At 34.1% G+C, this 71518-nt stretch overlaps 6 protein-coding genes and 1 non-coding gene across 8 annotated transcripts; 1 reads left to right on the top strand and 6 right to left on the bottom strand.

The window, feature by feature from the left end:
• Window positions 1-8990: 8990 nt before the first annotated feature.
• LOC142631412 (endochitinase EP3-like) lies at window positions 8991-10669 on the bottom strand. The gene is made up of 2 exons (XM_075805579.1): window positions 10315-10669; window positions 8991-9623 (listed from the first exon to the last, which is right to left on the bottom strand). Exons 1-2 carry the CDS (start codon window positions 10607-10609, stop codon window positions 9217-9219), a joined length of 702 nt encoding a protein of 233 aa, XP_075661694.1. The 5' UTR covers window positions 10610-10669; the 3' UTR covers window positions 8991-9216.
• Window positions 10670-23724: 13055 nt separating this feature from the next.
• Window positions 23725-23941, bottom strand: LOC142633204 (small nucleolar RNA U3). The gene has a single exon (XR_012843845.1). It is a non-coding gene; the product is annotated as a small nucleolar RNA U3 (small nucleolar RNA).
• Window positions 23942-32587: 8646 nt separating this feature from the next.
• On the bottom strand, window positions 32588-33799 carry LOC142631411 (endochitinase EP3-like). The gene is made up of 2 exons (XM_075805578.1): window positions 33349-33799; window positions 32588-33150 (listed from the first exon to the last, which is right to left on the bottom strand). The coding sequence occupies exons 1-2, from the start codon at window positions 33764-33766 to the stop codon at window positions 32744-32746; spliced, it is 825 nt and encodes a 274-aa protein (XP_075661693.1). The 5' UTR covers window positions 33767-33799; the 3' UTR covers window positions 32588-32743.
• A 3692-nt stretch (window positions 33800-37491) lies between these two features.
• Window positions 37492-46321, bottom strand: LOC142631407 (uncharacterized). Its single transcript, XM_075805573.1, has 10 exons — window positions 46166-46321; window positions 45209-45435; window positions 43910-44018; window positions 42545-42899; window positions 41753-41822; window positions 41527-41594; window positions 40783-40898; window positions 40580-40686; window positions 38725-38861; window positions 37492-38070 (listed from the first exon to the last, which is right to left on the bottom strand). Exons 1-10 carry the CDS (start codon window positions 46244-46246, stop codon window positions 37814-37816), a joined length of 1527 nt encoding a protein of 508 aa, XP_075661688.1. The 5' UTR covers window positions 46247-46321; the 3' UTR covers window positions 37492-37813.
• Window positions 46322-46446: 125 nt separating this feature from the next.
• LOC142631408 (uncharacterized) lies at window positions 46447-55070 on the top strand. 2 transcript variants are annotated; one of them, XM_075805574.1, is made up of 4 exons: window positions 46447-46558; window positions 52640-52934; window positions 53864-54106; window positions 54673-55070. In XM_075805574.1, exons 2-4 carry the CDS (start codon window positions 52692-52694, stop codon window positions 54931-54933), a joined length of 747 nt encoding a protein of 248 aa, XP_075661689.1. In that variant the 5' UTR covers window positions 46447-46558; window positions 52640-52691; the 3' UTR covers window positions 54934-55070. The 2 variants fall into 2 exon arrangements, with proteins under 2 accessions (XP_075661689.1, XP_075661690.1); XM_075805575.1 differs by lacking the exon at window positions 46447-46558 and adding an exon at window positions 50210-50367.
• A 3639-nt stretch (window positions 55071-58709) lies between these two features.
• Window positions 58710-62552, bottom strand: LOC142630422 (signal recognition particle 14 kDa protein-like). Its single transcript, XM_075804417.1, has 4 exons — window positions 62331-62552; window positions 61472-61565; window positions 61265-61374; window positions 58710-59193 (listed from the first exon to the last, which is right to left on the bottom strand). The coding sequence occupies exons 1-4, from the start codon at window positions 62331-62333 to the stop codon at window positions 59038-59040; spliced, it is 363 nt and encodes a 120-aa protein (XP_075660532.1). The 5' UTR covers window positions 62334-62552; the 3' UTR covers window positions 58710-59037.
• Window positions 62553-64502: 1950 nt separating this feature from the next.
• On the bottom strand, window positions 64503-70821 carry LOC142630345 (uncharacterized). Its single transcript, XM_075804334.1, has 8 exons — window positions 70652-70821; window positions 70445-70560; window positions 69220-69263; window positions 69034-69119; window positions 68657-68765; window positions 67557-67570; window positions 66607-66708; window positions 64503-64786 (listed from the first exon to the last, which is right to left on the bottom strand). Exons 1-8 carry the CDS (start codon window positions 70694-70696, stop codon window positions 64664-64666), a joined length of 639 nt encoding a protein of 212 aa, XP_075660449.1. The 5' UTR covers window positions 70697-70821; the 3' UTR covers window positions 64503-64663.
• Between the last annotated feature and the right edge of the window lie 697 nt (window positions 70822-71518).

The raw sequence follows: 71518 nt of genomic DNA, 5'->3' as shown, positions 1-71518 counted from the left end.
AGAAGTGTTTGCCTTCATTTGGTGACTTTGTATTTCATTGACAGCAACGTTGCAAGAACGTATGCCTTCATGTTGTTACATTCTTTTCTTGCATCAACAATCTTTTAGTGATATTCGTCTTTGCAACGACGTTTCCATAAGGATATTCAGCTAGGCAATAATGCTATCGCCCATAAAGCTACGTCAACACTTCATTTGCACAAAAGTCATGCCAACATTCATCTTTGCCATGAAACTACGTCAACACTTCATTTGCATCGAAGCTGGGCCAATAGTTCATCTATATTGAAGTCGTGTCGACATCCATTTTTGTCATGCAGTCGTGTCAACACTCCATTTGCACAGAAGCCATGCCAACATTCATCTTTGCCATGAAGCTACGTCAACAGTTCATTCACATTGAAGCTGCACTAATATTGGCCTTTATAATGAAGCTTGAAGTTTCAAGAAGCTCCCATCAAGACTTTGAGGATGCAAAGAGATGCCAATAAAACCTTGAAGATGTGAGAAGAATGCCGCCATGATTTTGACATTGCACGAACATGCCCTTAGAGGAGAGATGATGCAACATCAACTTCAGATGTTGGAGGAAGGTGACGTTGTCCAGATTTTAGAGACATGATGTGAAACAACACCACTCAGAAGGGAGATGATGTGGTTCAAATTTCAGAGTTGTGAAGTGGCACATCCTAGAAGAGAGACAATATAGCCTAGACTTGAAAGGTACAAAAAAGATTCCCCCAGGAGATAAGTGATGCAAAGTATACTTCAGAGACGTGGAAATATGTCCACAAAAGATGAGCAATGCCATGCAGACTCCATTCCTTGCAACAGAGATTGAAGATTTTATTTTACTCCACAACCGAGAATCAAGTTATCATTATTTCAAGGAAAGCTACGTAACACCAATTCTTTGCAGCTATCACTTTCTACCACAATGATCTTTGAACATCATATAGTGAGCAATTGATTGATCTTAAGCGACGCCTTGTCAATCAAAGGGTTCTTGAAAGTATGTTGACGACCTTTGGACAAACTCTTCAAGCTAGACTGGCAGTCCTTCTTCTTTTTATGTGACTGAACTTAGTGAAAAGTACTAAGCTGCCTACGTACCCCGGAGAGGGATCAAGTCATTTACGTAGTTCAACCAAATTTTTTTTTTTTTTGATGATTTTTTTTTTCATGGTTTTGATGATTTTTTTTTTCTTTGGTTTTGATGATTTTTTTTTTTTCATGGTTTTGATGATTTTTTTTTTCATGGTTTTGATGATTTTTTTTTTCTTTGGTTTTGATGATTTTTTTTTTCATGGTTTTGATGATTTTTTTTTGTTGTTTCTTTTTACAAAAAGGGAGGGCTCACGTGTGTAATCCTCGCCCTACACCCCACGGCATTTCATGGGTACCAATTGCGCAATAGTGGGTATCACCTCTAATCGAACCCGAGACCTTGGCCTCAAGGGCAACATGGGCATCCAACCACTACGCCACACTCACAAATGGTGACATAGAGTGGGATTAATTTCTCCTTATTTGTGCACTTTCAAAGGTAATGGGAAAACATCATGTACCCTTGTAGTGCTGCAGTGGGTAGTTTAAGCTCTTACCGAGGAGCAATTTCTGATTTTCAAGCATAGAAGCGTTTGAGGAACTTCCCATTGATGGGGCCGATCCTTACACCCTCATTGTCAATCAATTTGTAAGCCTTATTGGTGTTTGCCCCCTGCCAGAGAGTTGGAAGTACATCACAAGCAACGGTCACATGGTTTGACCCAACAACTTCATCAAGGTCTAGATCAATCTTGTTTTCTTTGGCAAGCTTCATGGTTTGTTCTTTGAAGACGAAGCATTTTTGAATTGGGTGGCCAATGATGCGATGATATTTGCAGTAGTTAGGGTCATCAACTTTCCCTATGTCTTCTGGTCGCTTGCATTCTGGCAATTCAATCAGCTTCAATTGCAGTAGTTGTTCTAAGATGTTTGGCACATCTTCATCGGGGAACGGATACGCTTTTTGTTCACGTTCCTTAAAGGTCAGACGACGCACTTCGTTTTTTTGTCATCCTTCAAGTTGTTTTTCATTTGTCTTTGCTCCTCTCCTTGGAACCTTAATTATGGTAGTGTTAACAGTTATTGGGTCTTTGAGATTGCCTTTTGCATTCCTGTCATTCATCTTTACTTCCTTTCTACTTTCCTCAGGTACGGGAGGTTTTGTATTTCCGTGGTTATAGATACTCAATTCCATGTCATGCGCACGAGTTGCCAATTCTTCGAATGTTCGGGGTTTTATCCCTTGCAGGATGTACAGAAGTCCCCAGTGCATGCCTTGGATGCACATTTCTACAGCAGATATTTCAGAAAGTCTATCTTTACAGTCTAGACTCAAAGAACGCCATCGATTGATATAGTCAACAACGGGCTCGTCTTTCCACTGCTTAGTATTGGTAAGCTCCATCATGCTTACCGTACGGCGTGTGCTGTAGAATCGGTTGAGGAACTCCCTTTCAAGTTGTTCCCAACTATCGATTGACTCGGGTTCTAAGTCTGTATACCAATCAAAGGCATTCCCTTTTAGTGAACGAACGAACTGTTTTACAAAGAGGCCTCCTTGAGTCCCTGCGTTCTCGCAAGTTTCTACAAAGTGAGCAATGTGTTGCTTAGGGTTTCCCTTTCCATCAAATTGCAAGAACTTAGGGGGTTGATACCCATTTGGCATTCTCATATTGTCAATGCGCTTCGTATAGGGTTTTGAATATAAGAGAGAATTTGTAGAAGAACCTCCATATTGTGCTCGTATGGTATTTGTTATCATGTCCTGCAGTTGTTGGACAGATATTGAGGCCATTGAGGTGGATTGTTCTTGTCGGGGAGTGTTTTCAATTTCTTTCCCTTCATCATCCTTCGTAGATGTGAATTTATGACCATGGCTTGATTCACCAAGATCTTGTACTTCGAGCTTGTTCATTAAAGTTGCAATTTGGAGGTCCTTATCTTCAAGTGCTTTTGTAAGAAGGACAACCCTTTGTTCCATTTCAGCCATCTTTTCTTCCATGGTAGAGGTGTTAGTCATCATGACTGACACAACTTCCACAGATGATGGAGAAGGAAGTGAATTGAAGTGAGCACGTGAAATCTCATCTTTTGGGTTCTCTTTGATGAGAGAGAAATCGTGCGACCAGCTTCTTGTGGAGGAAGAAGGGGATTTGCCCCCATACTTGAGGTGTTCCAAGATGAAGATGTCCTTGTTGATGACCTTGTTTCTTTTAAGAGGGTCTAAGGAGATGATTATCTGGACCTTGGCTTCCTTGGTTGATTGAGATTGAAGCTTATTGTGAGCTTTAGGTTGGCTACAATTGATTGCTCCAATGCAACTGTTGGTGGTAGCCATACCAAGTTTAATTGAAGTAGCTATTGTTGAAGTTTGAATGTTCTTGCTAGAGGCCATTGAAGTTGGTAGCAAGATGATGAAGATTTTTTTTTCTTTGAAGGAGAATGAGATGAGAGGCAGAGAGGTCCCACCGGGCGTGCCAGAATTTGTAGACGACTAAATTTCTTAGTTCGAAATAAATCAAACAAGTAAAATAGTTTCACAAATACGAATTTGTATTGATAAATGTGTGGTACAATTCTCTGTAATTACAAAAGAGTAATCCTCTGATTCGATCTCCTTAAAAGATTTATTGATTTGAATTGTGGTAATGTGATTTTGATTTGAACACAAGATATCCTTCAATTTGGCTGAGGAATGGATGGAAGATCTTTGAAACGGAATTACAATGAATCTCTGGCTATGAGCTTGTTAGAAATTCTTTGTTCTTCGTGTTCTTCGTGTTCTTCGTGTGTTCTTCGTGTGTTCTTCGTGTCCTTCGTGTTCTTCGTGTGTTCTTCGTGTTTGAAGGTTTGTCGTGGAAATTCTTCGGTGCTTTAGAGGCTTGATTCCGTAAAGTTTCGTTGATTTATGGTTTGTTGAGGTTTCTGGAGGCTTTTAAGCTTGATTCCAGTGAACTTTGAGATTTAGGAATATGATTTGGATGATTCCTCTTCGATTGTTCTTCGTATTTGAAGGTTTGTGGTGGAAGTTCTTCGGGGCTTTGGAGGCTTGAATCCGTAGAGCTTCACCAATTTGTGGTTTGTTGAGGTTTCTGGAGGCTTTTGAGTTTGATTCCAGTGAACTTTGAGATCTGGACAAGTAGTTTGGATGATTTTGCTTCGAATGTTATTTGTATTCGAGGTTGAAGTTCTTGGAGGCTTCGAGGTTTGATTTCGGCAGAGCTTCTGAATTTCTGAACTCAAGATATCTTCTTCCTTCTGTCTCCGTCCTGTCTGTCCTCCTAAATGTCTTGGGAAGACTTCTATTTATAGGAGTTTAGGGGTAGGTGAGCGACACGTGGCGGAGTTTGATTGGTGACACTTGTCACAGCTTGATTGGTCCGCCTATGTCATCGCTTACACGTGCTGATTACTTGTGTCATCGCTTACACGTGCAGGGCTGCTTGTGTCATTGCTTACGCAGGCAGGGCTGCTTGTGTCATGGCTTACGCAGGCAGGGCTGCTTGTGTCATCGCTTACGCAGGCAGGGCTGCTTGTGTTATCGCTTACGCATGCTGATGCAGTTTCATGCCTTTATTTCAATGACACTTGGCAAATTTCTATTGGAATCTGAATAGTGATAGCAAAACCTAGCAGCAGTAAGTGGCGCTATGTAATTGGTTGTATTTTGTGGACTTGGTAGTATGATGTGTCAACTTGTAATAGGTCGGGAATTTTCCCTCTCTACAGTAGTTTTGTCTTTTTGTTTCAATACAATTTTTAAGCCTAATGATCGATTTGTTATAATTACTATTTACCCCCATAGATATGGATGGGCTAAAAATTTGTGATGTTTTTATAGTCTTTTCATTGCTTTTATGATCTGCTTTAAAAGATAGTTTTAGGGCTTTTATGTGTGTGTGACAGACAAAAGCAAATAGAGAAGTTGGTTGATCTTATCTTGTTACTTTTGCTCACACAGTTAATTTTTAAGAGGTGGGATGCTCAATCAACCTTAAATACCTTTAACAAGAGGGACAATTTTAAGTAGAATTGATTGCAAACAAGGAAAAAGTATATTTAATTCAAAACAGTCATGGAATGGTAATGTTGCTGTCCCCGGGTTTAGTACGAGATAGGAGTTACAGGTAATTTCTCCATCTAGAAAAAATCCCTCCTTCAATCGAAGGGCTTCTTGGCTTTATATAATCAGCCAAGATGTATTTGAACCCTACATTTGGAGGGTTACAATCAGATTTTCCTAATACTTGTCCCATCAGAACCTTACTAGAAGGTTTTTACATTGAAGTATGAGCTGTGTGGATACTGTTCATAAGTCATTTCCTCATCAATGCGGCCAACTAAGTTATTTCAGTGCATTTAATGTGGAAGGGATGGTTGCTTTATCCCTCCTCTTTCCTTTCTTCTTTGTTCAGCGCCAAGTTACTATTTTCACCCTCGGTTTGCACCCAACTTCCTTTAGCTTTGGTTTTCGGCTTGCCGAGAGTAAGTTGGTGTCCTTGAAGTCCTCGTCCATTGTAGTCTTTCTGCCTTTGCACAAGGTCACTAGTATTTTTCCAAAGACATTTTTCTGATGTTTCTTGAGTTTCGCTTCCTCGGTGCTATCTTTAATCACTTTATTTGTATTTTTGGATCCTCATCCCTTCACAATATATATATTCTCTCATTTAAAAGGATAAAAGAGAAGTTAGTTTTTAATTAAAACAAGTCAATGTTATTTTACTATGGACATATATTCGGTTTACTTGGATATTGTTGGACAGTGTTTTTTTACGTTTTAAAAAAAAAAAAAAAACTAGTTATTCTGAAATATATATACTGCATTTTTTAAAATTTAAACCTAGTTTATCAAAATTCATACAAAATAAATTGCGCTGAATAATGTAAAAACCCTCTCTATCAACGCCTAAAGTTCGGCTTCTAAGGAACTTGTACATTTTGGATACATGCATGTATACATTTGATATGAGCGCGCGTATTAAGCCCCGTAACTCACTCGGCGGCAAGACCTTGTATTTAGTTCCTATATATTGACATTGAAAATTACTTGTCAACGACGTAAGTCATAATATACAAATAAAGAAACAATCAAAAACCCTTATCAAAGAAGACTTTAGTACATTACAAGAGATGGTTTCAAATACGCTGGGTATCGGTTCCACGATGAAGTTATGACTACTATTATTTGTAATATATATATATAGTTTTTTTTTTTTTTTTGTGGATAAACTTGAGGATGTTAAAAAAAATTGATTTGAAGATAACTTTTTTTAAAGGAAAAAATAATAATAACAAATGTATAATTGCTCTGAAGAAGTGGGTTAATAGGAGAGTGATCCTATTTTGTAAGAAATGTTTGAAGGGAGAGATACGCCTAAAATAGTGATAAGTGCTCAAATTTGATTTTTCCTTTTCAAATTTTGCCTCTTTGTTTCTTTCCTTATTTCAAGCTTCCAAACATGGTAGATGACCCAAGCACTCCAACTGCACCTCTTTAAACATATAAACATAGTCTTTTAGCTCCTTTTTAATTCTAGTTTGGCCTTTATTCTCTCGCTGACTTTTGTAAACTCATCTTTTTCACATGATTTCTTGAAAGTGGAAAATTACACTCAACGAATAATATCTTATTTAAAAAATTATGTAAAGATAAATAATAGAAACTAATGCAAATCATGACTTAATTATACAAATTAAGTATAATAATAAGGAGATAATGTCCACATAAATATATAACAAGTATAATTTTAAGGCATTGTCACACATATACACTTAAAATTAGACTATAGTATAATTAAAATTTCTATTAAATTTTTTTATTTTAAGTTCAACAGATTAATCATTTTAATATCCAAAATAGGAATGATTTGTGCTTCCAAGATAAGGAAGTGGTCTTTGCTCCAAAAATAAAAATAAAAATAAGATAAGGAATTTATTCTATAGTTCTTGTATGGCGATTTTGCTTGGTACGTTCAAACCTTTGGAAGATTTCGATTAAATTAAATGATGAATTACAATAGGATTGTAACAAAAATTCACAATAATTTCACAACTTCTCTTAAACTGCCTACTACTTTTACAAGAGTCCACCACAATATACAAAGTAGAATATTTTTCTTAATTGTCCATAGATGAGGTAGTAAACAAATTGACAGGACTTATTTTATAAAACCCTTTATGTAATAGCCCTATAGCGATGTAATAGCGTGTCTTAGAGAAATTTTGGTAATGACTTTAATTAATTAGTGCTTGACCACTAGGTTAAATTATCCAACTCTATATGTATGTAAATATAAATGTAATAGAGAGAAAGAGAGTTGAGAGTGGTGACTTTCTTTGTCTTCTATAAGGCCTGAAAGAGATCTTCTGGTTCTTTTTCTTGAGATACTGCAAAAGAGAGTCATTATATGAATAATGATGACCAGTTTACCAAAGTACTCTTAGACTAAGGAAATTGAAATGATGGTTGCAGAAAAGAATAGCGTGAGATTGAGATAATGACATGCCGTGCCAGTGTAGTGAAGGAGACATTCGACGGCGAGAGAAATGGCGACGAAAACAACAGCAATTACCCACGTTGGGGTGTACCAAAGCTGGACCTTCTTCTGCCATGTCTATGCCTCTATCTCTACCTAAATCTAGTTTTAGACAAACGTTACGGGCCAAAAAGAAAATTAAATGTGAAAATTTATGGGGTTTGGCCCTAAAGCTTAAACATGCTGACCGAAACCGACGGCTAATCAGTGCAACTTCAACTCCAAACAAATGAAAAACTTTGTTGACCCAACACAACAACACGTTACATGTATGCATACACCCACCCTACTCCTAACGAGTAACCGTGGTCCATGAATTTCACCAACGCCAATCATATTCATTTCATTTCATATATCATTTATTCATTCATTATTGTCAATTATCATTTGGAGGATCTGTTTCCAACTTTCCCATCTGTAACCTTCACTCTCTCTCTCTCGGACTTCACAGTTCATACCAAAAAAAAATGCAGATTCATACATGAACATGATGCCTACACTTTTTCTTTCCTTTTTACTCGTTTTTCCATATCATATTCAGACATTCCACATGTTCCTTGCAAAACAATACAAATGCTCCCCCGCTAATATAATAATATTCTTTTTTGTTTCAATTATTTAACTTTTTCATTTTGCCCACAAGGTTACATATAGAGTTGGATGTATTCTTTGAAGTTCTCCCTCAAAAGAGAACTATAAGGTTCTTGGAGGTGTAAGGAATAATTATTAATGCTTTTTTTTTTTTTTTTTTGGTGCTTGCATAGTAGTATTTTGATGTTAATGACTCTATTGTTATTATTATTTAACATGGTGATTGTTGTTGATGTTGTTAAATGAATACATTTTTTAGTTGGTTCTTTGTGGTTATGCACTGTGTATATAGTTTGCATGGCAATAAATTTTTTATATTTATTCATTTTATCTCAAATATTTTAGGCCAGTGTTGGAGGAGGAGATTACAATGTGAACAATGACATAAAAGATGACCTCAGATGGAGGACATTAACGCAGATGATGATTGATCTTCTACAAATTATATTTTCAAGCTTGGTGAATAATAATAGACCTTTTAATTTACAAATGTTTATTGGATTATGTGCTTATTAGTTTTAAAAAATTATGGATTATTGCTCATTCTTTGATGGATAAAATTTTATGAGGATTATGTTCATAATTTATATTTTAATCATTCTATATCTAAGAATATTAATGTGTATCTAATAAAGTATTAGATGACCTTTTTTCACGATGGAGTTGTCCAGAGTTTGTTGAAAAAGGTAAATGGTCGTTTTGAAAATGTATTTCAACAAAAAATCTAAGTATTGACAGGGACTCACAAAAATACAATAATGATAGAAGGGGTGTCTCTAAAATTATTCAAAAATAAAGAGACTCACACTGATCAAGTTGTAAAGGAAGCAAATATATATCAATCTTTATTTTCTTTCTTATTTAAGTACCCATTGAAACTATATGGGCCATACAATGAGAGAGTTCTCTCTTAAGGAGTACGGTGCAAGTGAAACTTGATCCCAATTTTACTAACAAGGCTAGTTGGCATCATTTATTTCCTTCTAATCCAAACATCAAATCAAAACAAGCATGGCTACTAACATGTAAACAAATGGTGATCCTAGCAAGTGAGATTATCGCCTGGAGCAACACCAAGTTGGTTACAATATTGAGTATAGTACTGGACACGGGCTTGGACAGCACCGGAGTTTCCACCATTGCATTCAATGGCACCATTGATGGCTCGAATGGTTGCACCAAAACCTTGGCTTACAACTGGACGAACATTGGTCATCCAAAACCACAAGGCAGTCTTAAAAGAAACAGTCACGTCTGTAGCAACAGTTTCAGGAGAGTTTAATAAGTCGATTCCAATGCTAGTTCCAGCTGCCCCATAATTGTAATTCCATGTTAGCTGAAGTGGTCCACGGCCGAAGTATTTTTTGTTAGGGTTGCATGGATACTGTGTGTTGGTCTCGTCACAATAGTCTTGTGAGGCACCATTGATCTCCTCTATGTAGCAAAAATCTGCCCAAAGATAAACATTAATTTTGCATTACCTTTCAGGTTAACTTGTGTATTTAAACTATGACTTAAATAGCACAAAAATCTCTTACTAGAATGCACAAATCTGTATGTCTATGAATCATATAGGTCTGATCACTGTAAGGGACATGGCCTTTAATTCTTTTGTTATAACTTTATTAAAATTAGCTCTAAAATTAAAAAGATGTTAACCTTTAAAAGTATAACATGATAAATCAGAAATTATCAATAGTGATCTATATATATATATATATATATATATATATATTAAAATATATTCAATCGTGTGTTATATATTATATTGTTTAATTAATTAATTAAAAAATGTAGGAATGATAATTTGAACCATAGTTATTCTTATAAAAGAAATCAAAAAAATACCACTGATCTATAAGGATTTTGGTGTATACTCTATATTATGCAATTCAAAAATAACCTAAATGCAAAATAGTTATTATTCAACTTATAACAAAATTATAAAAACATAACCAACAGAATATTATTGTAATTATTATTAGAATAGATTAGATATAGTAATTAGTTACTTAATATGACATTAACTAAATTGGATTTTGTGGGTGTTTTGTGGCATGCGCGTTATTGTATATGTCAGCATGCGTATGATATGTAACAAATTAATTAAAATATATGTTAGGATAGAGAAATATCTTACGTCCAGTCTCATGAGTAACGTGAGCAAAGAAAGCTGCAATTTCACGCTTAGAATCATCTGCAGAACCAAGATTTCCAAATTGATTATACGAATTGAGAGCATCAAGAAAACCTGCTCTTGTGTAGAAGTTCTTTCCTGCACAGCTTGCATCAGCCTGATTAATTATCCCATTAAAGAAATCTTGGGTTACAATATCAGCTACAGATTGACCCTTCACATATCCAGGCACAAATCCGGCTAGGATTCCGACTAGAACAAGGATTAGTAGATTCTTTTTCACACTGAGTGCAACCATCTTGGGAAGTTTTGTATGTGAATAAAGAATGAAAAAGATAATGTGTGATGAAAAACAAGATTGGGCATTTGATATTTATAGTGCAATATGTGGTGCAAAATCTCTATGGATAATGGTGATTTCAAGACGGCGTATACGATATGGGTCTTGCTGTTCAAATTTGACATTTTCAAGTAATTAATTGTGCATTTTTTTCTTTTCTTGTAGAGGCTGCTTATGACTGTTATACCAAAAATCTAATTCCTATCCAAGTAATATTAGGTGGAAAATTTTGCAACGAAAATTTCCAAATTGCACTCTTCCAAGAGTACTGGTTACTGGTTTAGCAAAAGATTGGTAATTTACATGTTCATTTTTTAAACCAGATACTAAACTATGGAAACAAACTACACATAATTTAAATGTTCTGAACAAGCTATCCTACTCCTTAAAAGTGTTGAAAATTTTTCAGTATTGTACATATCTAAGGTTTTCATCTACCCTAGTCACTAGCCCGCCAAGTTAGTTGGCCTTGCTTGTACGTTAATTAATCAAGTTGCCTAAACATTCATGAACAATTAAGCAAACCGTATAAAAAAATTAAATGAGAACTATCAACTATGAGACTATTTCTTTTACTAGATGAATTTATCTTCTTTTTTGAAATATAGTCCTTAATGAATGATTTGTTTAGCACTAGCATTAAGCTAAGTAGGCTTAAGGCTTAAGTGTATGGCAAAATCACACCACACGTAGCCTGTGTATGCAGTTTTTTCTATAAACTAAATTAGATAAATCTTCCGCTATAACCAAAACTAAGATTAATTATAAAATTTAATCCGACTTAGGCATATTAGTATATTACCAATATCAAGTTGTTAAAATTATAGTAGTCGATCTTTATTAAGTTGAACTGGATCAATTAATTTAACGACTTTTGCTTTGATGGTTTCTTATTGCCTTCATGCAGATAACTCCTGCAAACTTCCTTGGACCAAAATATAGTTAAATTTATCTTCTTTTTTCATATTTCTTTATTATTTTTTTTAATGAATGAATTGAATGAATAATTTGTTTAGCACTAGCATTATACTAAGTATGCTTAAGGCTTAAGTGTATGGCAAAATCACACCACATTTAGCCAGTGTAAGCGGTTTTTTCTATAAATTGAACTAGATAAATCTTCCACCATGATTTGCGCTCCCGAATTAAGGAAGTGATCCGATTTCGCAAGGTCAAGCATATCTGCTTTGACTCCCAATTAGTCCAACTTTCTAGCTTTGGAGTCTTGATAACTTGCCAAACCTAAACTCTTTTCATCTAGAAAGCTATTAAACTCCTTTCATAAAAACATCCCTGGTGGTGCACAGACTTAATAAATGCCTACAACTACCATAATTATAAAGTTCATCCTTAGATAAATAATAATAATAATAATAATAATAATAACAAAACAAGAGAGAGAAATCATATTCAGTTAAATTGTTATATGCATTGCACCATAAATTAATGTGAAACTATTTTAGAAACCACACTATCCACTATGTCATTGAGTACTATTTAAGTTAGTTTATATTCATATGCGTTCTTTTATAAATAATTAAACAAGACTCACATCAAGAACATTATAATTCAATTGATTGATATCTCTAATATTTCCAATGGAGATATTTAGGATTCAAAAATCCTCCTCTACCCTTTCTTGGAGCAGGGATAAATGATTTTACATGATATAAATGAAATACAACATCATAAACACATTTAAATTCCTCAAAGTTTAACAGCAACAAATGATTCCTCTCCTAATTTTATTAATTAATTGATTTAATTCGAATTTTGAAATAATTATAAAAGTTAATTATAAATAATCACATTATAGTTAAGATAAAAAAAATAAAAATAAAAATAAAAAAAGAAAAAGAAAGCCATGCATAGCCAATGAGTCCTAAGACTATCACTAGGAGATTTTTAGTTCATCAACCCCAAATAATGCCTCTTTCAAAGGTTTTCCATAAAGTCGTGGCCTTCTTCATCCAGTAATCTGCATCCCTCTATTACTCTCTCTCATACCCAAAAAGTCATGCAACCATACCGAAGAATTTCCACATTTCAATTCTCAAAAGTCTCTATTCCTACTTCTATACTAAGGGCATTAGCATTCGGAGATAATAATAAAAAATAAAAAATAAAACCTATTTTGCATCTTCAAACACTATTTTATCTATTTTACCAACTCATTTTACAACTCACTCTATATTCCAGCTTTTATTTTTACATACAATCTAATAAAATAATGTAAACTACCTAATAAAATAATAAAAAAGTATAATTCTCTCTTTTTCCCCGCTCACTTTTTCTCTTCACACACAACCTGGCAAAAAAAAAAAAAAAAGACTGCAAATAATATAATTCTGAAAAAATACTAACATATAACATATTTAATTTTATACCTATAGTAAGACAAAACACACAAAACAATTGTAATATAAAAAAGTTTCAATGGTGACTAATATCTTGAAGGGATGAGCAGGTTGCCATTTCAGATTTCCCAACATTGGCCTGAATTTGTACTAACATAACACTCCTAATGGAATATGAGTTTTGAATTACTAGTGCATGTGGTAAACTTAAACGTCTAAAGATTTTCGTTTAGCTCAAGGGTACAATGTGAAGTGTTAAGGGAACCGACCAGCACATATCTTGCAAATACATACCAAGAAAATACTCCCTCCATCTCAATTTGTTTATCATGTTTGAAAAGTCAAACTTTTTAAGTGAATATCATTTATTATCTTGTCTACTTTATAAAAATGTATAAGTTTATTAAACTATCCTTAAATAAATTTAACAGCTTTTTTTTAAGAGTTATTCTTAATGAGACAACTAAAAAGGTGCCTCAATTTAAATATTTGTTAGTTTTCTTTTCAAATAGTTTTGAAAATAAAGTAGGGGTATAATAGGAACATTAGTAAACTAATAACTTTTATTTTTAGAAACAGGACAATATTTTGGGACATCCCAAAATAAAATAGAGGACAAACAAATTGGGACAGAGGGAGTAGTTACTAGTGATAATCATGTAATTTATATAAAGGAAAATCTTCTGCTAATTGAGTGAACTATATTACTCATAGGGTAATCATTGAGTACGCTCAGAATACCATAAATGCATACTCGCATTCTTCACATAATTATAAATTTCACTAATTAAATTTATGATAGGCCGCACAATTTATGTCAATACACATTTATTGTACTTCGGAAATATTCAATAATTTTTCTTATGATTGCTCATAACATACTAAAATTATCTTCTTCTTAATAAAGTTGCAAACTTTTTCATTTAATAATAATAAAAAATAATAAAAACCATCTATCAACAGCTAAATTTTTGCTTTGTAACTTATAGTACATTTTGGTATCAAGCATTAACCCACGTAATTCACGCGGCGGCAAGACCTTATATTTTCAAAGTCAATAGGCCTCTTGAGTCTTGACTTTAAAAACTAGTTTTCAACGACGTAAGTCCTAGAATACTTATATAGAAAGAAAGAAAGAAAAAGAACCAAATCATGACTAGTACTACTATTATTTGTTATAGATAATTGATAATAGTATTACTATTTACTAGTATATTATTTATTAAAAAATAAAGAAATAAAAAAATAAAAAATAAATAAAAAAAACAGCCAGGTTTGGTTGAAAAGTAAAAGGGATCCTACCAGAGACTTTTGATTTTCCGGTCAATTAAAAAAATTAATTAATTAAATGGAGAGGATACTTTTTTGGGGGGAGGGGGGAGGGGGGGGGGAGAGAGAGAGAGAGAGAGATAAAAAAGAATCTAGGAGACCCACCCCAATGTCGTTTAAGGACTTCCTCAAAGCCCAATTCTGATGGACCCCAAGCAATCTTCTAGGCCAGACCTGATCCGAAGGGTGCTCCATCCAAAAGCCACGCCCATGCGGCAATCCAACCTCACCTTGTTGATGAAAGTAAATCGTATGTCAATTATGTCCAAAAATCGATTAGTGTCAATTATGATTTTTCCCTCTTGTTTATAATTATAATAATAATAATAATTAAACAAGACCCATGTTATTGAGTACTATTTAAGTTAGTTTATGTTCACATGCATTCTTTTATAAATTATTAAACAAGACTCACGTCAAGAGATATCTCTAATATTTCCAATTGAGATATTTATGATTCAAAAATCCCCCTCTATCCTTTCTTGGAGCAAGCTAGTAAGGATAAGGGGGATAAATGATTTTACATGATATAAATAAAATGCAACATCATATACACATTAAAATTCCTCAAAATTTAACAGCAACAAATGATTCCTCTCCTAATTTTATTAATTAATTGATTTAATTCAAATTTTGAAATAATTATAAAAGTTAATTATAAATAACCACATTATAGCTAAGATAAAAATAAATTGACCCTTTAAATTTTATAGTAAGGATAAGGGGGACCAAATTACACTTTATACTATTATAATTGAGTAAATTGACCCTTTAAATTTTATATTAAAAGAAAATCATTAGGCTTCTGCTTAATGGCGGAATCAGAAATTTTTTCAAGAAAAGACAAGCTAAATATACTTAATTTTCAATTCACACACACTTAAAGTATGCCTTTGACATTAATTTCTAATTATATTTTTTTCATGTATATAAGAAATTTTCATCATGTCCGTTATACATAGTTCAAAAAAATATTTCTTATTTCTTTAAGACTTTCTTCCATCTTTCCGTGTGTGTGTTAAAAATACTTAGGTTATGTTTAGTAACCATTTTTTTTTTCTATTTTCAAAACTTGTTTTTAGGGATATAAATTAAAAACAATTTTCTTGTATTTTTGAAATAAAAAACATCTTTGGTTAGTTGAAATTAAAAAAAAAAATAGCTTTTTGAAGAAAAAAATAGAAAATACTAAAAATATGTTGTTACTAGGATTTAAACTTTAATGCTAATTTATTATATGAGACAGATTCATTAAATTAAATACGTATTTTCATTGACTTTTGAAAATTAAAAACTAAAAACAGCCTTTTACATGTTTTCAGTTTCCTTCACGAATTGAGTTTTGAGAACAGTTTTTATTTTCTATCCATTTTAGGTTGCCAAACAAGTTTTTTAATCTAAAAAATAGAAAATTGTTTTTAGAAACAGAAAATAAGGGGAAAAAACAGTTACTAAACATACCCTTAGTATTCTCAAAAGAAAAAACAGTGAGTTAATTCCACATTGAAAAATGAATGTGAGTCAAAGAGGTTTTAAAGCCTGTGCAATGTATCCAAAAGTTAGGTCATTTTGAATATACACCACTATCAATTTCTTTAAGACCTTCTCCCCTCTCTTTATATATATGTGTTAAAAATATTTAGTATTTTTTTTATAAAAAAATATTTTTTAAATTATACTTGTAGGTGCACAATTTGTACCCGGTCCAATCATTAGGTGGACTCAGGCTCAAAGAGCCTTATACAATAAAAATTTGTAGAGTGTGGGCTTGAAACCTAGACTGTGAATGTTGGACAAGGGAAAAACAGGCTAGATTTCCGTTATCCACGTGTTCAATAGATGAGAACAGTAAAGAATTTCTCCTTGGACGTAAGCCGAGAACAACCTATATTGTCTTTCTTTCTTTTAAGAACAATATTACAATTACAATTCAAGTATTCGATCTCCACTTCCTTCTGCCATCCTCCACCTCTTATATCTTTCTTCTTCTCTTGTATCCATCTTCTTCTTCTTTCTTTCTTCCACGTGTATCACCAATCACCTCCCTAGATACTTGTCCCATCCAGCACCTTCTTTAAACCTCCAAATACCAACTGGAAAGCTGAACCTCACTGCTCAGAGGTTATTTTCTCATTAATGCGGCCAGGGAGGTAGGTGCAGGGTCTTTAATGCAGTGGTAGCAGCTTTTTTTTCTCTGATATTTCTCACACATCCTTCCTTCCTTCTAATCACTGTGTGGATCACGTCTTTACCCAATAGATCTTCTGGAATTCTGTCTCTAAATCCCTTGGTATATCCCATGACCTTTACTGGGCCCATCCGAAGAGGTACTCTTTGTCGGATGACTCCTCCACTTCTCATAGTGTGCACTGGCTTATGGGCCTCAAAAGCTCTGCTCGGACAGACTTACACCACCAAATCAGGCCCAAGGCCCAAATAAACATTTTATCTATTTTACCCCCACAATACTAATCATAATTAGAATTCTATAAATATTTTAAGTCAATTGCTTTTTAACTAAATTAAGGATTGCCTATTATAATATACTAATATTTATAGAAAACATAAAATATATACAAATAAATTAAATTTAGATAAAAAAAATTACAAATGTCACTTTTATATTATAATAATATTAAATTTTTTATTGAAACAAATTCGTTTATGCATGACAAATTAAAACGTCTCAATTTTTTATTAAAAAAATATCATAATATATTTTCTTTTAATTGAAAAAATAAATAAATAAAAAATCATGCACGCACTCTTGTATCCGTAATTATCTAAATACAAAATAAAAAAACAAAAAAATAAAGGTTTTTGAAAGAAATAAAAAATAAAAAATAAATAAAAAGAAAAAGTTTTACTAAAGAGGTTTATATTAATATTATGGAAGCATATACATGCTTTAAATGTAGTTAAAATTCATGCAATGTATATGACAAAACTAAGGGAGTCAAAATATATAGCAATTAAGAAGACTTGCATAACCAAATTTTCATTAAATCAAACCACAATTGGGTAAATTGTTTTTCCACAAACATTAAAATTGTTAGTTTGGATGGGATACTAACAATTTCATCCAAATCAAAAGTTTAGAGGGTCAAATCCACATTAAAAACTTCAATGATTAAATTGTGATAGCACCAAACTATAAGGGATAAATTGTAATTTTCAAATAAATTTAAAAAAAAATTATCCTAAAATAATTTAATAAGGTACGCTTTTGATCCATAAAAGTTGGGATTGTTTTCATTTTAGCCATTTTTGTTCAAACCTTTCAACTTGGCCACAAATTTTGATTCATTTACATATTCACCCTAATGTTTCAAAATTTAGTTTATCCCTTCATATTTGATTCAATTTTATGTTTGACCCTTTAAGTTTCAAAATTTTCAATTTCATTAAGGGCTAAAATTAAAAGTGAAAATGAAAATTTTAAAACATAAAAAGCCAAAAAGAAAATTGAATAGAACATAATAAGCCAAATTGGAAATTTTGAAGTATAACAGGCGGCCAATATGAATACAAATTAAATATGGGAACAAATTGAAATGCAAAGAACTAAAATGAAAATAAACTCAATAGCATAACATCTGCATTTTGGCCTAATTTTAGGCCAAATTTCATAATGTGTGTGATGCTTTTTTTTTTTTTTAAGGTAGGTATATTTTATATTATATTTGACAATATTTCTAGGGTAATAATTTTATCACAAAATTTTACATAACCATTAAGATGACGAGTTATAAATAGTATAAAATAATGTTAATATAGTGAGTCTCAATGAGAGAATAATTTCAAAACTCAACAATTATCAAATTTATTACGAAAAATATTGTGTATATAATATTGTTCATCTTTTGGAGTGTTTTTTTTTTTTTTGGTTAATAGGCTTGAATATAAATAAAACAGAATGACATTATAAACTGGCCATAGAAGCCAATGTTGTGGCTACAAGCTTAAAGTCAGACCGACCATTAACATCTGACACAAGCAAATTAACTAAATCAACAGAGGGTGGGACATCAAAAATAACAAAATTTTCCCTAATAGAGCAACCCCTCCTAGCCAAAAAGTCGGCGCATTTGTTCGCCTCTCTAAAAACATGGACCACCCGAGCCTACGTGAGTCTTGACAAGAGGGACCTACAATCATGTAACAAAGGGGAGTGTTTTCTATTAGAACAATCAGAGTTGTTAAGCATCTCCACTATTACCTTGGCATCAAGTTCCACTTCAAGAAAGTTTATTCCTAGCTAAATGGCTAAATATAGGCCATCTCTCAACGGCCACAACTCAACCATCACACTAGTAGTAAACCCAATGGATCTTGAGAAGCCTTTAATCCAATTCCCCTGATTATTCCTAATGAGGCCTCCATGCCATCAGTATTTAACTTATGCCAACCCGATGGAGGTTTAGTCCAGCTAACTGCAATGGTGACTTTGGATGCTAACTTCTTAACTTTGCTCACGCAATAGAAATATTCCTTAGCTTGGCTAGTGCAGATTCTATCAAGTATCGGGCTTGGAGTGGTGTTATCAAAAACCACATTGTTTCGACTTTTCCATAAAGACCACACAGCAAACAGGAACAAAGTGGACCAAGGGACTGCACATTTATGCCCCACCGTGCTCAAACAGTTCATTTTCAACCAACTATCAAAATTTTCAGAAAAGGAGCTTACAAGTGAGGGAGGGACCTCCAATTTTCTCCAAAACTCTCAAGCAATTACACAATCCAGAAGAAGGTGCACAATGGTTTCATCTTGGCATTTGCACACTGGGCAAACTCTATCACAATTTATACCCCTTGATGCCAACACATCTCTCACAGGAATGCTACCATGCATGCATAACCAAAGAAAGTAATCTTAGGTAAAATATCCAATTTCCATATCCACTGCCCATGAAACTGGGTGTCTAAGATCTCTCCTTAGTTAGCCATTTGATAAGCCGATTTGGTGGAGAATTCTCCATCCTTAAAGTACTTCCATAGGATAGTATCCTTCCCATCCCCAAACAAACGGATTGGAACAGTTCTAATCCTATTTTTGATACACTCAAGGAGGTCGAAAGAAATGAGCTCCCAATCCCAGTCATGGCCATATCACAAATCAGCCACCTTCATGGTTTGCTCTTCCTGCCTTAGAGGACCTTCAATCATGGCCCTAAGGGAGTCACCATTAATCCAGTTATCTAACCACACACTTACTCCTGTGCCATTTCCTATTCCCCAGAAAATTCCTTTCTTGAAAGTGGGAAATCTGAGAGTGATAGCTTTTCAGTTTGGAGAAAAAGGGATTTTCTCCGAATCTCTCAACCTCATTCTCGATGAGGAGCAATATTTGTTAAGGATTACTTTTGCCCACGGAGCCTCTTGCTCTTGATACATTCTCCAATATTGATGTTTTTAAACATCAATAAGTGGAGAACCTTCTTTAACAGAAAATAACTCAAAGAGAAAGTAATAATTCCTTTGTCTTTCACCAGCTCCATTATTTTATGCTGCTTCTAGTACTTCACCTCTTCCCCACTCACATGCACTACCACCTTCACTACCACCACTTCCTTGCCACTAGGCTCTCCACCAATAGCAAGTTATATAGAGACCCAAGAAATTTTTTTTTTATTTTTTTTTTAATTCTATACTCATTTGATGCGCTGCGCACATGCTCAGAGTCTTTTTTCTGTTCAATAAATTTTATAAATTTGCCAATCACAAAATATAAAAACTATGCATTTTCCTATCACAGATATATACGTATGAGTTTGAAAAAAAAAATCTTTTGAATGCTATATGATGAAAGGTTACTCAAGTATTTATTTTTGCCCCTAGTAGGCTTGTCCACGGGTCGGGCCGAGTCGGTTTAGGGCCCAAACCGAACTCGACCTGGTTGGATCGGATTGCTGAATTTTGAACCCGTATTCGATCGAATTTTTGGGTTGGATCCGACGTTTCGGGTAATTAGAAGACCAAGTCGGAGTTGTTGGTTTATCGGGTTTGGGCCTCAGATTGGGCCGGAATTTTTGACATAATTAAAATTATTATAATTTCTTTTTTTTTTGTGGCCATTTTAGCCTAAATTACTCAATTCGGTAGTAGCTACGGAGAGAGGAGTGGACAGCGGCAGCGGCAGTGGCGGCGGCAGCTAGGCATTGGAGGCAGAGAGGGGAGTGGGCTATGGCATTGGAGGTGGCTAGGGTTTGGATTTGGAGAATCGGTTTGAGGATTGTTGAAGAGTGAACCAAAATACCAAATAGCAAAGTGAGACTGTGAGATTTTGAGAGAGCCAAGTAGAGAACTGAGACTGAAGAAATGAAAAGGTGAGGAAGCGTGAAGGTGAAGCCATGAGGCCCATGACGACGGAGCATTCAATCTGACCTCTAAGACTGAGTCCGAAGCAAAAACTAAAGAGAGTGAAGAGAGCCACTAGAGATATAGAGAGATATTCTGATCTGTAGAGTGTAATTGTCATCGTTAGATTGGGTCTTGATATTTTTGGATTATAAGTTTATAATCGTTGATTCTATTTTGGATTATTGTTTTTGTGCCACACGGCCCACATTGCCACTAAAATCAGTCATATCACTGAGTGGATGCTCAGTTTTTACTCTCATCAAAACTGTTGATTTTGAGTTAACGGTTGATATGGGTATTGGAAATTTGTGTGAGAAAAAGTTAACTTTTGTTTTGGTTTACGCATGGGTTAAATGGCATTGTTGGGCTGCTCCTGCTGGTTGCTGGCATGTCAATCAAAATATCAAATCATATATATGTTTTTGTATAATAATTCGATCGGTTCGAGTTGTTCAGGTGAAATTTTTTTAAACCCAGATTCAAACCGAATTATTCGGTTATTTCACTTGCCAACCCATGACCGACCACAGACTGGATTCAGAGTCGCCCGTGAACCTTCGGTTCGGGCAGGTCAGTTGGTCCAAGTCACTGGACACCCCTAGCCTCCGGCAGAAAAATACAAAAGATACTCTTAGGCCTAAACCTAACACGCCCAAATAATAATAATAATTAAAAAGAAACCCACTGACACCCATATCATTCTTAGGCCTAAGCTTTATGAAGTACCATAGGTTTTCACCAATTCTCAATATAAGTCACTGCAATTTTCTTAGTTGTCCTTTTTTCTTCTTCTTTTTAAGTTCATTTTAGTGGATCCCATATTTTATTCAAAATAATAATAGTAATAAAATATAAATAAATGAAATATAAATAATAAATAAATAAAAATCTATCAAATGTAGTTATACCATATTAAAACCCTAAAGTCGTGACTTTATTTTTTTTCATATATCTTACTCTCCGACAATTTCAAACATAAGATTTTTGTTATAAACCTAAACTTTAAATACTTATAAAAATAGAGAAATCTAAGTTGAATTTTGCAGTTTTTTTTTTCCTAAAGCAATCATGGGAATGAGAGTCAGAATGAGCTGTGTACAAAATTTTGCAAGTACACTACTATACTCATAACTTTTTAGATTAACTTATTCTCTCAATTTATTTTAAAGAATCAAATTAAATGTATAAATTTTATGTATTTAGATTAATCTCTTACTTGCATTGTTTATAATTATAAATTAGTTATTTTATTTTAATATTTTAATTATATGAAATATATTCTTGTAGATAATTATGATAATGTAGAAACCTGAGCATAATAATAAGTCTAAAGTGAATTCCAATTGAAATTGGATCAAGGTATTGTGCACTATTGGGAATGAAAAAATCATGGAACAATTTGAAAATATGAAAAACATGGAGGGCAATTGAGTATAACAAACTAGATATGAAAAAGTGAATTACATTTACATGTATATTAGATTTTGTATGAATATTTTTCAAATTAATTTTATCTTTAATCTTGCCTCCTGAATTGGATTCCTAACTCCACCACTAGTGATGAGATAACTCCAAAAAATAATACACTTATACTTTGAAAAAAAAAAAAAAAAAGCCTTCGAGCACACTCAAACTTTTATGTGCAGGTATATTTCTATACTTTTAATACTTTTAGATTGATTTATTTTCTCAATTTATTTTGAGGAATCAAATTTTATGTCTAAAGTCTAAACTAAGTATTTGAATTAATCTCTTATTTTGATTGTTAGTAACTATGAATTGGTTTTTTTTTTTTTTTAGTAATAATATGTCTAAACTTTAATACAAATTCTTTATTTCCTTTTGTATAATAAAAAATAAAAATCTTTATTTCCTTTCAAGCCTTACAAAACACAAGCATTCCAGCAACAAGATGAAAAGGAAGTCTTCCAAACCCCAACAATAAATAAATAAAACTCTAATATTTAAATGAAGATTTTTAAACAGAATGTAAATGCATGTTTGTGGATAATTTTGACTTGTCAATGATAGAATTGAATTCTATTTTGCTCCTAATCTTGGATCACCTTCAAGAGATTTTTCATCGTAATTACTTGGTATATGATGTGAGACAAAGATACTACACACACTCAAGGACATAGTCAAATGTATTCTCAACACTTAGTTAGGGGGAAGAAAAAGGTAAAATACAATTAATACTCCTAAGGTTTAGATTAATACTAGTTTGGTCCAAGAATTTTCAAAATATATTTCAACAGTAATATTTTAATGTGGAGGCAAAAAATTGAAGCTTAATTCTTCCCACACCCCATAATGTGATCAAGCACACGACGTAGTCACCCTATGCATGTGTGACATGTCTCCTTCCAACACCATAATATGAAACAAATGTGGTTGTGCCCTTGTTCCGTAGACATATATCTCCATGATGGTTTATGTGAGAAGTGTGGCAAAGAAACAGAAACTGCTGCCCATATTATTTGTGGTTGTGCTAGAGCAGGCAGGAATGGGTGTGGTGATCTGAGATGGTATAATCATTAAAGTGGTTGTTCAGCTGGCTAGATCATGTTATTATGGTTATGAGAACTCAATATAATTGCAACCAAAATTCAACTATGATAATACTGATCTAAAAACCATAAGTACTTTTTTTTTCCCAAACCTCATTTATATCATCAAAATATTTTCTTTAAAAGACTGCATATATATATTGAAGATGTAACCACATAGCATAGTCAGAACTCAGAACCAAATGTTCCTATTTGTTACTTGTTAGGACATTATCCCATCTCTAACAAATAAAATAACATGCATAATGTATTAGGCCAACAACCATAGCATCACCCTCTTTGCTAAAATCACTTAAAAATTTTATCAAAGACCTTGTGAAAATCAGAACATGGAATATGAACAAAATATCAGTTGGGAATTTTATCAAACACCTTGTAGACATGGAAAATAAGAACAAACCATTAACAAATATATATATATATATCAGTTGGGAATTTTTATCAAAAAGGATTAAGGCCCGTCAGACAACCATGCGACCATCCCAACTGGGCAAGCCCAAGTCGAGAACGATCATCTACAGATTGATGCCTCAATCAGAAGCATCAAGGACCGTTAATCACGCTCTGATCGCACGGCCATGATTCATCCACCGGGTTTAGGTCCTGTCTCCTTAGTGATCAAGGATACAGAGGTACGATCCTATAGAACAGATCCTGTTCAAGTAAGGTCGTGATCAAAGTAGCTGAAACTTCTATTATAAATTGAAGTCTTGCTAACTATCTAGTCGATATGGGACAAGCTCGCCTGGGTTACAGAACCATACTACTTGCTGATTGACAAAGCTGCCCCTTTACATGTTCCCACTTCGTTCTTCGCTGTCTTAGCAAGGACAAAAATGCCACCCGAGTTCTCTGGACCAATTAGGACAGCTCTTAATTTTTTTTTTTTTTGGCTGCTACATATGACAGCTCTTAAATCTTAATTACATGGGATCATGATAAAATAAAAGAAAATAGAGCACCCGTTAACCGGACCAAATAAAATAACCCTATAGAAGTAGTAGTTTTGTACATTAGATACAACTTTAATGGTGTTATATATAATATCTAATATTGAATAAAGTGTGAGTTTGGCATTTGATTATAAGTTAGGTTTTTGCTTATTTTATATATTATATGTGGATTTCACATTACTTTTTATCTCAACTTTATTTTAAATAATTTAAGTCTCAAGTTTTTGGAAGTAATCAAGTTAGCATTAGCTTTTTGTCTCACATTAATACATTATGCAAATAAGATACTGAAAATAAGCAATTCTCAAATAGACATTAAATGTTTCATTAGACAATGTCATTATAAAAAGATGTGATTTATAATTTTACTCATAGAACATATGCTTGCAAATTGTGTGTTGAAAATAAAATTGAAGAATTAAGCTTCAATTTTGAAATTTGGAAAATCAAATTCTCTATCTCACTTTATGCACATCGTTGTTGTAATTGTATGCCATATGTTTGATTTTTTTTTCTCTTAAACTCTGGTTATTTGATATTCATATTAGTAGCCCGTTGACTTGTAAAAGTATGGGCTTAATTCTTTTCAGCCCATTAACTTAGAAAGAACCATGGGTTTGAGTGCTCTCCCATTCATAGCCAATTCTGTGCAACAAGGGCTCTTATAAGACCTAGTGGTTGTGTTGTCAAGGGTTAGAAAGCCCAAAGAGTTGACATTTAACACAAATGGGGTTGCCGGTCCTTTAGCCCAAATATGGATATTTTAGTCCAACGAATCGTGGGTTTATACCAATTTGGTTTTATGGGTCGTCAAGCCCAACTTGAATTGTTTTCTGATCATCTAGCCCACCTTTAAGTTACACTAATTAATTGGGTTCAAAAAAGGATTAAATAAAGAAGTATTACTATTTTTAGTGTAAAGTCCAATGCACTTTGGTAGTCAATTGGGGCCCTGTGGGCCTCTCATGTACATGGCTAACTCTTGCCATTTGGTAGTGAATTGGGCCTTTGTGCCTCCCACATATATATATATATATATATATATCAAACTTGGCTTTGATATCAAAAGGGGGTTACAAGGTTAGATCCAGAAATTTGAGAATAAAGGTGACTAGGTTGTGATCGTTGATTTAAACTTGTAACCCCAGAATCATGAATAAGTTGTTTAGAAGTTACTCTTCCACCAGCAGTAGATGTTCCCAACCCACATCCATACCAGATATCCCAGCAGACGTAGGAGCAATTAATTCGGAGTCTTATGAGCTATCCGATCTAGATCTAGACATAGGAGATTGGAATATCCCTAAAGTTTCCACCAGTCAATTCTATAAGTCTTCATGGTCTTTGAAAACATTTCAGAACAGACTACCATGTCAAGACCATAGAACAAGTCTATGGAATCAACAAGGAGTACGAAACGTGCTACTTGTTATCACCCTCAGCTATCCAGAATCATAAAGACAAAGGACATAATTTCCTACACATAGGATTAGTCCAAGTTGGAGTGAAACCACTCACCAGAAGAGGTTTGAACAGCTCAATCCTCATGGCCCTTAGAGATGCTCGTCACATCAGGTTCGATGACAGCCTCCTAGGAACCATAGAAACCAGTCTTAGTAACGGACCCATCCATTTTAACTGTTTCCCAGATTTTTCAATCTATCTCCATGACAAAACAGTTATCAAAGCCCTCACCCTCAATATCAAGACACATGGAACCCTCATGACACAGGGAACTAGTCAGATTGCCTTGATATACAGAGTTTACTACAAGTGCATGAGAACGAACATGAATGTTGGAGCACTTGATAGGAGACAAAAGGGCGAGACAACCCTCATCCAGACCACTGATCCTAGCGCTAAAATTAGGATTCCTAGAACCCTTAAATGGTCTGAAATCACTTTCCCAGCCAAATGGACTTTAGAGAATGAGAACCATACTCTACAGATCCAAAACCCAGCCCAGAATCCAGATCTAGAATTTGTCCAACAACTAGCCGACGGCACGGTTAGGTTAAGTTTCGACAGATCTAGGCTTAGCACTCCTCTAGATTATGAGTGTTGGCAACCTCTGGACACATCCCGGTTTAGATCTCCAACCGATCTACAGCAGCCCCATAGGCAGTCACCTATCTACCTTAGAGATAGATCTGCATCCCAGTGTAGCTCAACCAGACCTTTAGGATCACCTTTTCCTAGGTCTAGGAGAGACTTAGGTGTCCAACTCCAGGGAGTTAGAACTAATTCCCAACTCACCACACCTTGCTACACAGCCAAACAGGATTCGATTGTCAATGAGGAAGACGATCGTGAGCAATCCCCTCCATCCCCATCTGGAACTGATATGGAACAGCCTCCAGATCAGCAAGAGGAATCTCTAAACATTTTGGTCCTAAATAGAGATTTCGTCCCTGACCTAGAAGAATTAGGTAAGGAGTTTAGTTCTGAGGAAAACAGGACTAAAAGAGAAGCCTACAAAGCCAATTATACCAGAGATCAAAAAGAAAAAGTATTTGAAGCATGGACGGCATTCATGAGGGAAATATCCCGTAATGTCCCCTTTTTCATATACTTCGAAAGGTATTTTGACCAACACAAGCAATTTTGTGTCCTCACCAGAGCCTGGACCATAGAAGGACCCAATGCAACCAAAGAAATTGTAAGGTCTAGTCATCCACCCCTAGAAGCCATAACCTTCAACCATCGCAGAACGGAGCTAATAGCCTCTCCCTTCAAAGCCACCATAGATAGACATCAGCCTGTTGACAAGGTTATTGAGCAAAACAACTATACCAACCAGTGTCTAAATGTCATAGGAAAACAGCTTGACAGAATAGAAGATAGGATCGAAAACAAAGTTATCCTCCAACCAGGAAGCTCTAGTAAGCCAATCCAAACCTTAGAAAAGCCTTTAGTCAAGTTGCCCACAACTAGACACACCAGCCTTAGTTATCCTAAGGATAAGACAGCCTTAGAGATAGTAGCCCAGAAGCTAGAAGAACTAGTGAAGAAGGAACCAGCCACCCCTTCATCAGTTAATGTTCTAGACATCCAATCAGCCTCTAGCAGTTCTAGCCAAACCTCTGACCAGGAGTTTGAACAATTAGAAAACCAGTTTCAGGATTTAGAGGTAAAACGGCTTTACCATCCCGATCCAACCAGCTCAACTAAGAATTGGTATCCTAGGTCTTCACCCCCTGACCTCAGGTATGAGGAAAGGAATGTTAGTAACCAATTCTCAGTATCTTCTGGTAGACTCTATGAATGGAACATAGATGGTTTATCAGAACAAGAAATCCTAAACAAAATCCAGCATATGACTATGGTAGCCAACAACTACCTGGACGAAGGCCGTCCCCATAAAGAGGTCATTGAAATGATGGCACTAGGTTTTACAGGTAAACTCCAGCAATGGTGGAACAATTGCCTTACTGAAGTGTCTAAAGAAGACATCAAGTACGCCATCCAGAAAGATGAGGAAGGAAACCCCATCATCAATGAAATAGAACAAGGAATACCTGATGGAGTCAATACCCTGATTTATACAATCATGAAACACTTCATAGGGAAACCCAGCAATATCACAGCTAGAATTTATGAGCAGCTGAGTAACCTTAGGTGTAAAACCCTAGGAGACTACAAGTGGTATGAAGATGTCTTTACCACTAGAGTAATGCACAGAAGAGATTGTAACTCTCCATTTTGGAAGGAGAAATTTATCAATGGTTTACCAACCCTCTTCAGCCAAAAGGTCAAGGAAACCCTTTGCAGCCCCTTAGGTGTCATAGACTATGATAACCTAACCTATGGTGACATCTCTAGCACTATTCGAAGTGAAGGTATGAAGATGTGCAGAGATCTCAAAATCCAAAGCCATATCAACAAAAATAAAGCCAAGTACGAAATAGGACATTTCTGTACTCAGTATGGCTTACCACCAAACCTTCCAAGAGGAAATCCAAGCACAAAGGAAAGGAATCCTTTGAGAAATCCTATAGGAAGAAAGCAACCAAGTATTATAGAAAACAGAAGTACAAGACTGATGATTTCTATAAGAAAGGAAAATCCAAGGAACCCATTCCACAAGCATCTGGCAGATGCTACAACTGTGGAAAGAAAGGTCATTTCAAGAATGAGTGTAGAGCTAAAGCCAAATCCCTTATCAATACCCTCATTAATGACCAACCCAGAAAAAATGAGATCTTCAAGTTACTAGAACTTGACTGCTCTGACAGCGAATCTTTTAGCAGTGCTAGTGACAGTGAGCTTAGGCAAATATACAGGTCATCCTCTGATTCCTCTAGTACCAGTACCTCTAGTGGCCCGGATGAACCCACGCCATGCAAAGATGGTTGTTGCAGAAACAAAACCATCAATGTGTTGAACAGACAAGAAGAACTTCTTTTAGACCTCATAGAGGCCATAGAAGACCCTATTATCAAAACCCAGAAGCTTACCCTTTTCCATCATACCTTAGTTAGGGAAACCAGCAAGCCTGCCCTTAAAATCCAGCAACCTAAGGTAGACTTAGAGCAAATTTACAATAGGTTTACCCAGTCCAAAAAGGAAGTTACTGTCAACGACCTTCAAAGGGAAATTAAGGAAACCAAATCTGAAGTTAGAATCCTTAAGCAAGAGTTAACCATTCTTAGGGTCGATTATGATCTCCTTAATAGAAGAATTCAACTTTTGGAAAACTCTTCTCACCAAAACAATGAGGAAAATCCCTCAGATGAAGAAAATGATCAAACACTTAACCCTACAGCTGACCTTATCCAGGAACCTAGCAAAGAGTTGTTCGTAGACACCATCAGCAGGATTAACTTCCATAAATGGCATTCCAAAGTCAGGATTGTCATCAGCAAAGAATTTGAATTTGAGGTTATAGCCTTAATAGATTCAGGTGCTGATCTTAATTGCATTCAAGAAGGAATCATTCCCTCCAGATACTTCAAGAAGTCTAAGGAGAGATTAACATTCGCAAGTGGCGGAAGAATGCAAATTGATTTCTATATCCCACAAGCTGAGGTTTGCCAAGGCGGCATATCCTTTATGACAAAATTTGTCCTTGTCAAAAACATGACAGATAGAGTCATTCTAGGAAATCCTTTCTTGTGTTTGTTATATCCTTTCATCACAGATACTGAAGGAATCACAGCCCATCCTTTTGGTCAGTCTGTCAAATTTGAATTTATGAGAAGCCCAGAACCTTGGGAGGTTTGCTCCCTCCAAAAAGCTTCTATATCAAAAACTCTCAATGCCGTCACCATCCTTTCATCTCAAAATCAAGCCCAACAACTTGATCCAACCAAAATAATTGATCATCCTTTTGACTCCAATCAATTATCATCATGCATTCATCATAAAAATATTGGCATCTCTGTCTCCATCAGTTTTAAAAGCAAAAGGGATTTTAACAATTATTTGAAAATCTCAAACCTTTCTTCGCAGGATAAAAAGAAAGCAATATTTTACACCACTAGTAAGTGGGAGATGACTTCTTCAGCTGAGAAGAAGGGCAAGGGGAAAGCACCCTCAAGGGACTATCCTCAAGACAAAAGACTACCAGCGGGACAGTCTTTTGTAAAGCATGAAGGCGCTTCCTCTACCAGCCATAGAGGAGCAACATCCCTTCAGGAATTTGTCCCTCCAACGGTGACATATTCCAATGGTGATATGGCTATTGTTTTACAGGAAGTTTTATCCAGGGCTTTGCAGTTCAATAATGGAACATACACAGACTTACCCTACTCCATTAAATGCCTCCTTGATAATCTTCACTTTGCCTACACCAGAAATAACCAAGACCTATTCCTAAAAACCCTCAGAGCACTAGAAATCCATCTAGTAAACCTTGAAGCCAGAAATGAAATCTTAACTAGTCAACTCTCTGGCAAAGAGGATGTCCATTCAACGGACAAAATGACTATCATGGGCACTGACTATGCTAAGCTCAGTCTTAAGACTAGAGCGACTCTAAGAAGTGCCGTTGCCAACTTGCCATCAGATTTACAAACACGTATTCTGAGAAGCAAGGCCATGAACGAAGGTCGGGATCTTTGGTATGAGCATTTCAAAATGCTAGTTACAACTACTATTCCTAATCCAGATGATTCAGATGATATGGACAACATCCTAGTACAAGCTGCTTGGGAAGAATACTTTGGAAGCAGCTCCAGGGTATATGAAAATAAGCATCCCTTCCCAGGACTTTTGGTCAACTATGAAGACGGGTCAGATGAAGAAGAAAGAGATCCGGATTGGCTCTCCCAAATGTTTGAGTCCGGTTTTATCAGGCTCATCAAACTTACAAGTCATGACCAAATTAGCCAGCTTCCTGTGATCATCCAAAATGCTGTTAGGCAAGTCAACAGCCCCTTTGTTTCTATCAGATGTTGGAGTACTTTACCAGAATGGGACAAAAACAATTGGATGGAAGTTCATCCCTCAAAACACCTTGTCCTCATTAATGGTTTCTCTTATCAGGGCCCATGGTATGAAGGAGACACATATATTTCATACAAATACCCTAATGCTCTAGCAGAGCGCTGGAGGAATTACTTCAACAACCAAATCATTGATATCAGCCAAGAGCTTTGGAAGGATTACCATTTTATAGGCTCCACAGACAGGATCTATGTTTTTGGACGACGGCCATATGACTCCGCCATTAGAAATCTGAAAAAACTTGGTCCTGATAGTCCCAGAGAATTTCTCACAGGGAAAAAGCCTGTCCATGAACCACTTCTCTACTGTGGACTCTGCAACACCTATGCCAGATATCACGAGCACGATTGTGATAACGATTCCCCATGGGATCCTTATGATGGATATCCGTCTGATGCTCCACGATCGACTAAAACATCCCGACAAAGCAACTCGGGATAAAAATCCCGATACCCGATTACTATTCAAAATCAAGACCGACGCGATATGAACAGTACCCGCATCATGAACAGTACCCGCATCATGAACAGTACCCGTACCCAGCAGATTCCCCGACAGGTTACTATTTCAACAGTGACCGAATCCGGAAAAGCAAGGGGACAAATCACTGTAGCATGAACAGTAAAAGTTTTACTGTTCACCGACACAATCATCAAGAGTTACTGTTGCTTTCGGTGGAATTAACTTTCACCTCAGTAAAAGCAGTTTACCCTCCGTGATTTCCGCAATCTCCAGCCAGCATCCAAGGCCTCCTCCAGCCTATTTAAGGAAGCCATTATATATGTATGTATGTGTGTAACTTGCTCCTTCAAACCCTAAAAAATGGAAAACTGAAATTATAACTTCAAATTACCTTTTTTAATGTGAAATTGTCATAACTTTAAATCACGATTTTAATTATTGTACAGTATATGTACATAGGCAACAAAAATTACCCAAAACCAAAAACTATCCAAAAGTTAATTTATTCGGCTTAACAATAATTTACCGATTGCCTCCACTTTGTGTGGAGGCTATGGGAGAATATACATGTGTTTGAGACATTGCAACTTGCAAAGGATTTTTGAATGTCTCTTGGCAGTCCTGCTAAAATTAATGTCTTGGATTGGCTGAGAATTAATTCCTACAACAATTTCTTATGCCAACCTCTTCAAATCCCGTGGGGTATGGTGTTTCCTTTAGGCCGGTATTTGGAGTTTGTGGCTACACAAGAATACATAGCACTAATTTCAAACAACTTTTCCTTGTGTAATTGGGTTATAAGAATTCACAAGGGGGTTTGGGTGAGTGATTTTTCTAGAGCTATTAGTATAGCTAGCTACTAGTGATGCTGCCGACTGCCGTGCTGCGAAGTTGTGATTGTGAGCTCTTAGAGATAGACTTCATTTGAGTAACCAGTTACAGATTTTCGCAGTGGAAGTTGAACTAGATGTTAAAGTAGTTATTCAGTTCATTCTCAAAAAAAAAAAGTAGTTATTCAGTTGGTTTCGAGTTCTACCTGCACTAACATAACATTACACTCACTTCTCTTTTGGTTGATTGCAGGAAATGATAATTTTACATCCTCAAGTAAGAGTTAATCACTGTTTCAGGGTAGCCAACAAATTTGCAAGTGCACTAGCAAGGTGAGGAACTAATCTTCAGCATGATTTTTTTTTTTTTTTTTTTTTGAGTTTGAAAAACCTTCCCTATGAGCTATGACGTTCATTGCTTTTGAACTTTGACATTATGGGCATGTATTAGATAAGCTTTACTCAAGTTGCGCTTCTTTGTTGCTAATGCATTTCCTTTACTCAAGCTGACTTCTTTAAACAACAAAATGACAATTCCCTATTTTGTGTTTATTTATCTTGGGAGCCAAGAGTGATCACTCTAGAAATGAAAGGAAAACACAGGCAATTGAAACAAATTTGGAACATTTATACTTAATTTGTACTTTTTATTTCCTGTTAGGCCATACATCAAATGATTTAAATCCAAACTATGATTCATAGAAACATCAAGACCTATATGAGCAAATCAAAACAGGGTTATTTTGAAAAGGAAAAAAAAAATGCTAGTTAACTGTATTAAACTAGCAGGTGAGATTATCACCAGGAGCAACACCAAGTTGGTTACAAAATTCTGTGTAATACTCAACACGTTTTTGAACTGTTGCAGGGTTTCCACCATCACATTCAAGGGCACCATTAATGGCTCGAATCGTTGCTCCGAACCCTTGACTTACGACTGGCCTAACAGACCTCATCCAATACCACAAGCCAGTCTTAAACGCAATAACTGGATCATTTGCAACGGTTTCAGGAGAGTTCAATCCATCGAACCCAATGCTATTTCCTGCTGGTCCGTAATTGAAATTCCATGATAGTTGGATTGGTCCACGACCATAGTAACCCTTGTTGGGATTGCATGGATATTGTGTGTTGGTCTCATCACAGTAGTCCTTAGAGGCACCATCTATCTCCTCTATGTAGCAAAAAACTGCAACAAGAAGATAATATTATTTGTGTTGTATTAGTCAGGGCAGTTATATAGTCGAATTCAATTGAAAATCTTAAAGTACAACACCTAAGTTTTACCCATATAATATTAGTTTTTGGTTTATGCATGTATTCTAATATTCATTGGTATTTAATGTACGTGATTGTAAAAGTAAGAGAAAGATAAGCAAGATCTTACGTCCAGTTTCATGTGCAACATTGCCAAAGAAAGCTGCAATCTCACGTTTAGAATCATCAACCGATCCAATCCTACCAAAGTTATCAAATGCTGTAAGAGCTTCAAGAAAAGCTGCTCGTGTATAAAAGTTCTTTCCAGCGCAACTAGCATCAGCCTGATCAATTATCCCATTGAAGAATTCTTGTGTCACAATATCAGCCACTGAAACATCATTAGGTGGTGGTGAAGCAATGCAAGGACCTTGTTGACACCCAGTGCCACAATAGTCATTACCAGTGCCACAATAGCCCCATTGGCTGCAACATTGGTCTGAAGCACAACCACAATTTTGTGCCTTTGTGTAACTTGGCAAGGACCCAGCTAGGAGTCCCAATAGAAGAAGGGTTAGAAGGTTTTTCTTGGTGATAAGGGCTGCCATTTTTGGAAGAGAGAAATGGGTGATGAGGAAATTAGACTTGGGGGTTGTGGTATTTATAGTGCAAATTAGAGTTACAAATTAATGTATTTAAAGCAAGTTATTTGACTTTAAATTTGAACATAATAAGTTCTAGATGAGCGTGTTTGATACGTATTTGAGTGGGACTTATCCTTATTTTTTGTATGTGGGTGTGTGTGGACTTTGTGTATGGTCATTGGTCAGTAATGATATTTGGTTTCTGTTCTTGTCGTAAAGGGAGTTTTGCGCGTATATTGGTCAAAATTTTCCACGGTCAATTCGGTGGTACGCCTTCGCGTAGTGGCAACTGCATGTTTTATTTTCCCTATTAACACTAAGAGAGAGAGGACCAACCTTAGGACTATGCCACTTGGGTCCATTTAAAATTTTCATCTTTACATTTCAAATTGTATTGAACCGGCCAGAGAAAGAGAGGTGAAGTTCTTTGTGGAACCCTAAAAAGTTCTTTGCGGAACCCCAATAGATTTACGGGTACGGCACAAGCTACACAACCGAGGCCAGCCCTAGGCCTAAGCCCTAGGCCTAAGCCATTTAGGCCACCGCCTACGACCCTTACTATAGGAAGTCCCAAAATTTTGAGGCAAAAATTGATATATTTAAAAAAAAAATTAGAACTTAGGAAAAAAAATTAGTTTTATAATTTTTCTTTACTTTTAAGAAGTCCCAAAGAATTGGGTAATGCCAAAGATAATACAACTTTAAATACATGAATCTTACAAAAATTGATGGAAAAACCTTAATTAAATAAACTTGAAAGTTGATTCTAAAAAAAAAAAAATTGAAAGTTAAATGAATGGAATGGACGAAAGTAAAGTTAAAGGACTAAAGTGAATTTTGGTGAAACATAGAGGGCGAGTATTGCATTTTTGCCTAAATAATATTTCCACCTAAATTAATTTGTATGAGAGAGAGATCCAAATGTTTAACATCAGAATTTACTTTGGAAGAAAAAAATAAAATAAAATAGAATCCAGATTTTTTTGGAGAGAGAAAAGGTGGAATTCGGATATTGCTCTCTAAAATTTAATAATAATAATAATAATAATGGAATCTAGAACCCCAAAAACTTAATTTATTCGTAATTGACAATATTTTCTCAATACTACGTCCACAAAAATTTCACAATAAATTCTTCTAGGTGGCAAGTTGTTACTAGTTTTAATTTAAACTCACCACTGAAATTTTTTTTTTTTCTGTCACGTAAGATTTATTGTAAAAATGTTGTAAACGCCACATTTTTCTTTCCCAATTACCTATCTTTTTATGTTAGTCTTGATCAGAAATTTCAATATTTTAGGGAATGAGATTCAATGCACTACCTTTCAAATAAACAATCTATTTTTAGCATCTCTAATTTAAACTTAAATAAATCTAATAAAAAATTGAGTATAAACTTTTTAAATAAGTAAAAAGTATATATTTAATGAAGGATATTGATATATATTTAAAGACCTTTTAAATCAAAAATCATATACATGAAATATAGAATCAAGGAAAAGCAATTGAGATAATAATAATAATAAATAAAATAAATAAATATCAACAACTATCTAGAAAAAAGAGGGAGAAAATGTCAACCGCCAGTCATGTATCCAGTATTCACAAATTGACTAGATTACGTTGACCTGCCCACCCTCATTAAGTACGGGTATTTCACAACATCAACCTTAGGCATAATGATTTGACTTTAACGAAACGGCGGACAGTTCAAAACTTTATGGAACAGTTCTGTTCTCATTGAAATTTATAATCTAGAAAATCTATCATTTTCTGTAATTATCTGTAGATTCTTATATAGGTGTAAGAATTGATATTGGTTGGAATTTTGATAGAGATCCACATAATGAAATTTTGTAATATTTTGTGTATGATTATCAAACCCTTACCAGTAATAAACCAATATCGAGCCATGAGAATATTGAGAGTAACTCAAGTAAGTTTTTTTTTTTTAATGAACGTAAAAAAGGTCTTATTTGTGTGATCATTGACTAACCTACTTGAACCCATAGTATTCATTGTGTGGGGCACTCCTAAGTGGATTAAGGCTATCCATGTCGTGACACAACATTTTTTTGCAAAACATATAGTTCAATCCAAACAAATTTTAGACATGCAGGTGTGATTTAGTCCGAGACTCCTACCAATGCACCACGCCTCCAAAGGCAGTAACTCAAGTAAGATGATAGAACTGTAGAAATATCCTTATATGGTAGTACAAATAATCAAAAATTTTTGTATAGTTCAAATTTTAGGAAAGAAAAATTAGGAAAATAGACCCTTTCTATTTATTTACTTTTTTTAGGAGACAATATTAAACACTTTTTTTTTAATGTAGATATAATAGTATTTTAACTTATAGTATCCACTCCATCCTAATTACTCTTTATCATCAATAACAATTGATTTTTGGTATAAGTGTGGTTTGACCTTTGAAGTATAGTCCCATATCTCTTATTCAAAAAAAATTTAAAAAAATTGTCAATTTAGAAAATTGTAAGTCTAGAACCCGCTATAAAGCCTCCTTTGAAACTTGACCTGTTTAGAAGTAAACTCAAAGAACATGCTCCAGTGCTATACTTCATATAGATGCAATAAGCCTCCTTTGAAGCTTGACTTATTTTAAAAGTAAACTCATTCATGAACGTGCTCCAATGCTATATTTCGTATAGATGCAATTAGCTTCCTTTGAAGCTTAACTGATTTTGAAAGTAAACTCATTCATGGACATGCTCCAGTGCAATACTTCGTATAGATGCAATTAACTATATATAGATACAAGGTTGATAGATGTTGTCGAGTTTATAACAAAATATTTTATTTGATAAATATGATATTACATAGAAGAATAAACAATAAGTTATGGCATTAGTGAAATGACTGACTACCTTAACAAGAAGTTGAATAGAAAACGATGAAAATTTCCAGTTGAAATTCAACAATACATTCATGATGTTTAGTCATGAATCGGTGAAGAAACAATCAATCAAGCTCATGAACTAGCTTGAGTTTGTCTTTATAAACTGAACTAAATTTGAATACTTCTAGCTGGGTGCCAAAGTTGAGCTGGGACTATACTCTAATTGAAAGATTGAACAAACCAAGTCCAATCTTTTTAATTCTTGACGACTTTACTCAACTTGATTGCAGCAGCACTAACTTATTCAAACAAAACATTTAATACTTGCTTGACTCGTTCTTAGTGCAACCTAACTTCATCTAATAATACAAACTGTACAAAACAATTTGCGATTCCTGAAAGCACTACTATAGGATATAAGTTCAACCTTACTATGCTAAAAGTCGTAGCTTATCAAATGAACTGAGTTATAACTTACAGTATAACTTGACTTGAAAAAAAAAAATTGTTTATATCATTTATATATTTAGGAAATAAAGTAATAAACCAAACTCAAACAAAAATTTTCATACAATTATAAAAAAAAATCCTAGCTCAACATTATAATGTGCTTATTATAGCGTGTTTATGAACAAGTTCAAGCATAGCTAGATTAAAGTATATATAACATTATTTGTGTGGCTGCAAGCATAGATTGAATTGTTTATGATCAAATTATTATTTGTAATTTATTATGAAATATAAATATTAACTTTTATTAACACATGGTTAATCTAAAATTTATAAGTTCATTAACAAAAATTGTTTTATCTAATTAATTCAAAATATCTAACTTCATCTATAATTCTTTACTAATGGTTAGCATAGATTTGTGAAATTATTAATTAAAAAAAGACCATAAAGCTTGTTTTACAAGACAATTAACATGTAATTTCATTTCGTGATAAGCTCAAACTCAACTTGTCTACAACCCTATTAAATAATATAATAAGAATAGCTTTCCTAGATTCACAATCGCTGTAAATTATGCAATTTTCTCCGTCATCAAAGTACTGCATAGCCTGCATGCACCTCCTCCTCAAGCATTGACCCATCTTGGGGCTCATATGATCCTTTTTTTACTCTCTCTACTTCCAAAACTACAGTGTTGATCATAATTCCTCCTCATGTTTGCTTTTCTCATTTTCATATCCTGATGCCCTCCCACTCCTCCCAATTAAAAATGGTTCTGGCGAGGAATTTTCATGATGCATTTCTAGACCTTGATAAGATCGAGCTGCAAAAAACTCCGGTCCAGATTTAGCTGTTCCTTTGATTACAGACTTTGGATTGTCACGCAATTGCAGAACCTTATCTGTTGCATTGGCTAAAGCAAGAGTCCCCTCATTGTCTTCCCCACCATTCTCTTCTGTAAGTAAATAAATAATAAATTCAGATCCCATGAAATATGGTAAATATCCAAAAAAAGATTCGTTCAACTTATCAACTTCGTAGGTCAATTCAACAATTCAAAGTCTTAGATTGCTGTATACCAAAAACAAAAAACTATGGATGATAATGAACACACAAATGACACTTTAAATAATATATATATATATATATATATATATATATTCTTAGTAAATTGAAGCAGCGTTCAACACATACCATTTGGTAGAACAGGATTCCTGTAGAAAATCATAGCTTTTTATTTTATTTCATTTTATTTATTTATGTTGTATAAATCATCTCAAACAGAAAAATATGCACATTTCGTTAACAGTAACACCTAAAATTTCAATTGAGTGAATTGAAATTTCCATCAAAGTAATAAGTTCATACACTGATATTCTATTTGATTGACATGTACACATCCACGTATATTTCACCAGAAGTGTAACTTACCATTTTTAATCAATTTTTCCATTGAGGGAAACATAAAATCATAGAATCAAGCAATTAGACTAGATCCCTTTTTTTCTTCTTTTATAAAACTTCTATTTGACATTCACTGTAAATGATATCATACTTGTTACAACAAACCAAACCAAACCAAACCAAACCAAAGGAGAGAGATAACTACCTTGCAGATCAAAATCTTCTACATATCCACCATGGAAAAAGGAAAACCGTGCTTCTGACCCATTTCTCACTTCCACTGGACATGAATTAATCAAATCCTGGAATTCCATTACATATTCTCCTGTCCACTGACTTCCTCTGAATCATAGAAATTTTAACATTTTAACAATTAAGGGTAAAGAGAGAAGGGGAAAGGGGGGGGGGGGGGGGGGAAGAGAGAGAGAGGCATCTAACTCTAGAAATAAACTAACTAAAAAACCTACTTTTTTTTATAAGTACAAACTAATCAAAAAACATGAACGCTAATACAAAATGTTTCCCCATAGCCCATATATTACCATTCCTAATTGTTTTAGTTCTATACAAATATCCAACCACAAGAATTTACTGACGTTTCTATTGTTTCATCACTAGTCACTCTACTCTAAGTCATATATCAAGAAGTCATTTAGACAGCCTGAGATGTGAACCAGGGAAGTTGATTGAGAAGATAAAAGACAAGTTCAAAACTATCACTAAGGAAATGGAAGACAACTTTAGAAGATCATAAAATCATAATGAAATATATGGAAATAAAATGATTAATGATACTCAGAAGCATCAGTAGGGAAAGCCTAAAATCAGCTAATCTCAACTTCAGTTCAAGCAAAAAGAAATATAAGGGTGACAAAAACACGAAAGCTGATTGGGATAGACATTATTCTAGCAACAATACCAAACTAATTAACTTAGAAGGAAAAGGGGTCTGGAATCTAGTAGAAAAAGGAGGAACCTTATGGAGGACTATTAATAGAGAAGTTCTCCTATTATCCATAGGAAAAAGGAAATATAAATTTACTCCTTTTTTTTTCTTTTGATAAATAATAAACATTTTATTGTAATACGATGTACTTCATGCACCTTGGATGAGTACGCAAATTACCTAAAATAATTTTAAATTATACTTGTAAATTGACTAAGACAACATTAATCAACTCAAATATGTCTCCTAAAAACATTAAAGAAAATTAAAAACCAGAATTCAGGATTCAGTTCAACAAAAAAAAAAATGTCTCCTAAAATCATGTTTCCTTCAAATAAAAGCTGTCCGAGTGCCTTATTTACACTACACTGTGGGGCCCACAAATCATTCTTTGTTATTGGTAAGTTACACATGCATCCAGCAGGTCTTGAACCCACAACCTCACATTCCACTTGCTCTTACAAGGAATAAAGGTGTCATTTGAGCTAGAAATCATGCCAAGCCTATTACAAGAGAAGTTGTCATTTATACTAGGAAGAGTAAGATGATCTATATACTTGTACAGAATCACAATGTAAGACTTCTCCAATGCAAGAGATTCATTTATTGAGCCACTCCCTGGCCTTGCATTGGAGAAGAATGACCAATGAGATTCTGTACAAAGTTCATAGACCCATAGAGCATCTAGCTCTTCCTAGTTAAAGCAATCAACTGATTAGATGCAGACCTCCGAATTAATACCTTAAAAAAGATGCATCTTACACGAGAAACATGAAGGGAAAGTCAAGCAGTTAATTAGAGTGTTAGGGTAAATGAGGTTATTGTCATCCTTTGCATGATGGCCTGTTTTCCTAATGGTCATTCTGTCCAGAATATTAATTTAAACCAGATTGAACTATTCAGCTTTCACAATTTACATATTACAAATTTTTAATCTCTACAGCAAGTAAGGACAAATAATTACACCAAAAAAAAAAGCATTTTATTTTGATATAATTCATAAAAGACTGACAGCCCATAACTTAACCCAATAAAGTAAGAGGTAATTGTTTTAGGTCGTTTATTCAGAATCATTGGATACAGACATAACTGCAGAGCATTCCCAACACAATACCTGTTGAAAGCTAGCATGGCTTCAAATGGAGTAATGACCGGAGATAAGTATTCTTTGCTCTCCAGAAGAGCAGTTTGGGCACAGGAGACAAAAATGAAAACATCACACTGCCACAAATGGAAATTTTGGTAATAAAACTATTATATTCCAACTTCTATAACAAATAAGCAGGCAGAAATCAACTTGCACATATCAAAGTTCACCTCAGGAAAGTTGGCAAGTTTAGCAGGGTTTGGCTTTCCCATAACAAGGGTATAGGCCTTTTTCCCTGCTGCTGTGATCAGCTCTTTCATCTGATGAATCATATGTAGGTAACCAGCTGCATCAACAGTTGCAGGATGAATAATTACAGTGGTAGATATGCATGAATCTCAACATTATTGAATTTTCACCATTCTATGACAAATTATGTTATAACAATATAAGAAGAATAACACAACGAAAAGAATTTTATTTTTTATGTCCTAAACTACCAGACCAATAAAATTGTCATGCTTAAACTGAAAATGGAATATTGACGGATCTTACCAAATTTTTTTAATTTCAAGTTCTCTAGATTAATTAAGAACCAGTTCACCAAACAAGGAGTTAAGGGTTCAAATATAGCAAACAACCATGTACACACAAACAATGACATGAAATCATCCCAGAACAGAAATCAATGTAAATCTGACAACCCCATCAATATAACAGTATCAGAATTTATCAATTGATAAAAATTAAGAAACCATATAAATCAATAATGAAGAAATGAAATGAAGTCTAACAACAACTTAATTCATAAGGTCAACTTTATTAGCCTTTAGGCATAAAATACATGATTAAATAAAGGGAAATGTGTTTACAATTCATGAAACATGGTTAGAAAGAAAAAATATGAGTTAGCAAACTGTACACAACAAACACCCATACAAACCGATCTTGCCCAATCCCACAAAGGAACTTACCTACACCAAGAGTTCCCACCAAAATGCCAATGATATTGGCATCCTTTGCTTTTTCCACTAGGTAATATCTGCATGCATCATTCAAACAGTAAATAAAAAAAAAAGGTGCACGACATAAATTGAACAATAGGTACAAGTGAATCAATAAACTTTTAAGGAGAAAAGGAGATAAAAGTGATAAAAGGGAGGGGGGAGCAGTGCATAACAATTGAATTGCCTATCATACCGGCGCTTAAGAATTCTTTTCTGTTGAGATACATCTGTCACCAAACAATTCTCAGTTGCATCATATCTGACTAAAACAAACATCATCAAACATAAAGCAATGATTAATTATGAAAAATAGAAAACAATAAACACAACTGACAATATGCTAACACATACTGGAAGCTACACGGAAAATGGAAAATCAACATATAAACACTCCACAAGTGATTGTTTGATATAGCTATTAATTTCTCTAACTAATATATTTTCAATTATAAGAAAAGCAACAACAAACAATGATGGGAAATACTTAAGACATATGCCGGATGCAGAGTGGGAAAAATATGTGCAATTATACAGCTTGAATTCACAAGAAAACACTTGATGACCAGTAGTGGAAAGGAAACAGGTTAAGTTTCAAATACATGCATGAGCATTGTAACAGAACTTCAAGGGTATGCACAAATGTTCATGTATACCACATATGAACAAGCTGCAAGCCATAATAAGTTATGAATGAATGTGCATGTATACCACATATGTGCAGCATGTTACAAATAGTGAAAAGGAAAAACTTTATTTTAGCAACACTAAAAGGCTCATAAAAAATTAATCACAATGCTAGTAAAAAGAATGACAAAAATATCTCCACCCTCAAAACTTTGTCAACCATATGGGTGGAGCAACATGCTGGGATCTGAGGTATACAAACACACAAATACATTGTGAATATCAGGAAATTATCATTAGGAACATAGAACACATATCAAAACAAACACACACGTAGTGAGGGACAAAACAATTTATCTACCTATATCACAGCCATTAAATGTCATCACAACATTTGCAAATGCTGAATTGTCAGAACCAATCCAAAATAGCAAGTAGTCCTCCATTCTTTGTCCGTCAGGTATACTCCAGGTCAAGCCTCCAATACTATAGCTATTAGCTGGTGTTGTCCCACAAGTGCTATTATTGGTACAGTCACTAGCTGGTCCCACAAGCACATTGGAATTGTTATGATCATCAGATGGATTCATAACAGAACACTTAACATCAGCAAAATGGATTTCTGATTTAGATTTGGACTGAGATAACCTTGATGCCTCTTCCAGTGCTTTTCTAACATGCTTTATCGAATGTGCATATTCCAGCCCATAAAGGACCTGCATTTGGGAAGTTAAACAAATAAACTTTAAAAAAAAATTTATGCAATAGGTCTTCCAGGAAATAAGAAAAATCAAAATAATAAGTTGTTCAATAATAGAGAAAAAAAGTATGGGATGTAAGTAGAACACTCATTATAAAAGTACTGAAAAATTCAGAACCACCACCCTAAATGTTTTTTTTTTTTATAAGTAATAAAGATAATTTCATTGATATTAAAAAGAGAGAATCACCCAAGTACACAGGGAGTATACAAGGGGGAACAATCAGGCATGGAACTCTCGATGACACCACCCTAAATGTTAATGACAAATAATGCAATATCTTATCAAAATCGTGGCTTCCTTAGCCTAATAATCCAGTTGATAGTATATTGTAAACAAACCACGTTTTTTGATCTCTATATTTTAAGAGGCACACAGTTAAATCATCAACAGTTGCAGCATATCATTTCAATACTCACAGGAAAATACAAAGCACGTGTAAAATAATGCATCAAAGGTGCAGCTAGCATGCGAGTGAATTTTCCATTGTGTTGTAACAAAGACCTAGGATTGTTTTCCACATACTTATAAGAATTGACCATTTTCCCAAGTATGTCAATCCTTTAAAATGTCTGTCATAAGTTCAAACAAAGAATGCATACCAGCAACAATATTCATAAACACACCACCAAACCTTTAAACTAATTAATCCCATACAGTAGCCACTATTTAGTTGACTTGAACCTTTCTTTCTATGCAAAAACAAATTGTTTCAACAAGAATACCATTAGACTGACCTGCTCTTCCCAGTATCAAATGCAGCTATATGTATCTGAAGTGTGCAAAATATTATGAACCATATGAAGGTAAATAGTGAGATAAACATTTACGGTTTTCTTTCAAATTTTGATGAGTAAAACGGTAGACTTAGAAAGATAATAAAGCAAACATTAGGCACACATTGTCAACTCTAACATCCATTTATTGCAATGAAAATGCAAAACATTTCAAATTAATTTCTATACCACAACACGCTTGCCATTGGTCAAAGCATAATTCGAAAGATCTTCAACACAATTGGACACACTAATGGAAGCCTTTCCAAAAACAAAGAATGCTGGAAGTGTTGTTGTCCTGCAAACAGAAAAGGGGCCTTCAATAGCATGGCATGTGAAGTATTTTAACAGCAAAGAAAACTACATTGCTAAGCCAACTTTGCAGAATTCCTAAATCCACTGAAAAAATATTAAGAGAGAAAACCTAAGTTCAAATCCCTCTACCATAATTAACATTGCCAACGAACATAAACAAATAAATCTAGATCATATCTTACTCCCTTAACACCATAGACCCTAAACCCTAACCCTGCTGCAAAGGATTCAATGGCCTTCACTAGTCTCAAGCTCTTTGATTCATTACATCTAATTTTCATTGATTTAGGTCCCCAGCAATTTCTCAATATCAATATTACATCCTACCACTTTAATTCCTTCTCTTCCTGATTTAAACTCTTTGCAACTCAAACTATCAGTAAAAATTGTTTTTGATGTTTTAGATTTAGTACATGGATTTTTTTTTTCTTAAGTGATTTTTTGGCTGCAAGAGGAGGGGAAGGGGTTTAATACATGAAAATTGTTTGACAATTAAATGATGGTGCTGGATGCTGGCAGGCAGGAAATAATCCGGAACACATGTTTTAAAAAGACAAGAGTTAGCCAGAGGATACAAGGAAAAGATTATCAAGAATGGCAAGACATAAATCTCAATTTCACAGTTCTGAAATAGGTGGGCCTCAGCAGCAAGCCTTTCTTCAATCCAATCATCATAAACTCCTTAATGCAATTTTGAATTAAGATGCAAAAATAAGGGGGGGGGGGGGGGGGAGCGTATCTATAGAGTATTGGAGTTTTCAATCTAAATCCCCAAAAATGCCAATACCAGGATAGCAAGTTTCTGCAAGATTTTTACGCACAAGATTTTTCTCTAATAAGAAAAATGCAAAAATGTAATTAAATTTTGTTTCCCTGATCTAATTGAAACCCATGACCTCAACCTCCATCTTGCTCTTACAAGGGGAGGAGCAACCATTTGAGCTAGTACTCATTGACTACTTTTTCATTGTAGTTGAGATGCAAACATTCAAAATAAATAATCATACATTATCAGCAATTTCAGTGATGAATGTTTATTTTAGATTCCTGTTACTCAAGCTTTGCATAAAAGATATGGAATATGCATGATTCTTTTCCCGTTAACATTAATATCTTACACACAGCCTCAGATATTTGCAAATAGATTACCCAAATTTGTTAACAAGTACTCACGGGCTGAGACACGTATGTCCATAATGTACAACACACTCAGCATCGGCGTGCAATGCTCCAACCTCATCCACGCAGCAACTACCGAATGTTGTGTCTGCCATCACAAATAATCTAACATCTTTGTTGTTGTCTCCATTTTTTTCAGTACTGCATTTTCTCAGCGACCGAAGTTGTTCGCGCAGAGCTCTCACCACTCGCGTTGAATCCTTCAATAAATCATCTGGAAACTGAAATTCAAACAAAATGCAGTTGGATTTCGACTAATGAGCATTGAAAGTTAGCCCTAAACCTCTCTCTTTGGCCACTGATAGAAATTTAGGAATAGAATTTGAAAGTAAATTCTGAATGAAAAATTGAAAAAAATTCACTGAAACTAGTAAATTAATCGCATTCAAAATTCACTCTTTCAGTTACAGCAATTTTTTTTCTTTTCCTTTTCTTCAGTTTCTCAGCAAACAAACAGAGAATGAAGAAACAGAATTTCAAAAATCTCTTCGAAATCAACTGAAGCAAGTAAACTAATCACATTTAAATTTCACTGACACAGTAACATTTTATTCCTTTTCCTTCATTTTCTCAGGAAACAAAGAGAGAATAAGGAAATAAAATTTCCAAAATCTCTCCAGAAACTTTGAAGAAAGCAACCGAAACTAACAAACTAATCAAACTTAAATTCTCACTAACACACACTAACTTTCTATATTCCTTTGCTTCAGTTTCTCAGCAACCAATCAGAGAATAAAGACACCGAATTTCAGAAATCTCTCTACAAGCTTCTGTTATTATTATTATTTTTTTCTCTTTTGTTCAGTAAATTGTTTCCAATTCCATTAACACAAAAGAAAATTTTATTTTCCTTTTAGTTTTCTCGGAAACCAAACAGAGGATTAAAAAACGAGAGAAAATTTCTAGGGTTTTAGGAAGTTCCATTTTTTTGGGTGGTTTATTCAGCGTTACCTGTAAAGCGACTCTGGTGAAGTTGCGGGAGTAGATGAAATCGGCAGTGGGGGCAATTTCGTAATTAGATTCCAAGTCCATGGCCGAAGATCAAATTGAGCTATAGCTGCCTCTGCTACTGCTAGGAGAGAATTGTTTCTAATGTATTATACATACAGAGGATGAACATGGCGCCAGGAGAGATTGATTCGCTTGGGCTTCAGGTTCTCGGCCCAATATTTTGGGCCCTCTTGGTATAAAATAGAAGCCCAAACAAAACACAAACCCTAGCCTCACGCTCGGAGCTCTCTGCCTCTCTTCTCACTCTCATCTCTACCGCTCTCCCTCGTCGCCGTCGGCCACCACAGACCTCAGCCTCAGATCTTTAAGCACCTCCATCGACAAAGGGTTCCGGTAAGCCTCTGTATATATATACATATCGTCTTTTGTTAGTGAAGATTCGCTCCAATGCTCTGTTTGGTTGAGTAGAAAATTGATGAGAATTTTTTTTTTTTTTAATAAATTTAATTTAATTTTCTGTCTGTGTTTCTATCAATGTTGTGTGCTTATTATGTAAACCTCGTTTCATTGAAAACAAAATAATTTTGTGTTGTGAAACAATGCCTAAACTTTATATAAAAGAAAAAAGGGTTTTCTTTGGGTTTTGGTTTATGGTGGAGAATTGTTGAATTTTAGTGAGGAATTGTTGGATTGAGCAAGGTTTTATAGACGGATTTCGTGAGGAATTTCAGGTTTTATGGACTGATTTCAATTCTGGGAGCTGTTTGTTTTCTGACACATTTTTGTGAATGATTCATAGCATAGTTCGTGGGTAAATTTAGGGGTTTGAAGCTCTGTTGTGTTCCTTTTTGTTTGGTTGCTGTGAAAATGTAATGGCAAAACAGAGATTCTTAGGAGCTGTTTGATTTTGCAATTTTTATTTATGGCATAGATTTGTGGATTTTATTGGTTAATGTGAGAAATTTAGCCTTATCAAAGTTACGATATAAAAAATACTGAAGTTTCGGGTCTTTTGGAAACCAATTCCCTTGTGAACCAAAAATATAACAGAACCCTGTATTTAGTTTAGCCAATATTATTGATCTATTTGTTCATCAAAGTAGCTTGTCACTCTCAATCTCTGTCTCTCAGTCGAGTTAGGTTGGGATTTTAGGGTTTGGGTTTCTCTTATTTTTTTATTTTACTGGGATGGTGTTTCCGTGTAAGGGGTTGTTAATGTGGTTGTTAGAAACATGAATATGCATTGATTCCAGATTGCTTTTACCTTTTAAGTTTTAACTACTTATGTATCAAGTTCACACTTCCAAATGCAGTTTCTAGGATTTTTGTGTTACTCTAGATTTTCCGGGTTAGTGGCCTACCCTAACTAGTCTGTTGAGGGTCCATAACCGAACCCAAAATTTTGGAACTAAAGCTTGATTGTTGTTTCTGTTGTTCTGGTTTTGGTGTATTAGGTATGTTCTTTATTTATGTTGTTAACAGATTAATCGGCTATTTGATATGCTATCCAATGGTAATTGGTTTTATGAAGTAACAAGAGTGTTGACTGGTTCGAATTTGATCCTCTTTGTGCTGATGTCAACTTGATTATATTTATAACATATTGAATTGGACCTAAAATTGTTATTATTATTGTGCTGGGGTCACATTGCCCTCTTCTGGGTTAATTTCTGTTCATTCTAGGACATTGCCAATTTCCCTTTGTTGTCCAAAATGGCAGTTTTCATTAAGGGTGGAAGTTCAGCCATTCCATTAAGGCATAAGGCATTATCACTTCAGTCTCTACCATTTTCTTCTATAAATAGGTACTTCAAGAGACATTGTAACATAAAGATTGAAACGAAAAAACACTGAAAGATAAATAACGAATATATATATATATATATATATTCAGTGTTATTAATAATATAACCTGATGGATAACCACTAAAAAAGAAATAATTCATATATAATTTTATCCTCAATTTTTTATCTTGTCTCTATATTTCTTTTAGGGTAAATTTCATTAATCTACTCTAAGGTTTTGACTATTATCAAGCACGTTTAGGGCATTTCAAAACTAACCAATATGCCCCTAAGATAGAAAAGAAAATTGACTAATGGGCTTAATAGTGTTTATTGTTTATGGACTAAGTTGGGTTTAAGGACCAAATTTGTCAATTTTAAAATATTTTTAACCCAATTGGCATTAACCTAAATCTCACGACAAGTTAATTGAAATGTGAGTTTTAATTTGCTCAACTGGTAAAATCTCTTGTGGTTAAATAAGAGATATAGGGCTCGTTTGGTTGGGAGAATGAAAAAGTGAGAAAATAAAAAATAGAAAGATGATGGAAAAGTAGGAGGATAGAAAAGTTTTTAATTTTCCTCAGTTGTGTTTGGTTGAGAGGGTGGAAAAGTACAGGGATGAAATTTTTTTTGGTTTGGTTGAAAACAAGGTTTGCATAAATTTACCATCATGCCTCTCTTAAATTAAAGAGAAAGTAATGCATTATACTTTTTTTAAAAATTGTGTATAGATGAAAGTGGACATTTCAAAAAAATAGCATAAGAAATTAGGGATGATAATGAGGCGGGGCAAGGCCGAAGGAAGAAATCTTCGCCTCCGGCCCGTATAGATTTTTCTTGCCCCATCCCCACCTCGCCTCGTATGACAGGGAACATTTCTTGCCCCATCCCCGTCCCTTAAGGCCCTGCGAAGCCCTGCTCCACACCGTAAAACTTTATTTCTTGTTAATTTTCCCTATAACTATTACCATTTTTTCAAATAAAATGACGTGTTTCAATATTAAAAATATACTTGAAATTATAAATAAATTTATCCTATCAAATCAAACTAATTTTTGCAAAAATTAAATAATATTATCTAAATGTTTAACAAGACAATGTCACAACAAAAATCTCATAGTATGACACAAAAATCTAATACTATGTTAATGATGAAAAGTAAGTTAAGAAAGACATATGAATCGTAAATGAAAAGATAAAAAATAATTTAGTTAAAATTGGTACTTTATTTCCAACTTTGCTTAAGAGAAAAGAGACCCACCTTACCACGTTAGGTAGAATAAAATAAGCTAATAATATTTTTATTTAAATAGTAAGATTTTAGAGTATGAAAAAATTATAACCTAATTCTTATTAAAACGGGGTGGGGTGGGTCTAAAAAATGTAAACCCATCCTCGTCTCGCCCCGTGATGCGATTCTAAAATCTCGCCCCATCCCTGCCCATCACCTTTGCGGGGCGAGAAAAATTTACACGGGGCGAAGCTAGGAGGGGCGAGAAAAAATTGCTATCTCTGTAAGAAATCATCTAAAAGTGTTTTCTTAAAAAATAATAAAAATAAAAATTAAGAAAAAAAAAGAAAGAAAATAAGAACCCACCTGACCAAAAAAAAAAAGCAAAAGAAAAAAAAAAGGAACGGTGGAAAGTCAAAAGAGAACAAAAAAAAAAAATTAACATTACGGTGGAAAAAAAAAAAACCAGAAAAGTAGAGGTAATTTTGTCAAAAAAAAAATTTCTCGCTTTTCATTCCAATTTTAAGAAATATTTTGAAGGGGAGGAAAGAAAAATTGTGGGCTCTACAACTTTTCTTTCTGCCTCCCCTCTTCACCAATCAGTGGAAAATGTCATTTTTCCATCTTCTCTGTTTTCACCCCAACGAAGCACACCTTTAGGGTCAATTTTCACTTATACCAAAAATCGATTGGTGTCTTATTTTGAAAATAAAAAGTTATCATCAAAAACGGATGTATGGTTTAAAACTTTTTTTCTAAAAAAACAAAAATCAAAAACAGAACAAAATCTAATAGTTAAATAAGAGATTTAGAGTTCAATTTTTACTTATATTAAAAATCGATTTGTGTCTTAATTTAATAAGAAAAAGTTATTATCAAACGAATGCCCAGTTTAAAACTTTCTCTCTCAAAAAACAAAAAAACAAAACAAAAGGTTACCATTTATTTTATTTAGCTTATATCAAAAGAACTAGAGCTTTCTAGAAACCCCATATTTAAAAGGGCAGAGAAAGCCCAAGCCCAAACCCAATAGTAAAAAAAAAGAAAAACAGCTCAGGCGCTGCGGGCCTGTTCACCCACCTAATTCCCCGTCTGTGTTTCCTCTCGTTATCTCTTCTTCTTCTTCGTCCTTCTCCCTCTGCACCTCATTGTCTTCGGCAAATCCAACGGCCCAGTACGCACGGTCAGTTCACGCTTCTCTCTCTCTCTCACGCATACTTTACATATATTTTTACATATCTGTGTGTGCGCGCTTATATATACAATATCTAGAATATCATATGCAAGTTCACAAATTTTTGGGTTTTCAGTTTCAGTGTTCTTTTGGGTATTAGCTTAGTTTTGTTGGGTCTTTTTCGAAACCAATCCTTTGTGAATAAAAAAAGGGTCCGGCTTCTCTCTGCAACATCACCACCGCCAGACCCATTCTCTCCTTGGTGTTTTTTTTTTTTTTTCACTTTTTGAAAGTGGCACAACAATGAGTGGAGTGGCTTGACTGGATTGAGGGTAGGCAAGCGTTCACTTTATCTGGGTTTCTCTGCCGATTGAAGATGGCTTTAAATAGTGATTTTGGGTTGAGGGATGGGTAACCTGTGTGTTGTGATTTCCAATGTGAGTAATTTTTTTGTGGTGTCAATGGTAACAGAAAGGTTATGAAGATGGGATTACGACAGAGAAGTTTTTTTTTTTTTTTTCTGTTTTTGTTTTGTATTTGTTTTGTGGGCTTCTGATGGGTACAAGTGTTAAGAATATGAATCCTAGTAAATCACCATTTGTTGAAGCTATTGAAGATAAAAAAAAATTAGAGAAAAAGATAAAGTTGCACATAACATCAGATAACTAGAGTTTATCCCTTTTTGTTGTAATCTTTTTTATTTTTCAAATGCTTGTAATTATCTTCTTTACACTCTGTTTTTCAAACTAGAAGAACACTATGGCAGGGAATGATTTTTTTTTTTTTTTTTTTTTTTTAGGACCCAATTTACTGCTGCTTGGGTATTTTTGCTTCTTAGGATGCAAAATGGTGAAAAGATTAAAGATTTTATCATTCATTTTCATATTTTGACAGTAAAAGTTAGCCAAATGGGTTGAACTTCTGTAAAATTTTCTGGCTGTGATTATAACAAGTCTTAAGTTTTTTAAAGTGGTATTAAACCTTTATACACCTGCATTCTTATAGTAAAAAAAAGGTTCTTTTTTGTTGATTCCTTTGAAAAGCTCAAGTTCATAAGTGATGAAGTTTGAAACGATGATGAGTTTGTAAAAAAAACAAGGAGAGAATGGCTCTGGCGATGGTGATGTTTCAGAGAGTAGAGGGAGATGAAGGGTAGAAGATTGCAGAAATAAAGATAGTTTGAGTTGGCTTATTTTGAACCCTTAGATCACTTAATTGCCATGTGTCTTTTATCTATACAAAAAAAGGGATAGAACGGGAGGGTTTCTAACGGGAGAGGAGCCTGACCCAATAAAAAAATAACAAAACCCTGTATTTAGTTTAGCCAATATTATTGATCTATTTGTTCATCAAAGTAGCTTAACTTTTTTTTAATTAACGTTTTTTTAGAAAATAAATAATAAAATAAAATTTTAACTTAAGGGCAAAACGATGTAGTTATGGCAACAGTGGAGTGGGTGGCAAAGGACTGAAATGAAAGAAGTTAAACTTAGAGGACTGAACGAAAAATAGTGAAACTTAGAAAGTGAGTTTTGACCATATGTAGGATATCATATGTTAACACGAAAAGGGAAAAGTTCTTCTTTTTTTTTTTCCCGGTTGAATTAGTAATTTGCTAAGACTTTAGGACCCTTTTGGTTATAAAAAGAAAAGTGTAATTTTTTTTTCAATTGTACTTCTTGTCATGTTTAATAACAACTTTGTTTATTTATTTGAAAAGGAAAAATGGGGTTGTTAGGAACATGAATATGCATTGATTCCAGATTGCTTTTACCTTTTAAGTTTTAACTACTTATGTATTGAGTTCACACTTCCAAATGCAGTTTCTGGGATTTTTTTTTTTTTTTTACTCTAGTTTTGCTGGGTTAGTGGCCGATCTTGACTACTCTATTGAGGGTCCGTAGCCGAACCCAAAATTTTGGAACTAAGGCTTGATTGTTGTTGTTTTTGTTCTGGTTTTGGCGGGTTAGGTATGTTCTTTATTTATGTTGTTAACAGATAATCGGCTATGTGATATGCTATCCAATGGTGATTGGTTTTGCTAAGTAATAAGAGTGTTGACTGGTTCGAATTTTATCCTCTTTGTGCTGATGTCAACTTGATCATAATTATACCATATTGAATTGGACCTAATATTATTATTATTGTGCTGGGGTCACATTGCCCTCTTCTGGGTTAATTTCTGTTCATTCTAGAACATTGCCAATTTCCCTTTGATGTCCAAAATGACAGTTATCATTTTTTTTTTTTTTTTGGTGACATTTGGAGCCTGGTGGTGTAGGTATTGAAGCTTAATGTGTAATATACGAAGCAGCTGAACGTTTTGAAGAAGTATGAGCACCACGCAGATTACTGCCTACCAGCCTAAAATATGTGTCAGACATATACCACAATCGTATCGCCTCCCTTCTAATCCATGTATTTTACCCACCCTTCCTAAGCGTGTCCCTAGGACTTCCTTGAGCACAAACATAAATGCATCACGTCACCAACAATGTGTGCCTATCTCAAAGTACCAGCAAAGCATGCCTGTCTGCTTATTTGGTGGTAAAGGGAAAACGGGAGGTGAAAATGGGGTAAGAGTTCTTGTTATATTTCAATTTATTGGTGCTCATTACTGGACTATGTTAAGGTTAAATTTCCAAGTTGTTAGAAAAATCTATCCAAGTTGCTGATAAAGACTTTGATGTGCACTCAAATGGCTTTAATCCAACTCTCTAAATCACCTTTGAATTCTCTTTAAAATGCTGTGCTTTAGTAATTAGTTATGTCATTATGGTGCATTTTGTGTTGTGTCAATCAGTTATCTTTGTTTTGGGCTGATCTTTTGTTCCCCTTGGGATATCATAAGGAAGTCCTGTTTATAATAGGTCTCATGCAAAATGTAGTTTTACAAGTGAACCAGTAAACTTGGCTTAAGCATAAAGAAATTTATTTTTTTATTATTAATATCTGTGAATATCAATCAGAACTTGCACTCCTGGTATACATTAAACCATATTTTATTACTTTTATTCTTATTGGTGCAATAACTTCTGCTGTTGTCACTTATCAAAAAAAAAAAAAAATTCTGCTGTTGTCACTTGTCCAAACCTTATTTTTTTAATCAATAAAAATTCCCTATTTTATTTGTCCCCTTACATTTCTTTGAGAGGGCTCTTCCTCGCATTTAAGATGAAGATTCAATTATTGACATATTATGTTTCTACTTATAAAAAATTAATTGATATTACTTACTGTATATTTCATTATATTGTTTTCACTGTAATATTATTTTTCCAAAGCAAAAGCTCAAGAAAATATTTTGCTGCCAGAATTGGTGAAGGGCATTTGTCAGGGATGCATTATCATGCTCTGGTATTGTTAGTCATTGGCCCTGTTATGCAATCAGAGTGAAGGAGGGAGGATGAGATGCTCACTGATATCTTCATTAGAGGATTGTATCTCATAATAATTTGATCCGAAAAACTGCATTCACTTGACTAAACTTCTCAAATGTCTGTAGGGTTCTCCATGGAATGCTTTTCAGAATGTTTTGGGAAGGTTTAAGGGAAAGTCCGTGGAAGATGTGTTACGGCAACAGATTGAGAAGAAAGACTTCTATGATGATGGTGGCAAAGGCAAAAAGCCTCCACCAGGTGGTGGGGGCGGTAATAGTGGTGATGGTTCTGGTGAGGATGAAGGCTTTTCTGGAATCATTGATGAAACTGTGCAAGTGATTTTGGCAACTATTGGCTTTATTTTTATGGTATTAACCTCTCTCTCTCCCCCCCACCCCCACCCCCACCCCCACCCCCCCCCCCCCCCCCCCAAAAAACAAAAATCCAATGGCAAAAGTCAATAATATTGTTCACTGCTAGCATGATAACAGTAGCTACAAAGTACTTATCAAAAAACAATTCTTGAAGAAAAAGACTAGAGCCTAAAGAATTACAACTTATCAAAAATTAATATAAATTAACTAGAAAGCATAACTAAATAGTATGAGTTACTATTTTGTGCTTGGTATACTGCTTAAATGTTGGCCCAGAGTATGTGGAGGGTCAAATTCTAATGCAACCTATATTATTGCACGCATTGCTGCCTGAAAAATGAAGAATATTACAATGTCCAAAATAAATCTGATTAATAACTAGATTAATCAGATTAATTATATTATTGTTGTTCTAGTGATGTTTTAATGTGTTACTGATCCAAAAAAAACAAAGAAAAAAGTGATTTTTTAATGTGTTTTCAACTTTGATGGGATCTAGGTTGTGCTAGTTGTATGCAAGTGCAATGATTAACAATTTTAACTCATTGGTTTCATTGCAGTACGTTTACATAATCAGTGGTGAGGAGATGGCTCGGCTAGCAAAGGACTACATCAAGTATTTATTTGGAGGAAGTCAGAGTGCTCGTTTAAAGCGTGCCATGTACAAGTGGGGAAGGTTCTACAAGAAGCTGACCGAGAAAAAGGTTGTTGATCAGTTTTGGTTGGAAAAGGCAATTATCAACACCCCAACTTGGTGGGATAGCCCAGAAAAGTACCGACGTCTCTTTAAGTCTTACGAAGAATCAAATTCTGATAAGTAATTATGAGTTCAGTTGTATCATACTGCCTTGCCTACCTTCAGAATGTTGTATGTTCTGCAATTGTTGCAAGATGGTATCCAATTTTTTGGTAAATTTTTACGTGATCAGGGTTTTATGAATTAGACATGTTGAGAGCCTTTTTGGTATTTGTGGTCTAACTGTAAACATGCGAAAATTGTCTTTGATTATGTGGCAGTGGCACTGCAAGAAAGTGATAAAAAGTAGCAATAGCAAATATAGGCTTGTTTAGCCAAGTGAGGGATGGCATATAAAAGTTAATGCTAGCAAATCAAACGAGGATGAGTACAGAGGGAACTTTTAGACCATAGAGGGCCATGGCCCGTTGATTTTTTTTTTTAGAAAAAATTACTACTATATATGTGTGTGTGTGTGTGTGTGTGTGTGTGTGTGTGTGAAAGTTTGGGCTCAAATAATTCATATTCACCCCCCAAAATTGGAAATTAGCTATTTTAAAATAAAAAGCTGATCAAAAGAATCTTTTAAAAAAAAAAGTGTCACTTGATCCATGTGTTTTGCATTACATTTCACTTGTTTGATGTTTGGAGTTCAAAAGTTAAAAGTTTAGGAGAGGAGAGTAGAGGTTAAGAGGGGAAAGGAGGTGAGAGTGGATGAGAATTGTTATCCCCTCTACTTGTTTGAATGTATTAAAATTAAGTAGGGGAAGGGAGAGGGGAGAGGGGAGGGAAGAGGAGTAGTTGTATAAATTGATAATTATAAATTTTATTTGCTAATTTTAAAGAAATAGATTGACAATGACATCTTAAGGGTAAAGTTGATCTTTTAAATGTTTTTAATATAAGTGGAACTCTTCCAAAAAATCTAAATTCCTCCTTTTTTTTGGGGGGGGGGGGGGAGAGAGAGAGAGAGAGAGAGAGAATTAAAAAATGGGGGTTAGGAAAGATAAGATACCCCTTCCTCTTGATCTCCTCCAATTTGGGGGAATTAATATGAAGGGGGATTAGTAGGGTAAGATACACTCTTCCTCTTGAAAAATATATGTTATAAGACTTTAGGTTTTGAGGATGTTAGGATGTTTGGCTGACTCTGCTTAAATGATTGTTGGGTGCTTTTATTTTGGTGTGTGTGTGAGTTTTTTCTTTTTCTTTTTTCACATTTTTATTGGCAAAACTAGATGCTTTTTTAGTAAGAAGAATATTAGACATAATGATAAAATATATAAGAATTTCAACTTTCGTAGTCCACATTATTTCTTTTATATAGAATGGTTGTAGTTAACTTTCTTTCTTTTTGCTGAGAAAGTGATTGTAGTTTAAATTATTCTTCCAATTTTCTTATGTAATTAATTTAAGATACAAACATTTTTAGTCATAAATGTTGTCGAAACTAAGTTTTGCAACAAAACAAAAAATAAAATTTTAATAGATTTTTTTTATTTTGTATATTAAGAAAAATTGCAGTAACATTTAGTATAAAATCAATCATTGATGATTTTTGCCATTTAAAAGAACACTGAGTTCCATATTGATAGATCATAATGGATTAAGTAAAAACTATATTAAAGAAACTTCATAAATGATTGATCTCATGCAGAACAAAAATCAAACCTATTGTCGTTGATCACTAAAGCCAAAAACCCATGGCAAAAAGCAAATTTGCCACTGCCATTATTATAGCAAACTCAAAAATCTATAGAAGAAAGTGAGGGTTTAAATAGTGACATCCTAGGGTCACCGCATGTGGTCATGGGCTGGAATGTTTTCGCAATTGGGACAATATCATAAGGTCCGTTTGAATACAACTGAAAATTGAAAACACTATAGTAAAATAATTTTTAAATGGGCGAATAGTACTGTGAGACCCATTTTTAATGAAAAAGTTGCTGAAAATTGATGTTTGTGGGTCCTGTGAATAGTACACGGGACCCGCTGGTGTGCTGAAAAGTCAAATATTACGGCTAATGTTCATGGACAAAGCATGTAACAGTGAAATTTGTTGTGCCAAAAAAAAAAAAGGAAACGTGAAACTCAAAACGCAGACGTGCAATAAGCCTAATCCAAACGGGTATTAAGTGTGCGTTTGCATAGCAAAAGTGGCAGATGTTTTCCGTTTTTCTATGGGTCCTGCGCACTGTTCATAGACCCACAAGTACAAAAAACGCAGCAAGAAGCAATAAATTTAGGTCCCACAGGCACTATTCATAGTTTAAAAATTATTTTGTTACAATATTTTCAACAATAAGTTTTCAGCAATAAGCAGTATCGAAATAGAACTTAAGATGGTGCCACTGTGCCACATAGGACGATGGATTCTCTTAATTTACATGTGCAATGGATTGAAAATCGACAACAACATGGAGTACGATTATGGACTTTTAATTCACCAATTGATTACTTTTAGCAATTATTGACATGCCCATTAATTAATTGGATTTCCAAATAAATTAATCATAGAACATTAGAAGAAAAACTCAAAAAAAAAAAAGGGAAAAATGTTCATACACCCCCTAAACTTTAAACTAGTGGTCAGAATCACCCCTAAACTTTTATTTCAGCCAATTTACTCCATAAACTTTATACAACTGTCAAATCAACACTTCTGTTAATCTTCCATTAAAATAACAAACAGAATGCTCACGTGCATCATGTGAAACTTTTAAATACCTTGGTAAACTGAACAGGCAGAGAGAGACGATCAAACCAAAAGAAACACCGTTGTCGGCCAGCTTACCTTTGACTGCCACCATTGTTACCGTTGTTATGCTTTTTTTTATTTAATTTAATTTTTTTTTTTTTTTTTTGCTCTTTGTCTTCCCAATCCTCCACGACCCACAAACAAATAATGAATAATAATATTGATGCTAAAAATAAAGAAACAAAATGGGAAAACCCACTTCGTTTCAAATCAAACCAAACCTGTAAGAAACAATGTGAAAATAAAGCATAAATTAAAATAAAATCAGAAATCAAAATGACAGTTTAGTGGACACTTTTTTGCAGAGCAATATTGACAAACATATAGTAAGCACAAGATCTTTAACAAAAACCCAGTATATAGCTAGCAAGAGAAGTCAACCACCAAGTCCGAAATCAACCAAATCCCAACAAAAAATTTGAACAAACCAACCATCGGGGAAAATTATAGTAAATCGCCACCAAAACCAGAATAAATGCACTTGCATTGTCTCCCTTTCTTGCAGTTCATGGAGGATTGGAAAATAGAGTGCGAGAAAAATAAAACGGCATACTAGTGCCTATACAACGACAGTAACAACAGTGGCTTTTTGACGGCGAGGCGATCAGCAATGGTGATTCTTCTTGTTAGATCATCTCTCTTAAGTCTCAACTGAACCCTTGGTTCCTCTCTCCTCTCAACTGGTTCAGCCCTTGCTAATTTGGTATTTTTGAAGTTCACGTGAGATGCACGTGAGCATTTCATTTGTGATTTTAACGGATATTAACAGAGGTGTTGATTTTACAGTCATGTAAAGTTTATGGAGGAAATTGGCCGAAATAAAAGTTTAGGGGGTGTATGAGCATTTTTCCAAAAAAAAAAAAAAAATTATTGACATAATGAAGGGCTAACTTGACAAAAATTGACAAAATGGTGGAGCAACATACTAAGGCATAACTTCTTAAAGAGAAGTAGAGGAAACATATCCAGACATTCTTTTAAATTATATAACTTGCTGTAAACAAACAAACAACCATGTTGTACTTGTACACCAATCATATTTTCACCCATCAATCTGATTTCTTTCACAATTCATTCTACCTTGCAAGCAACAAGGCTAAAAGCAAAATGTCCAAAAGCGTTTCTACATTAAACTCTCAAAAAATTTCAACCAGATCTTTGAAATCGAAAAATCCATCTCAAAATCCCGCTCTTTACCCCATATATACAGAGGAAGAATGTACCATTTGAGATGGATCTCATCAACAATTTCTACCCAATCATAAGAATGTCATCAACTAAAAGGGAAGGAAGCATCCAAAACAAGGGCAATTAACAAAATCCCATATACTTCAATTCCTGCATTTTGTCAAAGTTGAAATAATTGTTCTTTTTTCATTTTTTTTTTCCTTCTCAAAAAAAGAGGAGCCTACACAACAAAAAGGGACTTATTTACACCCTCTTGGGCTTCTTCACACCCCCCTCCTTCTTATCACCCTCTGCACCTTTTTTCTTATCCTTTCTCTCCCTCTTCTTTAAAGCTGTCATGTGGGCCTTAAGGATAGTTGCATAAGAAGCTTGGAAGCGCTGATGATCCTTTGCTCCAACCTTTTCCAATGAAAACCAATTAATATCATTAGCGAAAAGAAAAACATTTTCCACCAAAAAGAAAGAAAATAAAGCGACATTAACCTCAACAAACATAAAGTTACATTACTCAAAAGGTTTCAGGATTGTTGGATCTTCAAAGAAAAGCTGTTTAGAACATGGATCTTTTTTTTTAATGTCTCTGAAAGATAAATAAATAAATAAGTAAAACCTAGGCACTAGGCAGTCGCATCTCAGTTTCCAAAGCAATTATACTTGCAAAAGAGAAAAAGGAGATGAGCACTCCCTTAAAAAGGTTAAAGGGCATGGCAGCATTCTCAGATATACGTACACTTCATTAACCTATAATATCTATATATATAACTGCAACATTTCTTTTTGCTGGTGCATTCATTAGTGCAATTATGGTACCTTGTAGGTCCTCAATTCCAAGCTGATTACATTTAGTCAAGCAAAAGAGGCAAAATACCTTTTTTTGGATAAGTTTAAAGAGCCAAAAGACTTTTTGGGATGACATCTTCATGTTGTCAAAATATCTAACCCAGAAAGCAAATGGCATCAAGCCATATCTGCTACAATGGGATACCCATCCCACCTACATATTTAATACTATAGTTTTAATTTTAGGACATTGGATATTATGTGCCTAAGCTGCTTCGCAAATGTTGACAAGGCCAGAGTTAATTTTGGCAAGTCAATTGTTGATAGTCTAGCTAATGCTGAAGCTCAAGCTTGGCATGGTGTCCCACTCTAAATTTGGGCACAATATGAGAATAACATTGGTACAAGTAAATCTTATCTTTCTTTTTTCCCTTCTTAATAAGCTAGTTTTGGCCCCAAGGGGAAGGAGAAGGGGAAGGGGAGACATATAAGAGACCTACACTTAATGAGTTATGGTCCATAATTGATTGTGCTACCGCTTCGGATGACGTCTGAATTGTAGCTAATTTTAATTTTAATCTAACCATGTACCCAATCAAAACTTTTTTCAAATATAAACTAGTGGATGGACCCCAATGGACTCTCAAAGCTGTAAGTAGAAAAACCATCTAGTCCAACAAAATATTTGGCCACGGCATGGGTTTAAGGTCCAATAAAGTCAGACTTAGTTGTAGACCACATAAAATGACAGCTCCGTTTTCCCATATTGATGGATGATACAAAAAGGAAACGGAGAGGACAAATGGAGTGGTGGCACAATAACGAAAATCATGTTAGTGAGCTTTATAGCCTCCTACATAATTAGTTATTTCATTCATTAGTTAAACCAAGGCATTTCAAGTCTCAACTACCCCTTACTTCCTAGTTGTGTTTTGTATGATTCTCTTGTCTAAAGAACTATTGTCTTGCTTAAGCAGTGGGACTTCATATGGTGTGTAAAAAGAGGTGACCACAGTTCCTGTATCACATTCCAGTATCACATCCAAAGATTCATTGCCCAAGACTCATGTACGTTCCTCTCATCAATCAACCAATTAAAAGATCGAGAAGTATATGTTCTATCTAACTAATTCTTATGACTCTCCATCTAACATCTTGAACCATCTCCCAAAAATTTCTAATTTTCAGATCAAGGGAGAAAAATTACCACTGAAGTTGCCCTCAATTGATGTGCACCACCATAATACTACTTTTTCCAGAAAAACTAATATTTCAAATAATAGAATCCACAAATAAAAAGGCCCTACCAATCCTAAGGCACCAACAATTTCAAATGCCAGTGTAACAAACATATAAGATTGGATTATCGAATGACATGAAACAATAAGTGAGACATATTCGTCATTCAGATCTCAGATCTATACACTCAATTCCAACAACAGAACTATGTGAATCCCTCGCCAAAAATAAATAAATAAAAAAAATAAAATCCACGATACTCAAAGTCAAGCACCCATTTGTGTATTGACAAAGAGAGGGAGGGGGGGGGTGGGGGGGTGGGGGGAGGAAATCAAACAAACAAAACAACCATACATTACCCAATTCAAAGCTTCTTAACTATATAACTTCAATAACTAAGCTAAAGAACGGAAGGGGATGCAATGAGTATAAGGGACCAAAAGAAACATACCGAAGTAGAAATCGTCTTTTTCCCATCAGTAGCACGGATAAGGCATCTGTACTCAATCGCTTCACCAGCAGTTGTCATTTTATTCCTCTTCACCTTAGACTTTAAAGATGCTAAAACATTGCAAGAATGAAAAGCACTGATCAGAATACTAAACATAACACCACAAAATCGTTTAAGAGAAAACAATGGAATGCAGATTATACATACATCGTTTAAGAGTAACCCAAACAGAACCCTTCTCGGTGCTGCGCTCAAACATGCTGGTGAGTTCATTAAGAAATGGGTCTAGCTGTAAAAGAACCTGAAAATTCCGGGGCAAAAAAAGCCAAACAAACTTAGTTTCAGTAGACAGCCTAGTAAAAAAATTAGGGAATCAAATCATGTACACAAGCAATCACAAAAAGCGGCACACATACAATAAAGAAATTACATCTTCAACACATAATACATAGAATTTTTTTTATAGATACAATAGCATTCGAAACCTAAGGAAATCACCCCACGATGATTTCTCCTTATTATCAAGCCAAGACACCAATCCAGTTTTTCTTTTCTCTTTTCAATAAGCGGAATTCAAACCCACATCCTTTATTTGATGAAATTAAACTATACCAGTAGAAACCACTTGTAATACATAGAACAATTTTATTTACAATGAATCATAAATCCATAACAACTACTATTTTCCAACTTGGCCAATGTGGAATTCGAAAACCACGCAATATATATATACAAATCCGAAAAGCAATGTATGTCTATACACCCATGCATACATACATACATACACTTTGTGCATTATATAAATTGAACCACAAAAGCTTAAAAGCACTACTCAGATTTGATTTTCAGCAACGAAACCTATACATACACACAGAATATATCTATACACAAAACCAAACAACAGGATCGCCCAAAAATCTTTGAACAAAGAAAATTCAACTATGAAAACAAGAAGCTCAGTACACTGCAATTCAATATATATATATATATATATATATATATATATATATATATATATATATACACAAATTGAGAGAGAGAGTGAGAGAGAGAGAAGAGAATTTACCATGATGAAGGCTGTGAATGAGATCTAATCGCCGATGCAGAAACCCTAACAGTCTCTCTCTCTCTCTCTTTCTCTCTCTCTTTTTGGTCTTATAAGAGTAGCACACAAGTTTTCTGCGATTCTTTAAAAACTGAATCCCTCACGTTTAAGTAGTGTGCTTAATGCGTAATTATGAATAATTGGACCAGAAGTCTTTTGGGTCTTCCACCACTTTCTTACTCCCTAAAAAAATTTAAATATTTTTGTCCAAAAAAAAAAATTTATATAATATTTAAAATCAAAGAGTATAATTGAGTTTTGCAAATTTAATAGTGTTTGAATTGTTTAAGTTCTATATATATATATATATGTGTGTGTGTGTGTGTGTGTGTTAATCAACACATTTTAATGGTATAAAATATGTTATGGTTTGATGTATTATAGGTTTCGATTTATAAGATTACATTCGGTAGCGGTCAATAATTTCAATTTTTTATTGTGATAGTTAAAAATTTTGGTGTTTACAAATTTGTCAAAGTTTAAACTCATAATAATTGATGAAGAGAATAATGACACATCATATCGGTTTAGACATGAGGTTGAGTTTGATGGCATGTTAAGTCAGTCTGGTGTTGTGGGCCTTGTGGCAACTTAGCCATGGTGCGAAAAGGCTACCTAAACAACTAACCAAGTCAACCATGTCTTTTCCATCCAAAAAAAAAAAGAGTCAACTCTATCTCTACATGGAAGTGCATTCATGCCCATCTACCCTAACTGAAGTTATGATATCAATTATAACATAGGATAACCTCCAAATTAGAGATTCAAATTACAGAAGATAACTTAGCTGATATCTCAAAAAGATTGATTTTTTAAACCGCATACATAAAGAGGGATGATCGCCAAAATATGCATGAGAAACAACAACCCTAAAAATTATATCTCCTAGCTATCCTCTAAAAGGCTAGAGTACTAACTCAGGTGTATCAGAAATTTTACTGTTGATCAAATCCCAGCGAGTCTGTGTTGTCTTCTTCTCCTCTTTTGTAGGTCGAGTTAGACAATTTTTTTATAGGGCCGAGTTAGACCATTAATTAGACTGAATAGTCAATAATTAAAATTATTGAGGGTTGATAATTATGATGTTTTTGGATATACTTGTCATTTAAATTTGTATATTATCATAGAAAAACCTTATTTTTGATAACTTCGTATAAAAAACCTCATATACAAAAATATAGATTTCAATTGCTTCATGCGCTGGTGAAGAAAGCAAGCTAATTCAAAGCCAAAGAGCAAAAAATAAAATAAAATAAAATAAAAGGAAGACCTACAACAGCATTAGTATTAATTAAAAAAATTGAATTAAGGATAAAGTGGAGGAAAATAATTCTCTTGAATATCTATAGTCAACCTCAAAATTTTAGGATTAAGGCTTAATCGTTGTTATTACCAATTTTAATTGCTTAAATTTTATACATATTATTTTAGTAATAAAATAGTAATTATTTGAATATTATAGATAATATTTGTATTTGTGAAAATTAAATATTTTTATTCTAAAAATAAATCTATGTAAGTAGTTTTTATTTATTTATTATTCAGTAAGTAGTTTTAAGAAAGCAGAGTGAAAAGTTGGATTTAAATAATTAGTAATCTACCCGGAAAAAAAAATAGTAATCTGTATGCAATAAGTGACATTTTATATCTAAAAGGTTAGTTAAACATCTCACTTAAAAAAAAAATTGTAATTCTCAATAATTTTTGTCAAACGAATAATCAAAATTTTGTAAATTTTTAAGAATTTAACAATTCTTATCCCCCATTCCTAAGTAGTGAACATACTAGTGAAAAAGTAGAAACTTTCCCTATGTTTGGATGTCTCCTCCCCTCTCCTCTCCTCTCCGCGTTCCAAACATACCATTTATTGTGTTTTAGATCTAACACAGTTTCACTTTTCCGGCATGAAGCTTTATATTATTTTATTTTTTTGTTTTTGTTTTTGGAGCATGAGTGTTAAAAATCATCCTCCATTTGAAATGTTTGAAGGAGAATGATTGCTTGCTTCAGAGTGATTGGTGGCATCCCCTTTATAGATTGAAGGGGCACTACTTGTATATGTTATGCTTCATTATCAAGCTTTTTGTCCTTCAATCCTAATGCTTTATCTAGACTGCTTATTGTTTATAAGAATTGCAATGAAAGCCCTTGCTGAGTCCCTGCTCTAAATAAATATTGAAGAAGGAATTGGCCACCTTTCAGTTTAAACGAGTTTAGTTTTGTATACAAGTTCCTTCCATAATCTAAACAAAGATGTACAATATCCGAATGAGAAATCAAAATTTTCATAATGTTCAGTTCATTTCTTGAAGCTGAATGACTAAATCAAAGCTGAATTTTTGACCTGCCTCAAATGTGGCTTCAAGATCTTCGAAGCTCTGCTCAACTCTCAAGTCTTTGCCAACTTTTAAACCTTCCTGCAATAATTTAAAAGCACAGAACTAAATTTAGGCTCCATGGGATTGTACATAACACAAAATCTCAATAGCCAAGAGAATGGAGTAATCATGTTATTGGATGATGCATGACTAGGAATAGAGATTAGGCATCAATGTATGTGAAGTACATGAACAATGATTTAAATGATGGAAGAAACATTACACTTCATCATGGCTGTGTTCTTTTGTAACAATCAGTAAATGCACTGATGTAACAATTATACATGGCATCTTCAAGAAAGCTTGGTTAAGCAGTTAGTCAACAATTGCCAAGAGTGTTTAGTTACAAAGTAGATAACCTAAGCCGCCTGACTTTGCACCTATGAACAACAAAATCTAAGAATTTGTAAAGAGGTCTTTGATTGAAAGTAAACACTATTTAGTTTAGAACTGAGTTTTCTTCCGATAGCAATCTTGAAGAGTTGTTAGCCTTATTTCCCCTCTAAGCAACTTAATACCTCCCTCGTTGTTTTGCCTACTGATCTCAACCACATCAATGTTAAGTAAGACCAAGTAATTATAGCTGCAAGTTTGAAAGTGGTCAACTTTGAGGAATGTACATGAGACCAAGTGGGACATAATAATGTAACTCATCCCAAAATCATTTTAGTTTATAAGTAGAAGGCATCCACTCAAAAATACCTTATCGTGCAAAATTATGTTCTTCAAATGCTAATCAATTGGTAGATCATTAAAATATGAGTAATGCTAGGGACACAACTACTTTCACAATCTTTTGCATAACTTGCAAAGGTGGTGATTTGAAATTGGAGCAACTTTTCTTTTATATGGACCCACTTCTATAGTGCACATATTGCAACAAGTCATGTCAGCAATTGTTAAAAAAAAAAAAAAATTTGTATTTCTAAGCTTACTGTTAAGATATGGGCATTAGCATTTGCATGTTGCCAAATTTTCTATTGACTAAATCACAGGAAACTTTTTACAGATATCTACATATATTTTTTAAAATTTAATAAAATTGCAAAAAATAAAATCTATATGCATAAGATTTTCATAAATTGCCAAATTTTCCTACACTACCCATCATATGCATGGATACTAGAAACACGCTGCCTCTTTTTCCCTAATAAATAAAGTTCCTCCTAGCACCCAACAAAACCAATGCTCATCACAACAAATGAAAATATAAGTCAGCATGTCAAAACATAATGCATATTAACTACAAATCTACAGTAATGCTATTATTATCCTTAACATTGGCCAGCCACTCATAGATCATTTCAACCCTCATAATGTTTAATGGGAAGACAAGTCCTCTATGTTCAAACTATGCACAAGCTATTAAGGCTAACATTCCAGGCACTAAATCAAACTACGATACACAATGTTCTAGTTTCCATTACAAAATGCTCAACTTTTGACATTTTATAACAATTCTGGAACTTTTGATATTGGAAAAGATAAATTTGGTTTAAAACTTATAATGGTTCCAATGTTGAAATCATGTCCTTTTTTTTTTTTGGTTCAACAGTTTGAAACCTTGATTTTTTACTATTTGGTGTCTTTCTGGTATGGTTGTAAAAATCACCCCCTCTGGCACTCCTTTAATAATATTACTTATCCAAAAAAAAAAAATTTTGAAACCATGATTTCAATTTCCTACCATCAAATGCAGGCATTTGAAAGCATTCACCTACTATTATCGAGCACATTAATAAAGCTAACATATTGAAGCAAATAGAGAGCATTGTCTAGATAAAGGAGACAAAAGAAAAATAAGTAAAAAATCATGTAATTTAAATAAATATATAAATAAAATAAAATATCACACCTACCTTTTCTACATATTCAGCTATGGTAGAGTTAATCACCTCCTTGATTACTTGTTCGTATACTCTAGAAGGTCCAAGGACCTCTAACAGAATGTCTTTTGGTATCTGCTAGACACAAAAAAGGTATAATGCAACCCCCACCACAGTCAACAAAATTCTGCATCCATTATGCTTGTGTCTGTTCGTGTGCTATGTATATCAATCCACGTAAACATATATAATCGTGTTAGTACAGATCTCTCTCTTACACACACTGCGACACAGGCGCATGCATTTCTATCTGTGTTCATGGGAGGGTCCCATTGTGCATGCATCTCCATTGAATGGTGTAGATGGATGCAACCACATGGATCAGATATAAGTTATCATAACAGATTCAAAGGAGCCATAAATAAAACAAGAGAGCTTCCAACCCACATGGCCATGGTTGCATTTGAAGAATAATAACTTTCAAACACACAACATACTGTGGGGAGAGAGAGAGAGAGAGAGAGAGAGAGGAAGGAGAAGAAGACTATAAGTTATAAACCCAAAATGGAAAAAAACTCTAATGGTTTCATTTAAATAAGAACCACTTCCTAAACACTGGAAAAAAGACAGTACAATTGAAGGGGAAAAGAGAGAGAGAGAGAATTAGTCCCATTATCCAAGTAGTTGATCTTGGTTGAGTAAAGGAACTACCCTCAATCTCTCTCTCAGTTCGCCTAATTGTAAAAATTAAAGGTGTTTGTAGTAGCTTGGTAAGCATATGAATTCATGTTTAGATAATGAGCCATACTATATTAGCCATACTATGCTGGTTGTGGTCGGGGTTGATGATGTGTGTCAAGAATGCCACAGTGAGAGATCCTTCACTTACGCTTGAAAACCATTTCCCAATTGGATTACTAATCACAATAAGTTAAAAAAGTTGATTGCGGTCTGCAGCAGAATCAAAGTACACAGAAACTTACATTTGGTGTTTTTCCTGAGTTGTCAAATTGTTTGTCCAAGACAAAATAGCCAAGGGAAGAAATCATGAAAAGAAAATGTTAGAGATATATTCGTAGGAGGAAACCAAAAAAAGAAACATGGTACATGAAATATATATATATATATATATATATATATATATATATATATATATATATATATAAAAGAAGTTACAAAATCATTTCCTAACTTATATCATTTAGACAATTTATATTAGCAGTCAATTAACAGTGTTCAAGCATCCAGAAAAGGATGAACCAAATGTCTCTGTTCATGTCGCTTTTATTTTTTGATCCAAGTTTACACAAGAACTCCCTCATGTGGCAAAGAACTCTGGAAAGAGTGCGATAATCAACCGAAGGGGACAAGAGAGACTACTGCTAGAAAATGTCAATGAACAATGGAGATGAGGCAATTGCCTTGCTATGCTTGTGAGCCTGTCTCTATTTCACGATCTAGCCCTTTTGTCAATGTTTTTATTTTTGGAAGTTACTAGTACTAATGATGATTTGAAGACAATTTTTTTTTTCCTAATCTAGACTTGTATCCATTCTCAAACTTATATGTTTTACCATATTTAATAATAACTCCCAGTATTCAGTTATCATTTTTAAAGCTCTATTACATACAGTCCATAATTTCTGAGCTTCAACACTCAATAAATTATTGTAATGTGTATGAATACATCAACCATGTCACTTAAGGAACACAGATGGTCAACAAAAGTCATGGTCGAAGCTACAAACAGTACCAATATTGGAGGACACAATGGTCTGATATTTTTAATTGCCTATTAGAGGTCTAATTACTCAAACCACATGCACATAAGAACACAGAAGTGGTACCAAGAAGTGCATGGTTAGAGCATGTGGAGGCCCCTCCATATAAACCACAAGTACATGGAGTGCTGCTCTAAACTAGTCAACCACAACAAAGGATAGTTAGATAGTCATTAAATGTTTGGAAGCCACTTCTATTGACTACTGTAACTCTTCATAGATGACCATATGCAGTTAGAAAACAAAAAACAAAAGAAATGAGCTTCTCCATGATAAAATATACATCAAATTGAAAATCTTACCTCCTTTTACTCTTCGAAAGCCGGGTATTGGCTGTGCTGCAGCAACCATTTTGTCAAAAACATTGTCAAAAATTGCTTGAGTTTTGGCACCAAAAATCTCAACGCTTATCTGATGGGCAAAAATTACAAATATAATTTGTGGTCAAAACCTCAACACTTATCCGGTAGTAAAATTTACAAATGCCATTTGTTGTCAAAATTCAATAATTGCAAAATGCAAAGACTATTTATGAACATATGCAACACAAATTTGTCAATCCACCAACAAAAAAAAAATAAACAGAACAAAGGTGATCTCTATAACAATATGGGAATAGATGTCTTCATATCATCATTAATACTACTAACTACCAAAAATAAAAATCATTTTAGCATACCTTTAGTTCTCTACCCTTACTAGTACTCGTGGCAGCAACAGAAAAATCATCAAACTGGGAAGAAGAAACTCCAACATCTTCGACACCTAAAAAAGTATCACAAACCATTATTGTGCAGAATAGTTAATAATGTCGTTAGGAAGAAGCTCAACTGTACATTTGGAAGAGAATAAATTGGATTTGCACCTGATATTACAGCACAAACAGCAGGATGATATTTATGAATTCTCCTGTAAAATGAAAGGGAAACATGAAGATCAAATAAGGAATACATGCGAAGTTTTTCAGTACTAAAATTGACTGGAATTGATACATTAAACGACACACCTTTTGCAAGACCTCATACAATATATATATGCCCCGAATAATTTAAACTAGTCTATAGTACTTATGAAGCACTTAAAAATAAGTCCATTTTAAACAGAGACATTGAAGAACTCCAATCAATGACCTCAATCTCAATTGTTATGGTGATGCACTGATGCCTCCCTATTATATACTACCAACTTCTTCATCCAAAATATAATCTAAGCCACAATGGATTGACATTTTTCCATGGTACATCCAACCTCCTCTTAAGTAACCCCCCCCCAAAAAAAAAAGTGAATTACACTAAACTCCCTCAAGGTTTATCAAAATGACCCTCCCCCCTTGAGGTTTTTTTTTTTTTTTAGGGAAAGTTTCAACTTATAGCGTCCACTCGTAATGATAGCTCTTTATCATCAGACCAAGACACCAATCAGTTTTTGGTGTAAGCGGAGATTGAACCCCAGATCTCTTATTCAACTATTAGATACTTTACCAGTTAAGCTAGTTAGAACCCACTTGAGGTTTATAAAAATGCAACAAATAAGTCTATGCCCTCTAACATTACTACCCTAATTAAAATATTCCTTTTTTTTTTAAAGAAGAGTCTCACTCATTTGTACAAACCTCAATCATTTATAAAATCTCAAGGGAGAGGAGTGTCATTTTGTCCATAGTTTGCGTTTGGGTAGGCTTTTATTTATTTATTTATTTATTTTTAAGGCATATTCTGTTAAAAGTCACGCATAGACTTATCTATTGCATTAATGGTATGTTTGGATGGCAGGATTTGGGCAGATAGATTTGCAGTTTGATGATTAAAATCCAAATCCCTTGTTTGGATAGTTTACAAAGGTCTTAAAGTGTTTGGATTTTAGGTTTAAAATCCATGAATTTGAAATAACTTCTAAACCCATAGAATTTTAAAAATCCAAATGACATAATTAAATATTTATGGATTTGGAATTAAGGCATTTCAAATCCATCACTTTAAAATTCAAGTATCCATCACAAATAAAATTAAAAAAAAAAAAAAAAAACTGCTTGCTTTTGTTATTAATATGATTCTAAACTAAAAAAAGACAAAAGTTGAAAACTTTTATACCTTTTCATTGGATGTGGAGCGTCATATCTGAAATGAGGTGAAAAACGCAAGCTTCTTGGAGTAAAGCCGTTTAATACTGGTTGCTGCTTGTGTTTGTGTTTGTGACTTACTGTTATCTGTACCCAAAAACTCCAATTTGTCAAGTAAGTAATAAATACCATTAGAATGTAATGAAAATTTAGAGCAGAGAGAGAGAGAGAGAGAAACCTTTGGATTTAAAGGTAAGAAGAGAGAATTAACGGCTATTTCCATTATTTTATCTCCTACTACTCCTACTTCTTCTGTATCTCTCTCCCTTGGGTTTTTGCCTCTACAAAGGAGCGCTTTCAGTCTTAGATGTGAAGAGACGGTGAAAAACGACGACGTTGTAGCGTGGGGATCAGTGAACTGAAATGTCTTTGAAATATTATGAACGCATAAAAACGATGACGTTTCTTTTTAACAGAACAGGATCACGTTTAAATCTTCCAAACAAGATTTTATTTTCTGAATTTAACTACGTAACGAATGTAATCTATATATATATATATATATATATATATATATAATAGGGGTAACAGAGAAAAATTTAAATTAGAATTCTAATTTTTGTCATGTGTTTTAAATTATTTATTATTTAAAGAGTTTTATTTTTTAATTTTAGAATCAAATGTGATACCACATAAAAAATATTCATCTAAGTAAGTTATTAAGTATACAAACCAAAGAGTTTAGAATAAATGAATCGTAAAATAAAAAATAAAAAAAAGTGCTTCACAATAATTAAAGAAAAACATGGACAATTTATATTTTATAAATATCATTACAATTTTTTTTAAAGAGTTAACAAAATATAAAAATAACTATCAATAGTATTTAAATTATATATATATAAGAATTATATTATGCATCTTATTGTATATCTTTAAGTGTATTCATGTATATGCATGAGGTTACAAGCTAGTAACTAGTAACTACTACATCATTTCTCTCTCTCTCTCTCTCTCTCTCTCTCTCTCTCTCTCTCTCTCTCTCTCTCTCTCTCTCTCTCTCTCTCTCTCTCTCTCTCTCTTATATATATATAAACCTACTACA

The sequence above is a fragment of the Castanea sativa genome, chromosome 4 (assembly GCF_040712315.1).
Source record: "Castanea sativa cultivar Marrone di Chiusa Pesio chromosome 4, ASM4071231v1".
NCBI classification, from domain to species: domain Eukaryota; kingdom Viridiplantae; phylum Streptophyta; class Magnoliopsida; order Fagales; family Fagaceae; genus Castanea; species Castanea sativa.
This window is presented reverse-complemented; position numbering and strand designations above follow the sequence as displayed.

Excerpts from the sequence above, each read along its gene's own strand:
- LOC142631411 (XM_075805578.1), bottom strand. The coding sequence starts at position 33,766 with ATGGCAGCCCTTATCACCAAGAAAAACCTTCTAACCCTTCTTCTATTG. Across the intron at positions 33,151-33,348 it reads TGTTGCACATGAAACTGGAC|TTTTTTGCTACATAGAGGAG; the intron begins GTAAGATCTTGC and ends TTCTTGTTGCAG.
- LOC142631408 (XM_075805574.1), top strand. The coding sequence starts at position 52,692 with ATGAGCACCACGCAGATTACTGCCTACCAGCCTAAAATATGTGTCAGA. Across the intron at positions 52,935-53,863 it reads AAACGGGAGGTGAAAATGGG|GGTTCTCCATGGAATGCTTT; the intron begins GTAAGAGTTCTT and ends AAATGTCTGTAG. Across the intron at positions 54,107-54,672 it reads CTATTGGCTTTATTTTTATG|TACGTTTACATAATCAGTGG; the intron begins GTATTAACCTCT and ends GTTTCATTGCAG.
- LOC142631412 (XM_075805579.1), bottom strand. The coding sequence starts at position 10,609 with ATGGTTGCACTCAGTGTGAAAAAGAATCTACTAATCCTTGTTCTAGTC. Across the intron at positions 9,624-10,314 it reads CGTTACTCATGAGACTGGAC|ATTTTTGCTACATAGAGGAG; the intron begins GTAAGATATTTC and ends ATCTTTGGGCAG.
- LOC142630345 (XM_075804334.1), bottom strand. The coding sequence starts at position 70,696 with ATGGAAATAGCCGTTAATTCTCTCTTCTTACCTTTAAATCCAAAG. Across the intron at positions 69,264-70,444 it reads GCTCCACATCCAATGAAAAG|GAGAATTCATAAATATCATC; the intron begins GTATAAAAGTTT and ends TTCATTTTACAG. Across the intron at positions 68,766-69,033 it reads GTAAGGGTAGAGAACTAAAG|ATAAGCGTTGAGATTTTTGG; the intron begins GTATGCTAAAAT and ends TTTGCCCATCAG.
- LOC142630422 (XM_075804417.1), bottom strand. Across the intron at positions 61,375-61,471 it reads TTGGGTTACTCTTAAACGAT|CATCTTTAAAGTCTAAGGTG; the intron begins GTATGTATAATC and ends GCAATGTTTTAG. Across the intron at positions 59,194-61,264 it reads AAAAGACGATTTCTACTTCG|GTTGGAGCAAAGGATCATCA; the intron begins GTATGTTTCTTT and ends TCATTGGAAAAG.
- LOC142631407 (XM_075805573.1), bottom strand. The coding sequence starts at position 46,246 with ATGGACTTGGAATCTAATTACGAAATTGCCCCCACTGCCGATTTCATC. Across the intron at positions 45,436-46,165 it reads TCACCAGAGTCGCTTTACAG|TTTCCAGATGATTTATTGAA; the intron begins GTAACGCTGAAT and ends TTTGAATTTCAG. Across the intron at positions 40,899-41,526 it reads GGTGGGAACTCTTGGTGTAG|CTGGTTACCTACATATGATT; the intron begins GTAAGTTCCTTT and ends CTGTTGATGCAG.